We start from the raw sequence: 72,089 nt of genomic DNA, 5'->3' as shown, positions 1-72,089 counted from the left end.
GAGGGAAGAAATAGTCAATTTTTTTATTCTTTAACTACCATAGCAATAGATACAATTTTTGAATAGATCGCCTTGAACTACAAGAAGGTTGCACTCATCAACTCTGTATGTCGCATGTCTGCAACCATAGATTGAATAAAATACCACTCTTTTCAAAATTCTAATCTTACAAGTGCGAGTGATTAGCATTTCTTTGATATCTATGGTTCAATGCATAGGTACCGCATGAACGTTGTTTCATAGTGCAGGGCAATCTATTCAAATATTGTTTCATCTATTGCTATGGTAATTAATACTATTACATCAATCATTACTTCGACAGCGAATACGCACCATGACCTGACATAATGACATACCCACATTCCCACAAACTTTCCCAATGATCCGCCAACACCCCTCAAAATATAGGTAATTTTTATAAGTACAAAAAGTACCTCAAAAGGACGCTCTCTTTATCATGCTTGAAAACGCGAGGTAAATTAAAAAGAAATGTGATCATTAGGTAATAACATAATTTGCATTGACTCCAAATCACTGTAAACCATTCGTTGTCACTTTAAGCTACTTTACCTGTCACCCCCTTTGGTCTTTTCCATAGACATATTATAACATATGATATTCTGTATAATAAAAACAGTATCCGCAGGGGTTTGCAGTCTGTATTTGCAGTAATAAATCCTCCTATTCTTCATATGAACTCCCAACCATCCTGTGCCACATCCCGGTGCTACATATATCGTACTATTCTGTTATACCATACAATCGATATAGGCTATATCAATATATAATATATAAGAGAAACCAAGACGAGCGGGAAGTCATTCTGAAAGCGATGCGTCCTATATTACCTATCTCTCTTTTGCTGATGGATTTTCCTTTATTTTCTATTATAATGAAAATGCCCCATATGCTTTCATGATATTTTAGGGTAAAACGGGGCAATCAAAACCGGGAAGCCACTACTCCACGTCAAGAAAGACGTTAATCTTACAGTTCAACTAAAATGTAACCTGAAGTCAAATAGGTTTTAAAATTTTACAAACATGCTACAGAATGATTATGGTTTATTCAATATCATATATTTTTCGTTAAACTTTAAACAACCCCATTTCCATTTTCCCGCAAGGCAATCTCTCATATGTGCCACTTGATCTGATGATGTATTGCTGATTTTACGAGGCAACAATAAGTTGCAGTTATTCTGTTTGTTGCAATTTTCAAATCTCTACAGAAAACTTAAAATATATTTATCTTCAATGTAGATCTCAATAATTCATTTCCCCTTTGGTTGAACAAGAGTTTATTATGCTTAAAAACTGCCAATAATTGGAATGGTTGTCCTGGTTATCTTTGGTTCGAAACTAATTGCAGTCTTGATACGATTTTTTGCTTAAACTATTCTTTCATTCTATCTTCTAACAAAAATACCTGCTGTAAGCACACTTACTGGTTGGTGACAAAATTATATTGCATTTCTAGGGATAATTCATCTAGGTAGGTATAATTGTTATTTATACACTACACTCTAAAAAATACCTATTCAAAAATGAATAGAATCTATTCAAATTTGAATAGGTAAACATGTACGCCGGGCACTTAAGAGAATCTATTCAAAATGAATAGAAAATTCTATTCAAATAAATGATCCCAAATTCTATTCAAAAATGAAGAGGTCACTTGTCAGAAAATGACTAGTTTACTAGTTACAGTTGACTAACCAATTTATTTGAATCTATTTGACTCTAGTCAAAAGGGAACAAATATATGCCTGGAAATACTTCCGCTTCGCGCTAAGAGAGGAACACTGCGACTCATCACCGTGGTGTTGAATAGCCATCAAGTGTATTTGAGAGCATGGTGACACGTACTACAGAAATTATTTATAAAATGACGGTCTCAAAAGTGGATGGCAGAAAATTCTAATGTATTTGCTTGAAAATATAAAATCTATGGTGTTAAATAGCGTTTGCCCTGTGTTTTTCATCCTTGCCTATGTCCCCACCGTACTTTTGACCAATGAAATCCCTCATTATCGTTGACGTCATTTTGAAGAGTGTGTCGATTCAAAGTTTTCTGCGATGTTGATACTAAATCGCATCAAACGGTATGATTCGATTTAAAAATGATAAGGGATCTATTCAAATTGACGAGTTTCTATTCAAAAAAATGAATAGACTTTCTATTCAAAAAAATGAATAGGCCGTCATTAGAGTGTACTGCTGGTCTGGCCAGTTGTATTCATTACATTAAGCGCCTGTCACACATCGCCGGATCGGCACTACGTACAAGAAACGGATGGTACTTTATCATCCGCCAAATCTTTCGTGTTAGGTGATGTTAGTTAAGTCCGGCGGCAAATTTTGCCCCTGTCACACATCGCCGGATCGGCCATCGGCCAGACGTACAAGAAACGGATGGTATTTTAGCAAATCCGTTGTTGTTCTTTAACGAATCGGATAGCAACGTTTGCACAGTATTTTTTGTGGGACCTGAGAGCACATCATACACACCAAATTGCATTCTGAATACGAGGAGTGTCCTTCTGATATTAAATAATTTTGATTTTTTTTAATTCGCGATATAATACAAGTTTTATGGAAATAAAGTTTGTAGTTGCCTGCTCTGCAGTCGATTGAAATGAATGAATTCATCAAGGCAGTTAAGCTAGTGCCCCGTGTCATTACCCCTCCGGCCTTCCACACACCGAACCACACGATCAGAAAACACGGGAACCTCCAAACAAATCAATCACAGTTGGTGGAAAGAATTTTCGAACGTCGAAGTTTACTTTTCAAAGGGCGAACAGTTGTTATGATGACAAGAACGACTGGTAAGAAAGGCTGCTAAATTATCTCAAAATGTGTGAAATGGGGAAATTGCGACACTGACTTGCTAAGGACATAGGGTATCGCGACAAATATATTCCTAACATATTAGACTAACACCACAGCTATATGCACTTCACAATGTAATAGTAATGGAAAGGAAAGTGCAAATATTCGCCATTTTTTGGCACTTGACAAAAATGACGCCAAGGAGATAACCATCAATATCCCAATTTGTGTATATATAGCCTGGGCGTTCCCCCAGCTTGGGCGTCCAAATCAGTGGTTCCCGATGGATGATGTCTATGGAATTCACTACAGATAGGTCTGGGCGATGTATGTAAATAAGAGGAGGAAAATGCTTGTCTGTAAGCTATCCGAAAACCTTCTTAAAATAACTAAAACATACCAGCTTTAATAGCCAAAAAATTGCATTTTGGGGATTGATGCTTTTAGTACGTGTTTTCTCATTATTTGACATTTTGCAGAAATATTATCAGCATTCATTCGCACGACATCCAGTTTTATCAAGTTTGCACTCCAACCAACTGCATTCTCGCACTGATATTTTATACTTTTACCTGTACGAGGTATGTGTGAGATCTATATTATGAAGACATTCTGCACGAAATTAGCCATTGAAAACTGTATTATAGACAATTAGTATAGTATTACTTAAAAGAATATTGCCCCTTTTAGTCCTCACCAAGTTAACAACGGGCATTGACAGTTATTTACAACGCAAGCGAGACGAGTGAAACCTCGATGGACCGGTTCTCGGAAAGAAGCACCTTTCCTACTTCACTCAAATGACGGACTGGTGTAAATAATGCCTTGTTTAAATAACTCACATTGCTTCCTTAATAATGTTCGTCACTACACCGGGGTGTATAACAAAATACCAAAGTATGCATAATTAAATCAACTAAGATGCAGCTTGAAACTTTGGTAGCCTTTACAGCATACTTAATCGTTGTCATGATTGTAATGCGTGGACAGGATTTAACAGTAATCATACATACATACATACAACAAGGCTTTTGTAGCCCGCCATTTCATGAAGACCACAGCGGGTGTGATGATACATACTAAAATATTACACTACAGAGCAAAGAATCAAATTCTTCTTAAATATATGAGGAGATGTTGCAGAACGAAGGGCTGCTGGAAGTTGGTTCCATAACTTTGGAGCAGTGAAGTAAAAAGATCTGTCAGCAGCGGATTGAAGTTTCCTGGAGTGAATGGTATGTTCAACTAACCGGGTGGTATCTGCAGACGAGCGCAGTCCAGTGCGGGAAGGTGTGTAATTAAGTAAGTTGGAAGCCAGATATGGAGGGGCAATGTTATTCACACACTTAAAAACAAGGAGCAATATCTTAAAAACAATACGTTCATGAATCGGAAGCCAATGTAACTGTTCCATATATGGTGTGGCATGGTCTTGCTTGCCAGCGCGATGAATAAGTTTGACAGCCCAATTTTGCAACCGTTGAAGTTTGGCAATATTAGTTTTGTTGGATCCCAACAGAAGAGCATTGCCGTAGTCTAAACGAGAAAGTACCAGATATCTAACAATGTGATGACATGAGTCTGTGTCCAGGAACCGGCGAATACGAGATATGGTAATAGTCAAAATACAGAATAAGAATGAAAAGGACAGATTCATTAAAATCTAGGACATGTGCAGGGGATTTTAACCCTAATTTTGCTTACTGACAAAAATGTCTAGAACAAATGTGTGTTTGACAGGAGACATAATGACTTCATTATAATGCGTGAAACGAGACGTTGCCATCATGATGTAAATCATTACATCCAGTCACAATTTACATGTACCATCATTTAGCGTGCGAAGAGGGGGCCAAAACATTCAACAGAGACGAAGAAAACTACTTTCTTCCGCATATTTACAACCAACCCGTTGCAACGCCATCTACGTCAACTCCGACTGGGAGCAGTCGTCGAGGTGCAGGAATTAGCACGAAACAGTAATTGAGGTAAAGATGTCACACTAACCCATATTTTGGATTTACACAACAGAATCTCTGAAACAAAATTGAGGTATATTGCCGGGGTGTGCCAGGGAGCACTGAAAACTCAAAAGAGCACTGCCATCTCAAAGCGTAGCGCTCTCCACTCACCCCAACTCACATATAGAAAAATAAAAAATAAATAAAAAAGCATCAATACAAGCTAATCGTCATGCTCCATAGGGTGAGATTTTAGTTGCGATTTGAAAACAGACTTGCTACAGGTGAGATAGGAGTCTCTGATATCGGATGGAATAGCAGACCACAATGGTGGGAATTTGACTAAAACATTTGTTTTAGGAGTAAATGATTGTTTACTTTAAAAAAGTTAGTTTCATGTCTAGTATTAACACACCACCTGGAAAAAGAAAGAGATTTGTACATGGCATTATTGAGAGATGAAGAACCAAAAGAAATAGGTGAATAAAGTTCTGAGTCTGTCCTCATTATGATTGATCCCCATACGTTGACAAAGAATTGACCTATAGTAGCACGATGCTGTGAAGAGATGGTCGAAAGGCCAACAAGGCCAGCATTGACCATCCACTAACAGAAATGATACAAAAAACAAAAACAAAAAAACAACAACAAGCATAAAACTATTAACACACAATAACATGAACGGGGCTCCTATGAAGTAATTTCTTTGGCAGATACATTTGAAAATGCACTAATTTAAACCTTTGTGATGGGTACTGGTAAAAGGTTTCGACTTTTTTATCGTCGTTTTTACCGGTATCTTTCTGCATTAATTGCTATATGAAAATAATAAAAAGCTTTTCTACCATGTCTAATGACGTTATCGCAGTATACGAGCTGAAATATTAATACTTGGTGTTTTTATTCAATTCCTTTGAAAAAATGATGCTACACCGATGCACATTTTCTCTGATATAATAATTATTAGGCCCACTGCAATATATACTGCGCCCGGAAAGTATCCTTACACTTGGAAAAAAATTCCTAATCTAATCCTGCACATTATGACACCCCGTTGAATCCAATGTGACCTCCAGAAGTAAAGTAAAGTTACAAGCATATGATGAGACGAAGGTCCAGTTTTAAAAGTGACAAACTGCCCTATAGACGAATCCAATTTCACGCATTCCTACACCTTAATGGCTGCCAAAGTTGGGTCCCCGTCGGCTCCATCCCACCTAAAATGTGAAATGACACGCGATATTCAAACTTCCCACGCCGCAATGACGTAATTCCGGACGTAATGGTTATTTGTACTCAACTGTCGTCAGCTTTCGTTGTATTATTGTGACGTCATTGTACTAGACAATTTCAGTGAGAAACGGCTGTCTTTATTCATTTTTGGCCAATATGAGTTTGTTTAAAATAAAATCACGTGATTCCTGCTTTCTAACATATAAGGCACAATGTTATGATCGCCGGAAACTTCCTTTAATAGTAATATTTTTAAAAGAATGCACCAATCCACACCTCGTTACTGGCAAACCCAAAATTTGACCTTTCACTTTTTTTGACATGCATGCGCAGGGGTTTTCCGTGTAAGATTTTGTAAGTATTTTCGTGGTTAGGGTTAATTGCGTAGTTACACAAAGATTTGTTGCTAATGGCGTAAAAGAACATAAAAAGATAATGTGCTATTATCTTTCATTTGTTTACTGATAGAAATTAATCTATAGATATAAAGTAACAAATCAAGACGGCAATGTCATATCAGAAAATAAAACTTCAGCTGTTTTTGAGCTGTACCACTTGCTACAAGATTGTCGCTATTAACTTTCCGTAAACGAGTAAACAAAAGGTCATATCAATGTACTGAAATAAGTACCCACATTCGGGTAATAATAGCTACTGATACGCTAATAAAATATGTAATGTCTTCCGAGATCAGGTTCAATTATTATTGCCATTATTGTTTTTATTATTCATTCCATGATCAATTACACTAAGTATCAATATTAAGATACAATAATGGCATGTAGTTTCGTGAAATTGAACTGGAATTGGAATCCTATTTACCTTCATTTCTGTAGGTAAATAATATTAAGCAAATTACCTATTTTAAATTTATATCATTGTGATATATCAAATATCCGAATGTTCATTTTATGGGGTAATTGTCCTATTTCAAGAGTGATCATTGCAACATGAATTGCCACATAAAGTTGCTCTATTCCTGTGTTGTTGTTTCTTTTAGTCAAATCCAAATTAAATATCAACATCATCATATACAAAGAAATTAGAAGGATGATGGTACAAAATGTCAGTCCTATTTTCATTTGTGTAATATAACATTGATAATTCGCATCTAAACGTGTAGAAAATAGAAATATTAAAAACCTCGCGTCGAGGTTTTCCAAAGTTTAAAAAATAACGGTTAGTTAATGAAATAACGGTTAGTTAATGAAAAACAAGAAGTGTTCATTTGCCCGTAATAGAGTTCTATTGTATCCGCTATTGTATTCGCTATTGTATCCGCTATTGTATAGTCTATTCATAAAAACGACTGCAAGAATCGCGGCAATCCCTGATATTGCTGGTGTCTACCGCCGGCGTTTCGCATTTATTAACATTCAAAATGATCCGATACTCTTGACATTTATAGACTTATTCGTGCTTTTTATATAATATTCAGAAATTGCAATTATGAAAACTGCAAACTTTGAAAGTGAAAATATATTACCATCGAAAATATATCATACTTAAATTCTATAGAATCTATAGATACCCAACCCAGAAGTGCCCATTTATTTTCTAAATTTTTGAGTGAACACGATAATGCGATTGATTTTCTTACACGTAAAAATACGGCCAATTCAGAGAGAAAATCTTGTTTCTCGAATAGGGCCTACTATAGACAATTTCTTTTTGTTGGCTGGCCGCTGAGCTACATCTTTTTACTAATTATAGATACGTCAAAACGTGTTCCCATGTTGAAAGTGTACAAGCTATTTCTACTTGCTTTAAAGAGAGCACAATATTGAATGAAGACGATTTATTTTTGCCAGGATTTCATTTAATATAACTATTTTTTTATTTTAATAATACCCCATACCTAACAAGAACATGAGGAAATATTGTAAAGGCCATAAATATACGCACTCATGCATAGGGAGACAAACATTTTAAAGCTAATCTGTTCTTTTCATTCTCGTTCATTAACCTTTGGAACATTTCACATGCATAATGTTTGCATCAATGCCTTCTCGGCAATCTAGGGATGATAGGCCTATAGTAATTTAAATCGTGAAACCGTAGAACGATCTGTTGGTCAGCATAGATATTGAATAAAATTGAATCCCATCACATCAATTCAAAGCTACACCCTTTTTTGAAATACTGGTTACCAGCGACTTAAAATGAATTGACAATAACTTGAAATTTTGAAATTTTGAGATAAATCCATATCATGGGTAATGCGAGGGCGCTCTTTCCATTGGTGACATCCTCAAATCACCACCATGCCACCAAATAATGAAAAGTAATTGAACAAAATGATGTTGTTCAACGATGTTTTAATATAAAATTATACACTGACGTTTCGTACAAAAGTACTTTCTCAAAGTGAGCAAAATAGAGAATGTCTGCGAGCGCGGAAAACAAAAATGAGAAACGCGATGTTAAAGGTGCGTACTAGAGCAGCTCGAGCGAAAGCGGTCGCAGACAAACTCTAGATATTTAAATGAAATGCTAAGAAAGAGGAAGAGAGAGTGATGAAAATAAAGGAAGAAAGTAAAGAATGAAAAAGAAAGAGAAAAGAGAAAGAAAAAGAAAGAAAGAAATGAGGAAAGAAAGAAAGGAAGGAAAAAGAAATGAGAAGAAAGAAATAAAGAAAGGAAAAGAAAAGGAAAGGAAAGAATGAAAGTAGGCCTATGAAAGAAAGAAAGAAAGAAAGAAAGAAAGAAAGCAAGAAAGAAAGGAAGAAAGAAAGAAAAAAGAAAGAGAGGAAGAAGGAAAGAAAGAAGGAGAGAAAGACATTAGATCTGTTTAATAATTTATTTTATTCAAAAAGAAAAACGTCAAGTGTTCAAACTTTAAAGCTCTTTTTCTCGAAACAGCGATTTTAATTTCAAGTTAGATCATTTTACCAAATCAGGGCCGAATTAGGCTGTTTAGCTTAATCATGTGAAGTGACCTCTTGAAATGATATCACACTGATCAGACTGATCTTTATGTTATTACAGTGAGGCCCACATACAATGTTCAACACAAAGTGAACGATGTTATAACTTGGAGGGCTAACAAACCAACACCGCCAAATTCGACTGACGTGTACAACGTGGGAAGCTATGAGGAAATTGAACACTCGTTGTCTGATCATGCATGTGTTTATGGTTCGGATAGCGGTTACTTAGCAGCTCTCGTTCCGCTTGGGTTTATTGAATACTCATATTATTATAGTCATCAATATGTCGTTTCCAGTCCCTGTCTGAACTATTGGGTTCAGCTATTAATTTTTGTAATAATTCTTTTACCCCATGCAGCTGATTGGGGTGGTTACAGGTCGTTAAAACAACTAACCGCGAAATGAGGATATCGAACTAGTTTGCCCCGCAGGGCTTAAAAGAACCACAAACCGCGAAATATGGATATCCAACTAGTTTGCCCCGCAGGGCTACAAAAAACTGCTAACCGCGAAATATGGATATCAACTAGTTTGCCCCTCGAAGCTTCAATAAAACCACTCATCGCGAAATATGGATATCCAACTAGTTTGCCCCGCAGGGCTACAAAGAACTGCTAACCGCGAAATATGGATATCCAACTAGTTTGCCCCTCGAAGCTTCAAAAAATCACTCATCGCGAAATAGTTTGCCCTGCAGGGCTACAAAGAACCATTAATCGCGAAATATGGATATCCAACTAGTTCGCCTCGCATGGCTACAAAGAACCACTTACTGCGCAATATTTTTTTACCTCAAAAAAAGAATTAATATCTACCAAAAAACGTTTCAAAACGTAAAAAGGGGCCAAAGTTTAAAAAATCTTTCCTGTGTGGCTTTTCACCCTTTTTTAAACTTGGTCCCATTTATGAAAGTTTCTAAAGACCCATACGAAGTCATCTTTAGGCTACTTGTTTGTTTTCTTAGTTGTCAGTGTTCATTTTGTAGATGAAATGAATTAATGTTCGTGCGTGATTGAAGTTTTTCCGTAAAGACATAATGTATTTTGATTTAAGCAAAAGTAGCAAATACGCACTTGTTAAATTCTTCATCGTCTTGTGCGATTCTGCGCCTCATGTACAGATGTAGGGCCTATAAATGTAGCAGGTTGACAGACAGTCAATTTGCTAAGTATATATGATACTCTACTACTCTTTATGAACACGCAATATAAAAAAACATAAACCTTCAAATGTTTTTTCAAACAGTCTTAAACCTAATTGTTGCATGTAGAAATTAGGACTCGTTCTTCATGTTATTACTACTTTACTGAATGGGACCAAGTTTAAAAAAGGGTGAAAAGCCATACAGGAAAGATTTTTTAAACTTTGGCCCCTTTTTACGTTTTGAAACGTTTTTTGGTAGATTTAATATGCAGACCACAGCGGCGTGCCAAGAACAAGGAGCGCAGCGATATAGCCATAAAATTCCTGGCTCAATAATCATGATAATTGAAGACCGATTTAAAAAGACTTGTTTTCGCCTGACGTTCTGTCAACCAGACCAAAAATGCCATACTGCGCAGGTCAGCAACCAATACTGCGCAGTATGGCATTTTTTGTCTGGTTGACAGAACGTCATACGCAAGCTAGTCTATTTAATTCGGTCTTCAATTATAAATTGGCTGATTTTGTATGTATTAAGCATACGGCACTGGATATACATGATATATGTCGCATAGACCATGGAAGTAATACACATGGAAGCTGGTCAAATACTACATCAAAGTGAGTATCATACTTGCCGCGATACTGAACAAAAGCAGTACAGTTGGAAGTGGAACAATTGAGTCAACGCATGGTCAACGTGTACCATGTCTAAAATCAAAGTTCCCGCTTAAAATCAATAGCAGTACCAGGTCGGGTACGAAGTCCTGATAATGGGCTGTGTTATATTACCGCAGTGCATGACTAGTTTTATGAACACAAACAGATTTTATAAAATCCCTACGTAATGGTCAGAATGCTATCAGTTTAATTTATACAATTTTATTAAAAGTATGTAATTATGTGAAAACCTACCGATTAAATGTATATATATGCTAGACTTTCAGATAGCAGTTTTAAAACAGAAAATGAAATGAAATACAATTTATTTTACGCAAAATGTAAAGATAATACCAGACTCTGGAACATTCTGGTCAACAGCAATTTCAGGCAGCCCCGGCACACAAATAGATGCGGGATTCATTTTATAATGTAAAGCATGTGCCAAGTGCGCATATCAATTATTACCGCTAATTAGCGGTTTAGACGTAAATGCATGATTTCCAATATTTTGAAGTTTAAGAAAATCTGTAAGTATAGGGTAGAAATCGATATTTTGATTGGATTTCTGTAATTATGGATTACAAATCTAACATCCCTGTCACTTTTTTTCCGAATAAAAACAACATACTTGAAACATAATCAAGAAAAACACGATTTTTGCTCAAAATAATAAACCTGTAAATAAACGAACTGGCAATAAAGGCGGCAAGTCTGATCCACATCAAAGACACGCTGACTACATTGTTATCACAATAGCTTGATACGTACCCTCTATAGAATGTTACGTAAATAATTCAATAGGTGTTGGATCGACCAGCTTCCATGTATCTTACTTCCATGCATAGACCTAGTGCTGTACCATCTGCACCCCATGGATACGCCCTTTAACCTTTTGTGTATTTGTATTTTGCATTTTCTTACTTTTAAAGGAACCTTTAGTACGCCTTTAGCCTATCCACTCTTACCTTACACCTGTTCCATAGATAGGTGTACACTGTGGCGGTACATCCGCAACTAAAAACTATCCCCACAACGCGACGTTACATAATATTGCCCATCCCCAGAAGATACTCCGCACACACCCACTTTTATACCATAAGACCTAAAAACATAACCTTTTGATGAAATTGTTGCTCGATAAACATGGTACAGTAAATTCTATATTATTTGCAAATCTAAAATTACCCGAAGCATATACACTGTCAAATGCGCGTAAAGAAATGACACATTCAATGTCAATCCAAACATGTCAAATTCCTAAAAACCGATATTTTAGTGTTATATTCCTATTAAAACATGTAACATTTATATGCTAAATATTTTTTATTTCTAGACCCTTCTGAATTTCACGCTTATTGGGTGAGCAAGGGGCACACGTTTAAACTCAAGTTTTCAGCAATCTTGAATTCCACTTTCCGTTTTACTTTAGCTGAGATTTGTATGCTGAAATCTGCATCTGTGGATATAAAAATTTAAGGTAGTACTAGACCCCTTGATAAATGTGTGACTATTTTTTGCATTTTTCTCAAAAAATAATAACACACTGGTAACAAAAAGGTATGTATATTATAAGGGCAAGGAATCCAGTTACTACACTGGAATTTCAGTGACTCAAGACAAGCGGTACGTTATTTATGATAAGAAAAGAGGTACCACTAGAATGTACCGCATTTCTTAACATATATTTGAGTAAAAGACATCATTGTTGAAAGGAATAATTAAATGAAGCAATTAACATATCAGAGATATCATGAAGGAAAAGAATGTAAAACTCCATCTAGCCCAGGGGATTTATTTTGGTGCATGGATTTCAAGTTCAAAAGCAACTCTGCCTTTCTAAATATGTTTATTCAGAATCCCTTTACTTGCTTCAGAAAGTTGCGGGATATCAAGCTGATCCAGAAAAGAGCAAGCATCTTGATCTATTATTGTAGTAGATTGAGAAGTATAAAGCTGATCATAAAACACATGAAGTTCCTTCATAATCTCATCCGGATCAGTTTGAAGGGTCCCATTTTCTAACAACTTTCTTTTCAGAGGAGCGCTTCTCTAAGTTACAGAAGTAGAACTTTTTCCCCATGTTCAACCCACCGTAATCTAGATCTTACAACCAGGCCAGCAGTTTCCTGTCCAACAATATTATTGGACAATATTAAGTGCTCAGCTTTTCAACGAGAACGTCAAGACCAGCGAGAACGTCAAGACCAACTGCAGCATTGGTATTAATATCAAAATCAGAAATGTCTTTCCTCACTTTATCAATCTTAAAAATGGAGATCAGATTTAACTTGATTACTTTCCTTTTTTTTTTCTACTTGTATACAAAAACCAGTAATGAAACACTTAAAACTGTCCCAAATGATGTTTGGATTGGCAGAAGATTCACTATAGATATCTTTAAACTCAACAATTTTTGATTTGATAAAATCAATCAAATTTGAGTCATGCCTCAAATGTGTCCAATAATATTGTTGTTAAAATGATACCGTGACCTTGCTAGAGGGCGTTATTAATACATGCAGACAGAGCCAGGGGGCCGGCCAAGATTGACTGAATTTTGACGTCGTCATTGGTTTTACACGTAAACACAAAAATGTCTCAAATAATTCCAAAAGTGTATGCATGTTATCAAGCACTATTTTATCAGTCTAAATCCGTTAAGGTTCGACAATGAACCTCATTGTAAGTACTGTTTTTTTAAATTTTTTGTATGAATAACGCACGATATGTTACGATATATACTGAATATTCCCCCACGTGTACCAATGCGACTACGTGGTGTAATGGTTAAGAGTCTCGCCTCCCACGCTGAGGGTCCTGAGATCGATTCCCACCCCGGCAATGATTAAAAATGTTCTTCTCCTTTTTTCTTTGAATCTAAAATTATTTATTTTCATGTGAAAATGTATACATTGCACTGGGAAATATATTTTGTGCACTTTTTTCTGTAATAAACGCATCTTGGCTCGGGGAAAAATAATTGCGTCCAACGTGCAGGCAGTGTTGCCGTCATATTGTCTGTTTTGTTTACGCTTTTGGCTGTTGCCACATTGAATAATGTCGTCCACCGTCGTCTGGACAGAGCTCGAATTTTATGTTGGGTTAAGGCGAACTTGAAGTACAGCTATCTGGAGAGGGGAAGCAATGAGTTACCCCAAATCACAGCGGCAGGTAGTGACTGGACCGCCAAGTGCGAATATATATTTATTTTGGAAGGTTTGTGTTTGTTTTAAATTTTGGGGCGTTTTTCCAAAAGTTGGTATTTTTGGTGATATTTCAGAAAAGCGACATGCCAAAGACAACTCTTTGGGCACATAGTTTTTATTGTTATTGCAGTTCTTTTCCACATACCTACGTTACCATTCGCTCGGGTGATTTACTAATATTATATATTTTATGACTGCAATTTGGCGTTTTCAATGCGTTTTAAACGTATCATGAAAACTAACGCAAACATCTAGTCACGCTGCTTTTAGAATTTTTACCTGATCGTCGGCTTTTGCAGGCAAACAGAATGCAGATTGGCTCACGATAGATGTCGTATTTCTCTATGTGAGTCACTTGATGATAAAATTACTTTGAATTCCTTGTAACAACACACAAATTATCGTCTGGAAACCGGGTCTGGAACTGATTTTGGAATAGCCTTAGACTTCAGCGCCGTACTTTCCCTCTGCACTGTGTAACTATTTGATTCCATTGCATGTGTTAATTATTTTTAATGCCAGTTAGTTTTTGGAATCATATGCTCTGTTTTGATTTATTTATATTTATGATATATTTATGTTATATTTGCCTTGATCTTCATGAGATGATGTAGTTATGATCAGTGCTGTGGTGATTTTCAGGGTTGTTTTTTATTTGATTTCTCATGCATTAGGCCTCTTGGTTTTATTGCTCTCCTTTCATAGTTAACTGCAACCTTGATTTCCCTCTGCACTGTATAACTATTTGATTCCATTGCATGTGCTAATTATTTTTAATGCCAGTTAGTTTTTGGAATCATATGCTCTGTTTTGATTAATTTATATTTATGATATATTTATGTTATATTTACCTTGATATTCATGAGATGATGTAGTTATGATCAGTGCTGGGGTGATTTTGCAGGGTTGCTCTTTATTTGATTTCTCTTGCATTAGGCCTCTTGGTTTTATTGCTCTCCTTTCATATTTAACTACAACCCTGATTTCTCTCTGCACTGTGTAACTATTTGATTCCATTGCATGTGTTAATTATTTTTAATGCCAGTTAGTTTTTGGAATCATATGCTCTGTTTTGATTAATTTATATTTATGATATATTTATGTTACATTTACCTTGATCTTCATGAGATGAAGTAGTTATGATCAGTGCTGTGGTGATTTTTCAGGGTTGCTTTTTATTTGATTTCTCTTGCATTAGGCCTCTTGGTTTTATTGCTATCCTTTCATATTTAACTACAACCCTGATTTCCCTCCGCAATGTGTAACTATTTGATTCCAATGTGTTAATTATATAATCATGATAATATGCCAGTCTTTTTAAATTATATGCTCTATCTTGATTAATTCATCTTCATGATGTTTATGATACATTTTCCTTAATCTTCATAACGTGTAGTTATGATCAGTGCTGCATGGTGATTTATCAAGGTGATTTATCAAGGTTGCTCTTTATTTTTGATTTCTCATATACTAGGTCTTATTCAATTTTTATATATTGTTAATTGTTTCCACTACCTGATTATTCAATTCTCAAACATCCAGTTATACTTGGTCTCTTTTCTCAAATTTTGCATAATTTCAACATTCCAGGTAATTATGCTCCACAAGCAGTGCTTGTTTATTCTTGCTTTAAATAGTAAGTTTGTAAAATCAATCTCAGTTGTAAGTTAAGTTGTAAGTCTAATCTTTGTAGTTTATTTAAGATCATTGAGCAATCGCCGTTCCATCGTGTATTTGATACACACTGGTGTGCTCAATTGTAATTCTACTTAACTTTGTATAACCTTGTTATACAAAGTTATACTTGTGTTTATCTGTTTTGTGTTTTATGTTCAATTTGTCTAACGGACCCAGATTTGACCCATTTAAATTCAATAGTACCCTCAAGCCTCATACCACGACCGCTGATGATGACTGTAATATCGACTCTATTCAAAGCCCCAATTGTAACTACTACCTTTGTGACGATCTAAATGACAAACTAAAAACCGCGCGCAACACTTATCCTGAGCTTTCCTTATTTCATCATAATATCCGTAGCTTGAATAAACACTCTAACGACATCACCAATTATCTTTCCGCTATCAATCACAAATTCCACATTTATGGCTTTTCTGAATCCTGGTTCAGGTGTGAAGATGATTCTAATTTAGTTGATGTCGGTGAAGGATATAGTGTTGTAAACTCTATTCGTCATGGCCGTAACGGCGGCGGGCATCCCTTTTTATTGATCCCGATATTGACTATACAATTAGACCTGACCTCAACATCGACTGCCCAGATTGTTACTCTGTTTTCATTGAGATAAACAACTCCAAAAACCCCTCTCTTGAAAGAAACACAATCGTTGGCATTATCTATCGTCCTGATGCAGTCATCCTGGACTCTTTTTATACTGAGCTTTCACGCGTTCTTAATACAGTCAATAATGAAAGCAAGCCCTGTTACATCATGGGAGATTACAATATCGACTTGCTTAAATTTGAAACCAAATCTTATGTCAGCGATTTCATTAATCTGATTTTCTCACATGGCTTTTTCCCAACCATTGATAGGCCTACCCGTGTTACCGAAACTTCTGCAACGATCATCGATAACATCATCACTAATGATCCTTCGGGTCGCATTGATTCTGGCGTGCTAGTTACCGACATCTCAGACCATTTTCCAATCTTTTCATTAAAAAATCGCAATATTAACTCTAGTAACGCAACACGGCCCAGCTCAGATTTCCAAACGAGGCAAACGCGTCATTTAAAACCCAATAACATCAAGGGATTCCTCCACGGTCTGTCGCTTACAAAATGGAATTGTGTCTACAAGGATGACAATCCGGAAACCGCATTTAATGAATTCCACGACAGGTTGTCTCAATTATATAACATCCACTGCCCTATCAAATCAATAAAGCAATCTAAACGTAAAACACCTAAGAAACCCTGGATAGCCATAGGACTAATTAATTCAATAATCACCAAAGATAAACTTTTCAGGAAATACCGATCAAATCCCAGCCACGACAATAAACTTAAATATACTAAATACCGTAACACACTCAATCATCTCCTTATAGGCCAATAGTATTAGCTATAACCCTAACATTTCTCATAACAAGCTGATTTTTTCAGGATAGGTTCAAGAACATGTGTAGAATCAAATTCCAAAAGTCCCCGAAAATCCCCCTTGTGCTTCCTTCAAAATCCAAGATGGCGTCCAAAATGGCCGCCATTTTCAGTTTTTATCATAACTCTGCCCCCAGACATGTTAAAATCACAAACAAAGCATCTAAATATATGTTTTGAGGTACAAGGAATGTTTTAAAAACATTTGCAAGAGGTTTCAATAATCCTTAGTAGCCCAAATCCAAGATGGCGTCCAAAATGGCCGCCATTTTCAGTTTTTATCATAACTTTGCCCCCAGACATGTCAAAATCACAAACAAAGCATCTAAATATATATTTTGAGGTACAAGGAATGTTTTAAAAACATTTGCAAGAGGTTTCAATGATCCTAAATAGCCAAATTCCAATATGGTGGACAAAATGGCCGCCTTTTTAGTAAGTAAAATTAGTTTTCAACCAGACATGTGTTTAAGATGTGTTAATTGGCATTGGAGAAAGTTCAAAACTCATGATTTGTAAGCAGACTTATAATGCACATCATCCAAATTCACTACCATTATTACCATCATTATTTTACAATATTGATTCAGTGCTTTTATCATGTGTACAATACAATAGTTACCATTATTTTCTATTTGCCTCCAAAAGAGCTGAGCTCATGCCTAGATGACTTAAGCCTATGTTCACATCGGTATCCCCGTGATGTAATGCAATCAAATGGTACACCTTAAACTTAATCAACTTGCACTGTGTCTTCGGCATTAATGTTCTTCAATGCTGGTTCGGTCTCCTCCTCCTCATTGTCCCCAACTAGTACAGGTGCTGTGTTGCTGCAAGTCTGACCACAGCATTTGCTGCACGTCAATGTACAGAAGAGTCTCAAGTGTCTTGCAGCTGCATGTCATGTTGTTGTAGCCATCTTGTTTGCATCCACATGATATCATGTTGAGCAATGTGTCTGGTGCAACAGCGAGTTCTGTTTCTACTTGAACAAGAATTCCATCTTGTGATCTCCATCCCCAGTCAGTTGGACTTAGGTTGTTCCCTATCCATTCTTGAACCGTGAGAAAAGTGCCATATCCATCAAATACAACAATCGGGTGTGCTCCATAATGCTTTAGCATGTGTGATGTGTAATTCTGACATATGCCTGCATAGCTGAAGGGATGTGGCCAAATGGCATGTCGAAGTAGGTTACCACCACCTACTACAAAGAGACAATTCTCTGGCAGCTTGGAATGCTCAGTGAACAATTTCAACAGAAGGCCCAGGGAACTCTTTGGCGGTTTACGCATAAGGTAATCTTCAAAGAGAGAAGGTGGCTGAGGACCTAGTTCGTACGTAAAGAACGACGCTATCTCAGAGCTGTTGTTCAGTACACATGTGATTCTATTAAATAATAGAGTCGGATTCACTTCTACTTGTTGTCCCCTAACTCGCACCATCTTGTCCTTTGCTCCAATCATAGTAACCTTGTCATCTCGGCGTAAGGCAATGTTTGTAAACTTCGTACCCATTATTTCTATTGCTGACTTCGTGCCAACTTCCACCGCTCTATCACAGTTAGCGGATGAATCTGCTACAGTCCCAGTTGACACAGATACCAAACGATCCGGTCCATACCCAGCAAAGGGGGGATGTGCCTTCAACCAACCAACAAAAACTTTACGATCCCTTATGTTCCCGTATGAACACCCGTGAACTGCTCTAAAGCATCACAATCTGGGGCACATCGAGAAAGTGCGTGGACCCACTTGGTTAATGTACTGTCTGTGATACCGCGACCATGTGTCATTCCCCCTGATGTCTTCAAGTCCACAACAAAAACTGCTCAATGGTTTGGTCAGAGAAGTTTCCACCCCAGAAAAAATCTAGACATCGGATGGTGAAATATCCCTTGTCTGTGAACAGTTGGTACTCATCTGCGGGCATGTTTTCCCCAAAGACTCCATCTGTTGTAAATACAACCTTCATCTCTCTTATGCAGTAGAGGTGGAGCTTCCAATTCCCTGCTCTTTCAGCTCTAATGAAATGCCGAATAAGGGCCACCTGTCTGATGTATTGCACCCACAGCTTCCCAATTCTTCTTTCATCTGCTTTGATGTCTCTTCACGCTATTACAGGCTGTGACACAGTCTCAGCCATTTATCGTTGAGGAAAGCGCAAACCCTGAACAAGAAACATGAATATGACTTGTTAGATACACCTTTACAAATGCCATCATTGAAACCTCTTGCAAATGTTTTTAAAACATTCCTTGTACCTCAAAATATATATTTAGATGCTTTGTTTGTGGTTTTAACATGTCTGGGTGCAAAGTTATGATAACAACTGAAAATGGCGGCCATTTTGGACGCCATCTTGGATTTTGGCTACTTAGGATCATTGAAACCTCTTGCAAATGTTTTTAAAACATTCCTTGTACCTTAAAACATATATTTAGATGCTTTGTTTGTGATTTTAACATGTCTGGGGGCAAAATTATGATAAAATCTGAAAATGGCGGCCATTTTGGACGCCATCTTGATTTTGAAGGAAGCACAAGGGGGATTCTCGGGACTTTTGAAATTTGATTCTATACATATTCCTGGACCTATCCTGAAAAAAATCAGCTTGTTATGAGAAATGTTAACCTTTTGATGATTTTTGAGCTAATACTATTGGCCTATTAGAGTCGCAAAGAAAAACCATATCACTGCTGAGCTCGACGCCCACAAAAACAACATGAAGAAGACGTGGCAAACCCTTAATCACATTCTTCGCAGGAATAAATCCTCTAAGCCACCTTCTCATTTCATTGATAGTGATGGTTCAGAAATCAAAGACCCTGTCAAAATTGCGAATAAACTCAATGACTTCTTCACCAACATTGGTCCGTCACTTGCTGCGAAAATACCTCCGCCCAACAACACCAAATTCAGCAATCCAAATTCACTTAATCATAGTATCTTCCTATCTCCCACCACGGAAGAGGAAGTGCTAGATATTTCTTCATCTCTCAAATCAAGCAACAGTTGTGGCGTCGACGGTATAAGTTCAAGCCTCCTCAAACAAATCATGCCTAAAATTGTCAGTCCTATTGTTCATATTTTCAATAACTCCATGTCCACTGGCATTGTTCCATCAATTTTTAAAACTGCCAAAGTAATCCCTATTTTTAAATCCGGCGACAAATATTTATTTAATAACTATAGGCCAATCTCCATTCTACCTGCGTTGTCAAAATTCTTGAGAAATTGATTTACAAAAGGATCATTAACTTTGTCGAGAAACATGACATTCTTACCAGTGACCAATTTGGTTTTAGACCAAAACTTTCAACTTATATGGCCATAATAAATTATATGATAAAATTGTCACATCCCTCGACAAAAAGCTTTGCACGGTAGGAATTTTCTTAGACTTAAGTAAAGCATTCGACACGTTAAATCACCAAATTCTCATTAACAAGCTTGATAATTATGGTATTAGGGGCATTGCCAATCTTTGGATTCAAAATTACCTCAATGATAGGAAGCAGTTTGTCGTTTTTAATCAACATCGCTCTTCCACCTTACCAATTGAGTGCGGGGTTCCCCAAGGTTCGATCTTAGGCCCCCTACTCTTTTTATTGTATATAAATGACCTCTCTAAATGCGCCCCATATCTCCTTTTTATCATGTTTGCAGATGATACTAATATAATTTATTCGGATAAAGACCAAAAATCACTGGAGTCTAAGTTGAACAAAGAACTTAATGTTATATCTGACTGGTTTAAACTAAACAAACTTTCTCTAAATATCAAAAAAACCAATTTCATGTTATTTAAAAATAAACATACCCCCTTTCCCCCGTCAACAATTAAAATTTGCATTGACGATACGCTAATTGAACAAGTTAATGTAACTAAATTTCTTGGCATTCTAATAGACGACGACCTGTCGTGGAAATCACACACATCCCATGTTACAAAAATTGTCTCGAAATACAATGGTATCATTAGGAAGGTTAGACCATTTCTCCTCTCTGACTCATTGATCACTCTTTATAATACCCTTGCTTTCCCCTATCTTAATTACTGTGCCATGATCTGGGCTGACAAAAACAATTCTCATCTCCATACACTTTTCTTAATGCAGAAGAAAATTATCAGAACATGTACCTATTCCGTTTGGCTCGCCCACACCGACCCCTTATTCAAGTCTATCCGGACGCTAAAAATCCATGACCTTTACATTTTCCAAACTGCCCAATTTATGTTCAACTACCTTCATGACCTACTACCATCTCATACTACTGACCCAGACTATTTTATAACCAGCAAAGACATCCACACCCATGACACCCGTTTCTCGAATGACCTTCACGTAACCCTTACCAATACCAAGCTTGCTGAAAACATCCTTCGGATCCAGGGTGCCCTGCTCTGGAACTCCCTTGATCAATCATTGAAACAGTCTCCAACATTGGCTATTTTCAAACATAGACTTAAAGATTATTTAATCGATTCTTATACCACAACTGATTAAACTTCCGTTTTAAGGGTATTTTCAAACTGCCCGTCTTACTTGGGTCTGTTCTGTCCTGTTCTGTCTTGTCTTGTACTGTTCAGCCTGTCCATACCCCATTAATTTATTTGGCACAATATGTTTGATTCCGATCCTGTCCTAATTATCTTTCAAGTGAGGGAATCATACGCTTCTCGTTTCATTCAGCCTTGTGTCAAAATATGTTATTTATTATATTTTTTTTTTTATTGTCATACTGCAGTTACTGTCCGTTTTCCTATACACAATACACAGTGCTCTCACCATTGACGCGTGACCTGTACAAATGATGTATGTTGGGAGAATGGACACTTGCCTAGTTAACATCACTGTGTGAAAAATAACCAGCCAATATTTTATTTATTCTCCAAAACTTCTAGCAAATATATTTCTCTAACATGACCTAAAATTACAGCTAGGTTAGATGTTCAGAAATGGTCGCACTTTTGTAAAATATGAGTGAGGGCAAGGCATAGCTAGCCAACTCCCCGTGTTAATTGAATGGAGATTTGACCGAAAATATTGGTATCGGACCGCTCACTTCTGAAGGATGCCACAAAAAACGGTAAAAGCTACATTTAAATTATTCTAAATAGGTTCTAGAAAATAAAGTTTTGTAACATGTCCTAAATTTTTAGCTAATTTAGATGTTTGGAGAGGGTCGCACTTTTGTGTTTTAGGAAGGATATGTAAACGACAGATAACACCAAAAATATGAAGAAATTATTTCCAAACCGTGTTAAGTCAACAATCATTATGTTGCTCATTTTGAAGAATGCTGGTTAACAAAAAGCAGGTCTTTGTCTCATTTCGTGAACAAAAGTACACATACCATTGTTTCCTTTCGTTTCCTTTATAATCGGTTACCCAACTGAAGCTATAATACGCAAACTTTATTGCGATATCGCACATGAAAACAGTCACATGTGCACAGCCAGAGAAGATCCGTTCAATGAGTGTTATCTTGGTTTAATAGCTTTTAATGGGGTTAAGTCCTGCAAAGGTCGTGATGAATTCTACTGTAGACATGACTGCATCATGTTGTACTTTCAAGTATTATTATCTGATTTATTGATTCCGTTCAATTAATTTTCATTTATTCTTATTTCGGCCACATGATACATTCGTTGTACATATTAATTTTGTAGCGTAAGTTAAATTTCCATCTTGTTCAGATTGGGTGCCACAAGTATCACGCTCAGCGTCTTTGCGGCATCCACATCTCTTCACTTTTCATGTTCTTATTGTGTTTCTATAAGTTATCTCATTATGTTTTCCTTATCTTTAATTTCCATTTGTATAATTTTATTGTGAATTGAGATGAAAACAAATAAACTTGAACTTGAACTTGAACTTGTATCAAATCTCATAAAAACCACACGACTGGCGAGTATGTTTACGAAAGCTTGTGTCTACATCTATTACTATACTTCTTTGGAAACGTTGACCTTTGACCATTCTTTGTATAACGCCCTGCTATGACCTTGATATGTTCGCTTGATTGGGTACGTTATAGCATCCATTTCATTGAGTTGTTTAGCACCTGGTCAGTAGATAATCCTACAGGGGTACAGTAGTTTAACTATGGTGTGAGCATGGTGAAAGACTTATTATTGATTAGGCGCGGACATATTAAAAGCACATGTCCTTTGCGTGTATAGCAGAAACTTATAATAAAATGTTTGGAATTTTGTAACTAAAATACTAACTGCATTCTGCATTATGTATTTATTTATTTAGGCCTATGCCTATTTATTTATTTACTGACTTATTTATTTATTTATTTATTTGGTATATTAGTTAGTAATTAGTAATATTCCATGATTCATCGGTTTATTATTGATTGATTGATTGATTGTTGATAAGTTGAAAACTTGATTGATTGATCGATTGATAGTCATTTCACATTATAGTTTACATGCCCCTATGGAACGTCTATTGATTTTGAATAGCATCGTACATTAGATAAATAGGCCTATCAGTATTGATTTATTCTATTCAGCAATATCAAGGATTACTTTCAAACATCTCATAGCTAACTGTCAGTTGGCCCAGTGGTAACGAACTGGGTTTTACAACACGGAGGTCCCGGGTTCGATTCCCAGCTCTGCCTATTTTTTTCAAGGCTGCGAAAAAAAAAAATTCTGAACTGCAAACTTATTTGGCGCGCGATATGAGCTGGTCCTTTTCTGGTGGCTGTGTCTGTTACAGGCACACTCCCTCTGGAATCAAACCAGATTCACGCCCATTACACATCCCTTAAATGCGCAATTTAATAGCTGTTAAATGATCGGCTTTCCACAGTATACCATTTCGTTATAGAATAAATGTACATTTCAGTTAATTCTGTGTAAACTTTGAAGTTTGTACGTGATTTTTTTATATTTAAAGTGCCGAGTTCGGGTGAAATCTAGTTAAATCTGGTGGTGTACAAATTCTGCTGCATCACCCCTCTGTATGATAGAATTCTATCAATAATAAATAATTGACTAAAGGTCGCTGCAGACTCCAAGTATTCGATGTGGAACATTTTATGTGGCATGCCTGCGTTGTTTGGTCTATTGCCATTGAGTGTCCGGGGATGTTTGAGTGTTGGCTGGTGTTTTGTGGAGTATATTCGGTGATGTGTTGCGTCGAATATTTGGTGGAAATATATTGTCGAATTTGCGTCATCAGACATTCGTTGCGGCTTGAGCATTGCTGGAGGCGGGGTGGGGATCACTGGATTGAATGGCGGAGGCGTGTAGCATCGAGTGTTCTACGTCGAATGAGAAGTCTGTAGGGACCTTTAGATGTTTCGCCCACTGGCATTGTCTGTATTGTCTGTATTCTGTCCTTGTATGTTTTATTGGCAACGAAATGATATGAATAAAAGCTCGTATTTTAGGGCATGAAATACAACAAAAAAAAGAGAGAAAAAAAAAGAAGAATTCTATCAAAAAATATTGAATTCTAACTAATCATGCTGATAGATCAGATGTGAGATGTGCAGCAAACCACAACTTATCAACATTTAAAAGAGATGTTAATTGACAAAGATAAACAATTGACCATACAAATGGTAATTAACTGCATGTAAACCAACCGCATATCTTAAAATGCTGGCCCACGCGATATCCAGGCCAAGTCACCCCTAGCCGATATTCTATACAGCAAAAAGTGTATCAAAAGTGTATCAAAATGTATTAAAACTATATCAAATGGCAATTTGATACAGTTTTGATATACAAAGGCTGTATTGAAAATGTAACAACTGAAAATATAGGGTATCAAAACTGTATCAAATACCACCCAAATGTATCAAAAATGTATCAAAACTGTATCAAATTGAATTTAGTAATTTTTGTACTGCTTGTGGTGTATCAAGGGTGTATCAAATTGGACTTGGCCAGTTTTTTAGTGTATGTAAAGTGTAACAAATTGAACTTAGTTCATTTTGGGTGGTTAGAGGTATATAAAAAGGGTATCAAATTGGACTTAGTCAGATTGTGGCTGCCTACAGTGTATCAAAAGTATTACATTGGACTTAGTTCATTGTGGGTGGCTAGAGGAATATGTGTACATCCATCTAACATATGAGGATAGTTTTATTATTGAACGAGTTCACGAGTTTAATTATTGGTAAATTGCGCTTTACAAATCCACTTGATTACTCACGTTTTTAGACGTTTCATCTTCCTACGGAAGACTTCATCAGTAATGTGATAACCAGCAACACTCCTACTCTCATCTCCAGAGGGTGTAGTTCTTTGTAATAGCTGGTCATATACATGATTGAGTGAGTATGTCCCTTCATCGCGGTTGATGAACTTATTCAAGGAGTTAAGAAGTCGTTATGGTCAAGAGACAGTGAAAAACGTACGTGATTTGAAGAGTTTTGAGAAGAAAATTGCACGCCATCGCAACCATTTAACCTTCACGCATCGCTGTAAAGATAGCGGGATCACACCCAATAGTTTGAAATTACGCTGCCCGATCAACACAATCAAGGCACGGAATATAATACATAAAGCCCAAAACGAACTGTTATAACTTGTTAAACTTTGCTCCTTCCGTAAAAGGGTTCATTATTTTGGCACTACATTATTTCTTTTTTTTCCACATTGCTGGTATTAAATATCAAATGGTCATAATTGGCGGTCACTTCAAATCATCCCCAACTGAACGAGGTTCAGGAATGTCCTCTCATTGTTAATTGTTGGTTAACCCACCACTTGAACAGGATTTAGCCAAAGCAAACAAAGACTTAAGCTTTTTACTAATGCTATACATAAGTATAAGCTTATTATCCTCTTCAACAATAGGATTAAAGATTGATGCTTGGGTTAGAACTTTCTGAAATACACTGCACAGAACTATCTTTACAGTAATTGGTGTTTCAGCATTGCCAGAACCATTGTAAGTGACATTTCTCTACAAAACCCCCTGCATCATTCCGCAACGCCATAAGGATTCATAGATTGCAAGGATTTTTCTTTAAATTTACGATAAAATAAAAACAGTGATGATTATTTCTTGATAGATGGTGATAGTTGTTATGTTACATCCTATGGCTAACATCCAGTGCTAAATTTCACTTCCAAGAATTTTAGACTAGCAGAATGTTGACATAATTTTAGTTTCAAAATGTGACCATGCAACACAAGTTATCGGATTAAAAAAAATCGGTGATAAATATTTTTGGATAAATATTGTTATTTGTCAGCTAACATAAGTAGCTAAGTAAAACACAATTTACTCAAATTTATTGATATATTTATTTTATTTTCAAACATGGACTGCTTTTCATTTTCTATGGGATTTTACACACAGCATCATTCCGCAACGCTCCTTGCATCATTCCGCAACGTGACCTAGTGTCGGCAAATTTGGCATAAAGAGACGATGCCCAAGGTTTTTTTTTAATCGATACTGACAATCCCAGGCTTTACATTAAGTGGCAAATTTAATATCTCAGATTACTAAACTCACAGAGTTTGTCAAAAATGTTTTAGTGCAAAAAATACTGCTCCCGTGCGCATAATTCCGCAACGCGAACTTTGCATATGCAAATTAGGAAATTAGGGTGGTTTGGAAAAGTTTCTCCTACCTTAATCATTCACTTACCAAAAATACTTTAACATTATGCTATTCACCTCATGCTGTTAATACATATTTGGCTGCTGCATCAAAAAGAAATTCGTACGAAGGCAGTTTGCATCATTCCGCAACGCTTGGAATTGCCTTGTTGTTCATACTGCAGTTACTGTCCGTTTTCCTATACACAGTGCTCTCACCATTGACGCGCGACCTTTACAAATAGTGTATGTTAGAAGTATAGGCATTTGCCTAGTTAACATCACTGTGTGGAAAATAACCGGCCAATATTTAAAGTATTCTCCAAACTTCTAGCAAATATATTTCTCTAACATGACCTAAAATTACAGCTAGGTTATTAGATGTTCAGAAATAGTCTCACTTTGGTAAAATATGAGTGAGGGCAAGGCATAGCTAGCCAAATCCCCGTGTTAATTGAATGGAGATTTGACCGAAAATATTGGTAAATGGACCGCTCACTTCTGAAGGATGCCACAAGAAACCGATAGTGACAAGCTACATTTAAAGTATTCTCTGTCAATCATCATAATGAGTTTCTTATATAGTATGCCGAAATTGGGTACTGTAGGTGATTGACAAAGGGTCGCACTTTGCTGATGAGTAAATGACAATGAACATAAAAGTCAGCGCCCATAACCCAAGTTAGTAGCTAGTTAGTGGAGGCCGTCGCGGGACTGAAGTGCTTTATTTGATCATGAGAGCGCGATTTAGAACACACTTAGATTGCAATGGCCAAAATCAAATGTTTTGAAGTAAAAAAATCCCAATTTTATTATCCAATTCATGAATTGGATAGTAAAATTAGCAGGCACTCAACATAATAATAATAATAATAATAATAATAATAATAATAATAATAATAATAATAATAATAATAATAATAATAATAATAGCGACAAGGCACATATCCACTAAATTAAGAGCGCTCAAGGCACTAAAACAAAAACAAAAACTAACAATAGACAAAGAAAACTGGAAGTAAATTAAGAAACATAACTTAAGAATTACAGAATGTCTCTGACATAAGATGAGTTTTTAACAACTTTTTAAACACAGTTACATTTTTTTTCAGTTCTAATATAAATAGGCAGTTCATTCCATAGACGTGGAGCTGCGATTGCAAATGATCTGTCATCCCATGTGCGGTTGGATTTTCTTTCTTGAAGAAGTTGCATGTTTCCAGATCGAAGCGTACGGGTGGGAACATAATGTGAAAGGAGTTCAGATAAATATGACGGAGCAATCTCATTAATACATTTATATACAATCAACATAAGTTTAAAAACAATTCTTTGTGTGACAGGAAGCCAATGCAGTTCCTTTAGGATTGGCGTGATATGGCAATATTTTCTGGTGAAAGTAAGAATTCGAGCGGCAGTGTTTTGAATTTTCTGAAGGCGATAGAGTTGGTTTGCTGGTAATCCATAAAGAAGTGCATTGTTGTTATCCAAACGAGAAGAGATGAATGAGTGAATAATTTGTTCAGTAGCATCGCGACTTAGGTATTTGCGGATCCGGCTGATGTTACGTAGTTGAAGCGCTGAACAACGAATGACATTAGAGATATGAGGTTGCATGGTCATGTGAGTGTCAAAAAATGCACCTAAATTGCGTGCTTTGGAAGATAAGGCAATTGCAGAGTCACCGATGCAAACATTTTCAATGTTGATTTTAGAGAGCTGTTGGTGGGATCCGAACAGAAGAAATTCTGTTTTATCATCATTTAACTTCCAGAAGTTTGATTTCATCCAATTACGGATTTCACTGATACAAATTTCAAGAGAAGCAATTGCAGAATTAGCACTATGTTGAGAAGATTCAAATGATAAATAAAGTTGCGTGTCGTCCGCATAAACATGATAATTCAATTGATGGCGAAGAATGATATCCCGTACAGGGTAGGTGTAAATGGTAAACCACTGAGGTCCAAGTACAGAGCCTTGAGGCACAGAGTAATCAAGAATGGTAGAATGAGAAGTAGCATTGCCAAAGCGAACATATTGCGGCCTATTTGTAAGATATGATTTACACCAGTCCAGGGCAAGATCTTGAATGCCGAGTTAATAGTGAAGATGGGAGAGAAGAATATTATGGTCAACAGTGTCAAATGCAGCACTTAAATCGAGAAGAATCAAAGCTGTGATTTGACCATTGTCAAGTGATGTGAGAATGTCATTATTAACTCGAAGAAGAGCAGTTTCTGTTCCGTGGTAGTGTTTATAAGCTGATTGATAGGGATCTGATAGGGAAAATTTATTGATATGGTTTGAAATTCTGTTCGAAACAATTCTTTCAATTGTCTTTCCAAGAAATTTGAGATTGGATATAGGTCGGTAGTTTTTGAAGATTTCTTTATCCAAAGTAGGTTTTTTAATAAGAGGACGAACATAAGCAGTTTTTTTGACTTTGTGGAAAAATTCCTGTAAGAAGCGATTTGTTGACAATGTCAGTAATATATGGCACAAAAATATCAATGTTGTCCTTAATTAGAGATGTAGGTAGAGGATCTAATTCACATGATTTCGATGGCGATTTCATGATGACTTTTCTAACCTCATCACAATCAGTGGGTGCGAAAGAATTCAATTTTGGTACAGACGAGCATGGATTTGATGTAGCACAAATAGGTTTGATAATGAATGTTTTCCGAATGCTCAACTTGGGCTAGCTACAACCCTGATAAGGCCTATACACAAAATTATTCCGACTGCGCTGGCACGTTCAACAAAATTACTTATATCGTTTGCGACTGGGTTTTGAAACTAGGGAGTATGTGATTTATGAGACGTCTCTGAAATATGATACTGTTATGTGACATGACGCTTCAAGAGTATTTGATATCAGAGACGTCTTTGAATTAGCAGTGCCCCCGAACTGACATAAGACATCGTTTGTTTGATTGCAATCAACCGCGACAGTTCGTCTCACACATATAACAATGCACTGCGATCAAATAGGTTGATGACAACATTTGATTGAATGGACTGCACTGCGCCATGATTACGGTGAAGGACACCGGTTCAAATCCTATGTTTGGAGCATGGAGCCAATCAATAATTTCACGCACAGCCTCTATGCAAATTAGAGTTTACACACGCTGCAGCTGGGGTGATCGATCGAAGCTGGTTGCCGTTAGTGATCGAATGCATGAGCTTATTTGCTTTACTGAATCGATTTACTGGATTAATTTCATGTTAACTGGGTTTAATGACACAAAGGTCGAATCGGGTTTGCCGTGGACCATAAGTGCATCATGTGTATTATGATTGTCACCTGTATGATCAATCATCCCCCTTGCATGCTCCATCCCTACACTAGCTCAACTCAAGCTCATCCTGCTTGCTGAAGACTAACTCTCATGACTCTTGAGCTCTTGTTTAGGACTGGACGAAGTGGAACTGCACTGTAAGCTGTTGTGAAGATCGTATGTATGCATTGTTGCTGTGTTCAACTACACATTGTCATCTACATGCTCAATCATCCCACTTGCATTGCATGCTCTCTCCCTACCTACCTCAACTCAAGTTCATCCTGCTTGCTGAAAAAACTAACTTTTGTGCTGTTCATGCATGCTTGATTATAGTTGTTTAAAGCCAGTTCTCCTGCCATATGCCTGCCTCCATCATTATTATTGCCACGTTGCTTACCAATTACCATGCCAACTACATCATGATGAACTACCATGTTTGGAGTGTTTTGATATATTAAATGTCAATTGATGTACTGATTATCCTGAGACTACACATTTGTAATTGTAAATACTGCCATTAATTTACTGATGTCGTATTTCGCTGATGTCCTGTGTCGCCAAACTATTGATCATGGCCAGTGTAACTCAATGTATGACTGTACTGAAGTCAAATCCAATATTACGTATGTCAAGATGAATAACGTAGTTCTTTATGTACCATGTATCATTATATGCTGCTTGTACCTAGCAATATTGTTCTCCATCTACCTTAAACAACAACCCTGCGCCCAAACTTCGCACTCATCCATTTTGCGAGCAGGTGATGTGGAATCAAATCCAGGTCCCTGGCCACCCAAACATCCCCGCGGGGAATGTAACAAGGCCCGCACTTCCTACAGAGCAGCAAAAGCCAGCATCCTTTGTGTAGGATTATCTGATGTAGTCCTCAATGCCCTTGGTCGATGCGACCTACCTTGGGAGTGCTACAAATGCGGGTTACCAAACCTGTCTTCTGAGCTCTTTGATTCTACCATCCTCGACGGGTCTATGAGCAGTCAAACCAGCCATTCAACATCCAGCTCTACCAGCTCCTGCCATCCGGGCTCACCGTTGGCCAAGTCATCGCCTAGTAAACAAGGTAAACATCAATCCTTTTAAAACCTCCGCTTACTGGAGATTAACTTCCAGAGTATCTACTCAAAACGTGAAGAATTCTGGAGTATGGTTGAAGCAGTTAAGCCAGATGTGATCTATGGTTGCGGGACATGGATCAAACCAACCATCGCCCAAGGAGAAGTATTCCCACCTGGTTATGACCGCTGCGACAGAAATGGCGGTCATGGAGGTGTTATACTGGGCATCCATAACAGCCTTAACAACCACCAGATTGACATTCAGACTGGAGCGGAATTTGTTGCGGCAAAAATACTAAATGGCAAGCAGTCTATTGTGGTTGCATCACTGTACCGTCCAACAAACAATGACCAAGACTACATGGACGAATTGAACCGTACCATCATTCAATTGTGCCAGACCAATCCAGGAGCTGCAATTTGGATATCTGGTGATATTAATCTTCCAGACATTGACTGGAGCACCGGCAGCATCATCTCGCATCAGTACAGAATCTCAATAAATGAGTCCTTCCTCCAAGTCTTGGATCGTGCAGGACTCGACCAGTTGATCGATTTCCCAACACGAGGCGATACTATTCTGGACGTTATAGTGACTAATAGACCATCCCTGGTTAACAGATGCGCGGGTTTACCAGGCCTAAGCGACCATGATGTCATCTATATGGATGTTAATGTAAGGGCTCACAGAAGAAAGCCGCAAGATCATGTTGTGGAAAAGAGCTGACCTTGACGCCATACGTGACAGAATCAAGAAATGGACCAGTCATTTCACGTCTGAGTATACTACTTCCACCCCAGTAGAGGAATTAGCCAATGCCATTCAACACGAGTTGGAAAGAGTCATAGAGGACTGTGTGCCTTCGAAATTTAGCTCAACCAGACACAACCAACCTTGGTTTAACTCCAGCACTAAGCGGGCCACCAGACGCAAGGCGCGAGCCTATCGTAAAGCTCGTAAAACCAACAAGGAGAGGGATTGGCTTCGATTAAAACATCTAAAGAAAGAATCCCAGAGTACATCTATGACATAGTGCACAGTGATCCTAGCAGTAGGCGTAATAAGAGGCTTGGCGCCCTTATTAAGTCGAAGAGATGTGACCAGATGGGCGTTGCTCCACTGAAGGAAGGTGGGTTCCTACACTCTAACCCCAAGACCAAAGCTGCTATACTCAACCGGCAGTTTATATCAGTGTTTTCCGTTGACGACGGCTCTACTGTACCTGATCTTGATCACAGACAACAGCCCTCCATGGACTGCATCACCGTAGACAGGAATGGTGTTACCAAGCTGCTCAGAAACCTGAAGCCCTTCTCAGCATCTGGACCCGATGGCATACCAACAAAGCTACTGAAAGAAACAGCAGAAGAAATCTCTCCTGTAGTGACTCTTCTATTTCAAGCTTCCATCGATCAAGGCAAGGTTCCATCCAAGTGGAAGAAAGCTCAGATTGTCCCAATCTTCAAGAAGGGCAGCCGTTCTGATGCAGCCAACTACCGGCCAATCTCCCTCACTTCAGTCTTATGCAAGCTATGTGAGCATATCGTGCACTATGCCGTTATTCGTCATCTCAACACATGTAAAATTCTATCTGACGCACAACACGGATTTCGCCAACGAAGATCTTGCGAGACGCAGCTCATTGTCAACTTGGATGACCTGGCCAAAGGATTGGATAACAAATCCCAGACTGACGTGATTCTCCTAGACTACGAGAAGGCATTCGACAAGGTTTCACATCGTCACCTTCTGAAGAAAGTGGAACACTACGGCGTCCATGGTAGTTCTCTCAACTGGATCAGAGACTTTCTTTCCAGCAGATCCCAATCAGTCGTAGTTGATGGCAGTAAGATCCCTGAAGCACCTGTGACATCCGCTGTCCCACAGGGCAGCGTGTTAGGACCCCTGTTGTTTGTTATCTACATCAACGATCTTCCTGATTGTGTCTCTGACTCTACAACAAGACTGTTCGCCGATGATAGCCTCATCTACCGAATCTCCAGGGGACTCAGCTGCTCTTCAACATGACCTTGACGCTCTCCAGAAATGGGAATCTGACTGGCTAATGAGCTTCAACGAAACAAAGTGCCAAGTATTGCAGGTGACCAACAAACGCAAGCCCACTCCAGCGTCCTATTCCATCCATGGCCACACACTGGAGACTGTCAGCTAAGTTAAGTTGTCTGGGCGTCCATCTTGATTCCAGACTGAGTTTCAACACTCATGTGGACACCGTCACCAAGAAGGCAAATTCAACCAAGGCTTTCCTGTCACGCAACATCAGCCACTGCAGTCAGAAAGTTAAGGAAGCAGCCTACACAACCTTCATCTACCAGAGGCCATTCATCCAGGTTCTTGCAACCCCACACCAACTCTTCAGTGTTTGCTAATTCATTCTTCCCACGCACCATCCGGGATTGGAACAAGCTCCCAGTGGATCCAGCAAACTACCAATCTCTCTACAGCTTTAAGACCATGTTGAGGGATTCTCCACTCAAGTAGTCTCATCACCAGCCTAGTTTTTACACGCACATCTGTATATATTTTGCACCTGTCTTCAGTTTCATGCTACGTTTATTGTTCCGGCCCATGCACACCACGCAGTGCGCCTGTTCTCACTCATGTGAGCATTGCACTTATAAGGAAGGAAGGAAGGAAGGAAGGAAGGAAGGAAGGAAGGAAGGAAGGAAGGAAGGAGGAAGGAAGGAAGGAAGGAAGGAAAGTCTATTTTTGAGTTTCATTTTAAGATGCTAGCCTACACCACATTTCGCCATAATACATTCTAGAAACGCTTGCTGTTAGAATAAGAAAAATTTTAATGCTAATTTATTGCACATTCTAGGGAAGCGTGGTTACCTTTTAAAATAACCGAGTGAGAGGGTTTTCAAGAAAATATTTTTCCTGTCAAAACTGAAGCATCCTCTGTATAAAAGAAAATATGAATATTAACTGCACCCCAGCTAACAATTTTTCGTTGTTACAACGTTGTCTAAAAGTTATATAAAGTCGTACAAACGTAATATATGGACGTTGTAAGTACGTAAATCTGTGAACTCGTATTCATGTCGTGAAAACGTTATTCCCGAACGTTAATGTAACGTCACTATGACGTTATATCAACGTCCGAAAATCACAACACGAATACGAGTTCACAAATTAACGTAATTACGACGTCCGTAGATTACGTTGTATCGGGGTCAGACCATGACATTTACACGGCGTTGTAATAACGTACTTTATACGTCGAAACAACGTCATAAATTTGCGTACTAACGACGTCCGTAGATGACGTTGTATCTGGGTCAGTTCATGACTTTTAAACCACGTTTTAACCACGTGCTTTATACGTCGAGACAACGTTATTTTAATGTCTTAAAAAGTTAAAAGTCATTATATTAACATCCGGCAACAATGATGCTCAATCCCAAAAAGGGAGAGCGTATACAAATTTAAAGCATGATGCAGTCATGTCTACAGTAGAATTCATCTCGACCTTTGCAGGACTTAAACCCCATTAAAAGCTATTAAACCAATATAACACTCATTGAAGCAGCTCAAACTGATTAAATCAGATCTTCTCTGGTTGTGTACAAGTGTCTGTTTTCAATGTGCGACATCGCAATAAAGCTGGTATTACAGCTTCAGTTGGGTAACCGATTATAAAGGAAACGAAAGGAAACAATGGTATGTGTACCATTGTTCACGAAATGAGACAAAGACCTGCTTTTTGTTAACCAGCATTCTTCAAAATGAGCAACATAATGATTGTTGACTTAACACGGTTTGGAAATAATTTCTTCATATTTTTGGTGTTATCTGTCGTTTACATATCAAATTTAGGACATGTTACAAAACTTTATTTTCTAGAACCTATTTAGAATAATTTAAATGTAGCTTTTACCGTTTTTTTGTGGCATCCTTCAGAAGTGAGCGGTCCGATACCAATATTTTCGGTAAAATCTCCATTTAATTAACACGGGGAGTTGGCTAGCTATGCCTTGCCCTCACTCATATTTTACAAAAGTGCGACCATTTCTGAACATCTAACCTAGCTGTAATTTTAGGTCATGTTAGAGAAATATATTTGCTAGAAGTTTTGGAGAATAAATAAAATATTGGCTGGTTATTTTTCACACAGTGATGTTAACTAGGCAAGTGTCCATTCTCCCAACATACATCATTTGTTGAGGTCACACGTCAATGGTGAGAGCACTGTGTATTGTGTATAGGAAAACGGACAGTAACTGCAGTATGGTTTAGAACTTCAGGAATAGAAGTCGTTACTTTGAGCTTCACGCCTAAAGGCGATCGTCAAACGACACGATGAGAAAATTTTGGCTGGACAACAAACTCCTTGGAATGGAAGAATTTACATTCCATGGTGTCAATATCTAAACTATTTTTCAGATAAGTATTTGTGTAACGTTTTATGAACGTATTATTCAAACGTTGTCACCAGGTCTGGTCAAACATTGCATCAACGTCGAAACAACGTCATTACAACGTCATAATGATGTTATATCAACGTCCAAAAATCAACGTCGAAAATAACGTTGTCACTACACGAATACGAGTTCACAGATTTACGTATTTACAACGTAAATGACAACCTAAGTCCAACGTCCGCGAATGTCGTGAAAACGTAGTGTGTTAGCTGGGACATCATATATAACGATTCGTGATACCCAATTGTGGCACATTTGATGTCGTTTATGAGGCAGAGAATTTTATTTCAATTTTATATACGCCAAAATATTTTTTTAATTGAGCAAGAATAAGGATAGAAAAAACGTTGAAAATTCTATGTATAAATAACATTAGACCCGGCAAAAGATTACTGTTTCGTTTTTATGGTAATCTAATCTTTTATTTCCTGAAAAAAAATTTGGGTCTAATGTCGGATATTCACATACTTGATCAAAACATCGAACGTGTATACAAGAAAATGGTAGGTTTTCCTCTATAGTATTTTACTGACCATGGAAATGTACTGAGACACAAGCACGTGTTAAAATCGATATAATGTATTGTCCATATAGACGCCCAGTAATCATGCTTATCGTTGGATTTTTTTGTATAAAACACGCAGTTAACAACAATTGAGCGCTAATAATACACATAAATGTTTTTATTTGAAATAAAATTCCAAAATATGGTACGTTTTCTGCCTTTGCTTGTCACGTGGTAGGCCTATGTTGAAGTTGCGATTATATCTTCAAATAAGTTTCAAATGAATTCCAACAAGACAAGTGGCCGAGTGGTCTAAGGCGCTGGGTTCATAGTGTGTCCAAAGCAGTCCGCCGCCGCGAGTTCGAACCCCGCCTCCGCCAAACTTTAATGAAGTAAAATTAAAATTAAAATTTTACTTTAAAAAAATTTCATATTGGGAAATGTGACTGGCAGAATTTATGTATGGCGTGGAGTGGTGTGATGCTAGTCGATGTTGTCAATTTAAACGTTCGCATATTCTTTGGGTTCCTTTGTTTCCACTCTTAACATCATTGCTTAACAGAAGACATTAAAAGAAATAAAACTTTATGATCAGCCGACTCTTCATTTGTCAGTTTAAGTTTAAAACACTCTTAACACACTTTTTGTGTTGAAATTAATTTTAAACAAAATCAATACAATTGGCTAATTTCAAATCTTTCGTAACCCATAACAATGGTTTTGCAAAATATTTGTTAAAATATTTTTAATTCCTTTGATTGGGATCGAAAATTTCCACTCAAGGACACTTGAAAAGCTCGATGTGTGAAACATCCTATTGTGATAACATTTGATTTATGAAAAATAAGAATCCCTAGGTGTAAACTAGTTTGTAATACGCTCTGTTAGGCCTCGTATCCATAGGCTGTTCCCTTGTGGCGTGTGCCCTTGTTCCGTGTTTACTTTTTCCCATGTGACCTGCCACACAGACAACCTATGGATACGGCCACTAAGCAAAACAAAGGTTCGTTGTCTGTGTGGCAGGTCACATGGAAAAAGGAAACACGGAACAAGGGCACACGCCACAAGGGAACAGCCTATGGATACGAGGCCTTAAACTCCGAATGTGATCACACCACTCTTCGCCATACATACATTCTCCCAGCCACATGTCCCTAACATAAAATGAAATTTAAAAAAAGAAGGAAATTTAATTAGGCAGAGGCGGGGCTCGAACCCACGCTGCACTACGCCGCTATCACGTATACCATATGACCAGCGCCTTAGACCGCTCGGCCACGAAGGACTTGATAGTGTCATCGTGAAAATTTAAACATATAATATTAATAAATCGCAACTTCATTACTACATCATATTTTGGAATTTTATAGTTTTTTATCTGCTTAAAACATTAATGTGCATTATTTATATTGTTGATATTCTCAAGCGCATAGAGACAATTAATACGAGGGACCTATGAATAGGCCTACATACACAATACATAAAATCGATATTGATATCGGCCACGTACTGCTGTGCATGTGGTTTCCCGCAAGTTGGCGGAAGATGTATTACGAACTGCATCTGAACTCCATTTTGAAGCAAATGCTTTTGACAAGGCATTGGTTTGTTCCAGTTTACATCCTAAATCCACATTAGACCCCTAATTTTATTTACGAAATCAAAAGATTAGATTATCATAACAACAAAACGGTAATCTTTTGTGGGGTCTAATGTGAAAATTACATAAAAAAATTACAGTTTTTACAGAATTCATTTTCACTTAATTCCAATAAATTATCTACCTTCTATACTAGATCAATTGTGACGCAAGTTGTTATCAAAAATTGTTATGATAGATGTAGGCCTACAGTTAATATTCATATATTCCATTACCTATCTGATGGTACAGTTTTTACACAGAAAATATTTATTTGAAAAACCTGCCACTCGGCTTTTTTTCCGTAAAGGTCACAGGGTTGCCGTGACCTGTGTAATAATTACAATTTCTTATTTTAACAGCAAGCGTTTCTAAAATGCAGTATGGCGAAATGTGGTGTAGAATGTGCTTGATAGGTCGCTATTTCGACGTTACGTTAGAAAAACGTTTGTTATTTAAAGTAACATTTTCAAAATCGAGATGTTGACCTTAAAATTGCAATAAATGAATATAATATAACAAACACACCCTGAAAAAATTAGAGCCATACGTAGGCCTACTGCGTTTTAACAAATTAAATGTTTGTTTTTTCATGTACGTGCGCCGCCCCGGTGAGCCGCTGAATGTATATCCCATAGACAATGCATTCGAACGCTGTTCAGATTTAATTCAAAATTTAATTCAATTGCACAGCCAGTGCTAGTAGTTGCGAGATAGTGTAGGCTAGTAGGCCTACAAGGAACTTATACGTTGTCTCTGGACAACTTAAATGGCGAGCGGTTCGAATTTTGAGCCATACAAGTTTACGTGGTGAACTAGAGTGTAGGGATACCACACAATTTATTCGCTACCTGAAGTCGCAAATAGAGAATGAATCATAGACATTAGAATGATAAGAATATTTGTTTATATTTGTTTCTAATTTTCGAATATTTTTGTTTTCAATAGGTTCAATTAAATAATACATTTTATATTTTATATTCTGTCAAAAATTAGCGTATCGGAGAATGGCCGATACTTAATGGTATCGACCCCCGGGTATCGACCATCGATACCGATACCACTGGTATCGGCGGTATCTAGTATTGAGTATCGCCCAACGCTATAATGCGGCCATTTGCGTCCTTGTGGTGCATGTTACATGGATATTTTATACTACAGAGTGTCTTACTTCATTATTCTAGTATCTGATAGTCGTGTACGCGTGTAAAGAGTAAGTATTTTAAACTATACTTTCTGTTTTTCTAATAATAATTATGCGTGTTTAACACTGCTACCGTTATTTCCACATTTTGTCAGAATGAATCAAACATGCAAAACACGCTCTTGGCTCTTATCTTGTTTAGTGGGGAGCATTTTTAGTTACAATGTATGTCACATGTAGACCTACATGTATATAGGCCTATATATAATTATGTAGGGAAATGCATGTAGCCTAGGACCTAGACCTGCAATCTTGGCACGTTCAATGGGCGATAATATAGGCCTAAGGGGCTGTGCAATAATTATGGGCCGGGGGGGTACAATTTTCAAATGGCGTGCCAAAAATGTCTTTTCCCCCCAATTTTTCCCACCAGGGCTCATTTATTGCACAGCCCCTATATCCAAACCAAAATACATAGTATGTAGGCCTATAGGCCTTTATCAGTGACATTTAAATGAGTAGGCCCTAATGATGTTACTTAGCAATCCATAATTGTTTTGTTTTTTTGCCAAAGGGCCTAGGCCTATATGAAATATATCATGTTGCCGTATTTGACTGCCGTCAGTAATAATCTGGTTGATATTGAGAAAAATGTGAGTTTTCTTCTGATACCAAAATCTCACTTTTTAAGAGGAGCTGTCGACCCATTTAATTAACATAATATGTCATGTAGGCCTACGTAGGCTTATTCAAAACATTCAGTACCGTATTTTAAGTTACTGTGCACCATTTCATCATGCGGGGGGGGGGGGGTATTCCCTTAATTATTAAAGCCATATAGCCTATACGATTAGACTATGCCATAGTCGAATTTTATTAAAAATATGTTATTATTAGTCATGATGAACCCATTTCGTTGAACTCAAAATTATACTGATGTTTATTAAAATTAAAGTAGGGGCCTATTCAATAGTAAAATGGTCATAAAGAATTAAGAATATCAGATGATTAGTGACAATACAAGAATGCAACATTATCTAGCATAATTATAATGGCTCACTTTAATACTGAACAATTCTGATTTTGGAATCTACCAGTTTATTGATAACGAACCACGACTTGGGAAGCTAACAAACAGAGGGAGTGCGGTGACTGAAAAGATCAGATACAGATGTGAAAATCTATCAGTTGCACACAAATCAATATAAATCAGAGTTTTATGCTTAAATGTAATAGCCAGAGTGTGCAAAATGGGCAAGTGGACTACGGAGAAGTCTACTATACGATATGAAATTGGTTAATTTTTTTCAAACCTGATTTGTTTTGGTATATTTGTAATGTTTACACATGTCTCAACTTCCACCTAAATAGAATCAGTCAAATTTGTTGAGTTTGTAAGTCAACAGAGCAAAGTTCATATAATTCATAAAATTATGACTTTATGTCCTCCTATAGAACTGCATGTCAAACGGCCAAAATAACCAGTAGGGATTCTTCAATTTACCTTGTTATTTCAGCTCAAAATGGACAGAAACCAAACCCTTCCCTACAATTATTACTAGTATTATTTCAGCATTTTGAGTATAGAATAACAAATTTAAAATTTGAATGAAATCGTACATTAAGGCTTTAATGTGCTCATGCATGCAACTCAGTTTTAAAACTGTGTACGTGCTACACACACCATGTACAAATAAAAGGAAACCAGACATAAAGTTCATATAAGGGACATACATTTACAGTCCAGCTTTTGTTAATGTTAACGTTGTGGTGGTTGACTGCAAATTTTATTGTGGTTGGTAATTTTCACCAGCTTTTTACATAGGCATACCGGTCACGCAGCCGATTAAGCAGTAGTAGTATATAAGTATCGAATACCCGTGCATTATATGTGACCAGCTCCAACAAAACCCGGAACAAGTCGCCAGGCATGTTTTTGAGATATAGACCTTTAAAGATGACATTCACATAAAAAAAAATGGAATTCTTAATTTCATGGTATCTGACCTTGGGACTGAGTTCAAATCCTTGAAAGTACTTATTAAAAAGAGGTTTATTTAATCAATAATTGACAGTTGAACAATGATAGTCCCTATTCAATCCTGTGTAAAGTAGAAAAATAATTAGCCCATTTTTCAGAATAATTACAGTTCCGCAAAAATATCAAGGTAACATCTATAGAATTATCCATATCTTGAATATAATTTTGGTATCATTTTGAAGCTTATTGTCTCGTGCTTACATTTCAAATCATGAAATGTCAAAAATGCGACTTACTTACTTCCCTGGTTTGTCGGAACGGGTCACATATTCAAAATCCCGTCACAGGAGAGTGATTTTGAATAGATTCCACTGCCGTTCGATACGTACGTTTGAAATCGCAATGGGAAAGAACGTAAACTTTATTGCTAATTTTTATTTATTTGTAAATTTCTGAGAATTGAATAGAAATAAAATGAAAATCCAACAAGTTTCCTTGATAAAATAAAAATAATATCACAATAGCAATGGATATTTAAAATTGTGTTATACTTGATTTACGACAATAAATTGGTTAATAAAACATTGCAAAAATCAGCTTGTGCCCGGGATTGAACCGGAGCAAAAATTCAGAAATGGATAGGAGTCCATCGCTTTGACCGCTCCGCCACGGGTAGCTGCTTGAAATTAGATGGGGAAATGGAGTATTGGGTAATATGAATGTATGCTGTGGTCCGGAAAGAATAAAAGAATTGCGAAAAACTTAATTTCTTGGCGAATGGGGTACAGAAAATATATGTAGGATATCAAAGGAAATGCTAGGGTATATGGTCATTTTCACGGTAAAGGGTGTAACTTTGGATTTTTAACATTTTGATCCGTCGTGTTCCAATAAAGCCACATAAGTCATCTAGTTAGCAGCTACCTTGGGTAGCATAATCATATTTGGGAGTTACTGCGTTCAGTTTTAGCAGGCTTAAATGTACTTAATATTGCCATTTTGAAAAACTATAAAAAATAGTAACATTTTTGTAAAACCCTGTGTTTTCTTCAGTTAGTTCATGGATATTTTTCTTATCCTGAAAGTCACGGTACGGTCATATGTTCAGTAAACACTGCCACATTAGATTTAATTTTGAACAGCCCTGTATTTTTGAGAACCGGACTTCGATATTTGTCGTTTCGGAGGCTTCATTTTCCGTTAACAATTGTTAACAAACTTTGTGGGTATAGCTTTGGTTCATAATTCTTGGTTATTTCTTCACTTCTTCTTGATTCATAACAGTTGATATCTTAACTTGAAATGGGTAACAAAAATTAGTCGATTTGCAAGCTTATAAAATTTTTATAAAATCTTGACTTCAAAGAGCCGATTTTCCGTTAACTTTTTTGAAGCCTCCGAAACAAACTGTTCAGCAAGCTTGGGCAAATATAAATAAAAGAGCTCATCCAATCTATTTATCAAAATGTAGCAAAGTAGATCCTCAAGTCACTTGTTTTTAAATCGTGGAGTTATATATCACCGTTTGAAAATGGGACCCAATACAAACTTTCCGTTAACAATTGAAGCCTCCGAAACAAATGAAGCCTCCGAAACAACAATAAGATTAATTATCATCTATGCATATCTAAATTGGTGTGTTTCATACTGATATCTGCATTGTAATTGTTACTTGATATGTGCAGAATGTCATAAATTAAAAAAATTGTTGATATTATGGTTAATGTTTGAAAAATATACTGATACCCATAAAAGCCTGTTTCGGAGGCTTCACATGCAAAAAACACCATACTTAACAAATGGGTGAAAAAATTAACATGTGATAAATCTACAATATCTGCCGCATAGAATCATTGATTCAATACACACAAGAAAATAACAGCTTAGATGATCCCAACAGTGTTGTTTTCAAAAAAACTACTTCTGCAATGTTTAACCATTGTTAACATGAAGCCTCCGAAACAAAAAAAAATGACTTGCTGTGATAATTAAATTTTTGTCACAACTGAAATTCAATACTTAGAAGCAAAGCATGAAAATTGGTAATTGTGATATTTTTTACCTATTTTTTCATGTCAACTTGTAGTATTTAGCCAAATATTCTACTTTTATGATCACCTGTGTTGTTAACTGAAGCCTCCGAAACACAAATCGCTTGAATTGCCAATTCTAAAAAATAACTCCAATTTCTGTGAAACTTGGCTGGGAGGTTCCTCTCATCAAATAGTATTTGTACATGAAGTTAGACATTCAAATTATTTTAGGAACCCAATTAAAACTTTAAAAATATGTTTAAGGTTGGGAAATTTCCATTGTAAATGACACTTGATGTTAAAAACTTTCAAAACTGCAATTACAAACATAGCAAAACATGGTATAAAATGTAACTTATATCTATTGACTTACTTTGGAATGGGATTTCACATGTATTCAAACTTTCATGTCATAATTTTCTATGTAAAATACATTTTTTCTTAGATTTTAACCAAAATGTTATGGAAATGTCGAATTTTTTTATTAGAAATCAAAAGGTTTAAGCCTTGAAACAGTATTTTACTGGAATTTAAGTTGCTTCTATGCATGATTTCAGTAAACAGAAACATATTTAAGCGGTTTGAAATTTTGACCCTAAAAATCATAAGTTACACCCTTTACTGTGAAAATGACCATATTTGAAAGTGAATGTGAGAAAGTAGTGCCTACGTGATTCCTAGCTAGAGCTGTGGCCGTGTTCAAAAAATTCTGCATATCAGTATTATTGCCACTAATTTTGGTTATGAAAAACCGCGTGAAATGAAGTAAGAATGTCTGTTTATCATCAAACCAAAGATTGATTGTAGGATTGGTGTCACTTTTTAAATTAATGAGTTGTTAAAATATTACACTTGGGATGTTTTATAAGATTTAGCATGATTTTAAATATATTTTGTACCCAGCGAAAAATATCATAGAACAATAGCGTCATGTTACGTGTAAATATAGTCCCGCGGTGCATCTGTTTATTCTTCTTTATTAGTCGTTTTATATTTAAAACTTGCTGGTCACGGCTACCGCGTGACTCTAATGTCAAATAAAAAAGATAGAAATTTGCACCTATTTATCAGTGCAAGTCAAATAGGGCACTTTGTTAAATACTAGTACTTATGTATAAATTATGTCGATCATAGGCCCTAGAAACTTTTATTTTTCATTTGATTTTCCCATTGAATAGACACAATTGTCGATTTTCGATCAATTTTATCAATAAACAAGAAATGTCTTTAAAAAGACAACGCAGTGATTAAAGGGAAAGGGCTGTATTGGACATTTATTGGGAATAACTTTAAAAAGAGGCGTTGCAAACTGCACTGTAAAAAGGAAGGCGATAAAGTTTGTATTATGCTTGTTGTGATTTGTTGGTTGCACTTATATATAGGGGAGACGGGCGTGTTCGCCTTTTTTTTCAATCTCGCCTAGAGAGGGCAATTGTCATGTCAGAACATAATAGTTTGCAATATCTACAATGTATACAATAATAAAATGTATACAATAATAAAGGTTAAAACACCATAGGTTACCTTTGATGCTATGACCTATGGCATTATTCTTCATACATTGGAGCTAATGTAGGCTTAAGCAATTATGTTTTTCGGAACTCCTTTTGGTAAATCAACAATTTGCTACAACGACTTGATAGTGCTCATAAATATGTAATTTTAACCAATATTTGGCTAAAAAGAATACATAAATGTTCATAATTTTTGTATTTAATATTATAATTGTTGGCCTCAAATGTGGTGTAAGTGTTCCTGATGACTTTCGGATAATGGTAAGTGTTTTCTTTACTTATTTATTGAGACCGTTATAATAGCATAATAATAGTAAATTGTCATCAAGGCGATGTTGCAATATTTGGACCAAACGCCGGAAGACTATGTACAGCAATTACCTTGATGATAGTAATCTATTGAGTATTTTCGCTCGTCTGTCTTCTATGCTTACACTCAGAATATTTGGCAAATATTGTGACATTAAGAAAATCGACTTTCCGTTGTACTGAGAACTAATTTAGATTACTGTACAATTCCGTACCATATTGCATAGCCAGCAATAAGTCTCTACTCCATTCATCACAGGGTATTTGAAATCTTGCAAGAACACCAAGGCAATTGCTGTACATATTGGGCCATATATTGCAACATCGCCTTGATGACAATCATTCGGGGACAATTTGCTCTTATTACACGCGCTGCGGATGCATTATAACAGTTTCAATAAATAGGTAAAGATAACACTTACATTATCAGCATTATTCCAATTGATATGTATAAGTACTACAGTTCTTCGTCTATTCGTGTCAACAACCACCATCTATTAAAGTCTGCCATACACAACCTGTTGCAATCATTTTGCATGGTCAAAAACCTTCAACTTTAACCCCATCACCTTGTTACGCCATGCCAATTATTCGGTGGTTTTCGATTACATCACGCGTTTTTAAACGACAAAATAAGTTTACTGGAACTCAATATAAACAACCCGAACTTTTTCTTTCCAATCGAACAAAGACTTTTAATGGCACGTGCCAACTCAACGTGACTTCAACCGTTTCACTTTTAATGACGCAATCTTAATGTCCCTCCGCATTACAACCAAAACAAATAGTCCGATGACAAAAGTTCCTTGTTATTCATGATCATTATCTATAAATTGGTTATCACCTTCATGCACAACAATTAATACAAACATTTAACATATCCACAATTATTATTACTTGACATGCATTATTTATTGCATGTGTCAATCCAGGAGAGTTTGACCAATTCACAGTTACTGACCTTAGCTCCATGTCCCTCCGCATTAAACCTATAACAAATAGTCCCTTGACATAAATTCGTCATAAATGCACGATTATTTTCGAAATTTTACTGTCACTTTCATTGACAACAAATAATACAACAATAAAATAAAAAATTCCGCGAAATTATTACTTGACATGCATTATTTCTCAATCTAAAACAAATACTTTCGATGACGTCATATCTCTATCCCTAACCTTTATCGTGAATTCAATTAAGTTATCAAACTTTAACTATGCCTTGCGCGAAGTATATAGCGGGGCTTACCTTTTCGAACAAATACCATACACTAGGACATATTGCTACACGTAATACAATATTTGCCATTTGCGACATGACCGGACATTGTGCAGATTTACAAAAACAAATGTTTCGACAGTTTAAATATATAGGCTACGCATATCACCAAACGCAATCGTGCAAGTCACTTTACTTGAACTCTACTATCATTAAGTACCCCACAACCTTATCAACGACCTCATACATATGCAAATGAGCCCAATTCTATACAAAATTGACACCACGCATGCGCCTAGCTCATTTTCATCACAGTTAAGAGCACAGGCAGAGTGTGTTTCTAAAAATATTATATTAAAATGAGTGTTTTTTTTCAATATATCGCACTCAAACTCAACGCATATACAACAAAAATTTTACATAAGTCAATCTTGTTATACATAAAGCTACCAATCACACACACAATTTCCACAGTCACAATTACGTGTCAAATAATTATATTTTACTCTAGTAACGGTCATATTATCCCCAGCAAATTCCGTATTATACCCGCCTGCGGGAAAAAATACAGAACAGGATATTATGTATGTATGCAAATCTTTCTGTTTTCTTTCTTTCCTTCTTTCTTTAGCTTTATATATTTGGGTAAATGTATGTTTTTAATAGATGCACTATCTAATCCTGCACATTATCATGATTATGACACCCCCATTGAATCCTATTATTATTTGACCTCAAGAAGTAAAGTTACAAGCACTGATTAGACGAAGGTCCAGTTTTAAAAGTGACAAACTGCATGGCATATACACGCCTGATTTTGAGCATGCGACGTTATGGACAATAACGGTGACCACACAAGATATTGCTGGGATCAAAAGAACTTAAACAAAAAAGAACTGAAGAAAACTAAAACAAAATAACTGAAAAATTAAATAAAAGTTGTGAAAAGTACAGAAAAGAAAAAGAAAAAAGAAAAAATTACTGCTTTAAAATAAAGCTTTACTGAAGAAACTGTATTGTCTCTTTGTTGCGCTTGTTGGAATCATTTCACCTTGTATATACCCAGTTTTGTCACTTTCAAAACTAGACCTTCGTCCTATCAAATGCCTGTAACCATGGTAACTTTTCTTCTTGAGGTAGGTATGTCACAGTGGCTGCACAATAATTCTGCTACACTGTGCATGCAAGCATAACAGTGAATTGAAAAGGGCGCGCTTCAAATTTGGCCAATTTTAGAAAACATCCATGTCGATAAATGAATTTCTTTATATGCTTCATTTATCCAAATTGTTTAAATTTTTAATATATGATGTGTGAAGCCTTTCCGAGGCTAACATCGGGTCCTCAAAAATTAAAAATTGTTTTGTTTAAGAGCTACTGCCTGTTTTTATGGATTTTTGAAGATCGCTCATAAATCAGTAAATATAGGCCTATTGAAGTAAAGGAACTACCACCATTTAGCTGAAATACTATTCAGTCTGCCGCCTGGACAGCCAATTCTTTAGAAATGCTTAGTCGCGCTAAAAGTCGATCGATACATGTAAAAATCAGCACAATTCAGAGATACACCTTTTTGCTATGAAATTAATTTTCTCGGTCAAATATAAAGCAATATTTTTTTTTCTTCAGTAATGTCAGTTAAAAACTTGGTGCTTGGATATACATTTTTTTAAATCCTGGTGTTAAAATTAAGCATCAAATTGTGTCTTTTAGTGTGATATTTTTGATTTTTATAGGCCTCGCCTTGAATTCGCCTGCGAGCTTTTTACGGAATTCATGTTTTAGCGTCTCAAACTAACATAGTTTGCTAAAGAAAGATATTTCCCACCTCTGTAAAGCACATCGTGTGGGTCTATATGTTATAGTTTTGTCAGAATTTCCGTTTTGTTTTACCCTTTTTCCATTCATGATCCGAAAATGTCAAACTAAGTAAAAGTAGGCAATGGTGAGTACTTTTATCTCGAGAGCAACCAGCAGAAATAGTCGATATTTCCTTTGTTGTTATCCAGGTCAATTTTTTCATTGAAAGCAAATTGCCCGACCAGCGATTAAATCCCCAATTGGGTGTTCTGGTTAAACATGATCAGTAGGAGCGCTATAGGTCTGGGAATTTCTTTGCTATATTGAAGTTCTGGCAACACTATAGCCATGCCGGTATTCCTATTAAACCCAGGGATATCGATCCACAAGGCTAGTACGAGCCTTTAGATTTCACGTGTTGATTTAGAAATTTTTTCAGCCGACAGTGAAAGATGGTGAAATCAAAACGGAAATTCTGACAAAACTATGATATATAGCTCACGGTGATGTGCTTTAGAAAGTTGGGGAAAATCCTTCATTAGCGAACTATATTACTTTGAAAAGCTAAAAGGTTGATCCAAGAAAAAGCTCGCGGGCCGAGCTGAAGCCTATAAAAATCGAATATCTTACACTAAATGACTGAATTTCAGGCCTAAGTTTAACACCAGGATTTAAAAAAAAAATCAGTATCAAGCATTATAGTTTTTCCAGCCATTTACTGAAAAAATGAAAATTATTGCTTTTCATTTGGCTGAGAAAAAAATTTTACACTGAAAAGGTGTAACTCAAAATTTTGCTCATTTCAACACCAATTTCGATCGTTTGTATTGCCTCATTAAATGACTGAGTGAGCCTTGCAGAACAAAAGAATCGGTTGTGCAGGTAGCTGACTGTATTCTTTCTTAGCATGTAAATTAATTCCGTCGACAACAAATGAAACACTTCCCTAAAACCAGTTGAAGCAAAACATTAATCAATGTTTTTTATAGGGAGTAATTTTCCACACCACAATAGCCCTCAGCCATTGTGTGTGTCCAAGGCCATACTATTTTTGTATACGCGGTACAGTAAAATTGCTGTTCACTTTATCGATTGTCCTCCCATGTTAATCCAGATGACAAAATGTTAATATAAAGTCTCATTGCAACTGAATTTTAATTTTTACTTTTCGGACTTGGCTTTGAGTAATGGTGACACATACCATGTTTACAGTAAAATGAAAATTATATTCTAGACACCGTCAAAATGTCAAACTTTTTATTTTTTTTTATTGTTTTTAAATAATTAACTGCAGTTCATTTATTCAACCTCATAACAGGATCATACTTAAAAAAATTATGATGAATGAACAGACGTTCATTAAATATTGAAAAAAACCTAAAATTACTCATGCCTAATTTGCATAATAATAGCATAAATACATAATTAGCTGTAATTACCTAATTTGCATAATTAATTACTTTTTGTGTATTTTTTGTTATCAATTGAAAGAACGTTGTATACATATGTGTGCAAAAAAAACGCACCTTTATATCATGTACGGTTTTCTATTGGTATCAATTTTGCATATTAATTAGCTGAACTTAGTCATTTTTTGAGATTTAATTTGTCTGCAGATTGGCCGAAATTGCTAAAATAGTATATTTGGTTAATTTATTATGATTATTCAATGATAGATTTTTTAATTTTGTTTTCTGTAACGAAGTCAGGAAAGATAGGCATTTAACATGTGATATTCAAATTAACGCTGCTTTTTCAAGCAAGCGTCCAAATATACCTTCAAAATCTCGAAATGTGCCAATTTTGTCATTACAGCCATTTGTGGCAGGATTTCATTCCATCTACGAGCATCTTTAAATTGACACTACATCACAATGCATTGACCGATTTCAATTCTGTTTTTTGATTTTTGATGCTTTAATAAAGCTTAATAATGTAGGAACATTAAATAACGTGTTTCTGCTGCGATTATTTTTGAGGTGATATGCCTACTTGAGGTCACATTGGATTCAATGGGGTGTCATAATATGCAGGATTAGATAGTGCATCTCTATTCAAAAAATAAATTTACCCAGTATGGTTTAATTGTAAAATTGGGATTTTTCCCAATTGTAAGGATACCTTTTTATGGCGCAATATAAATTTATATAGAAGTATATAAGCCGGTATATATCTATCCTTTAATACCTTATCCCTCTTAAAACTGACCGTTAATCTCTTTTGTTTTTCTAAGATGGCAGCGGGAGGAGCAACTGACAAACCAATTAAGTGGGCCATGAAATTATGCAAAAATTCACCTGACGATCAACTTAACAACCAAATAATACCGCTTGCAAGTGTTCAGGTCAGCTACAAAATGTCAAAAAAGTTGAAGTCTGGAGGATTAAAAGATGATACAAATGAGAAGTTTGAAGGGTTAGAGGATGTAAAAAAGGTATGTATCGCATTCCTCAACAACAGTTCAGGCGGTATGATTCAACTGAACAACAAAAATAATTCAGATGGCCAAACTGTGCCTTATGATGAATTTGATGATGGCTTAATAAAATGGCTGAATCAAAGAGGACAAATGACAAACTATATATGGTGCGGAGCAAAAGGGAGTCGTCTCAATGCAGAGCGTCGTATTTTCATTAAACCAGTGCAACAAGAACCTCTGGCCTACCAGTCCTGCGTGTTTGCAAAAACACAGAACAGCGTGATCATGATAGACAAATCAACAGAACTAACTAAGATAACCAAAGGAAAACTCAAGTATGCAAGCTCTCTGCCCTTGGAATCGCTACCCAATGCGGTAATTTGCGGACAAGTTCTTAAAGATTTTCCAGAAGATATTCTGATAGAAAACAAAGGCCCTACAAAAGAAGTCACTTTTGATAATCATAATAATGACAAAAGCGGGCAAGCTCTACCTCGGTACGTGTCTGCATTTGCCAACACTAACGGGGGACATATATTCTACGGAGTTCATGATAAATCACTGAAAGTACAAGGCATCAAATTTGATGAAAAGAAGGTAAAAGGAAACATTGATAGAATAATCACGAGCATGGTGTGGTTTGTTCCTGCAGAGGGAAGTCAAATGTCAAAAGCAGACATCGGCAAGTATTATAGAATCACAATCATACCCGTCAAGGAAGCTAAGGATGGGAAAGATGGTGTGCTTGTTGTGACAGTGATGCGCCCACTCGGAGCTGTTGTGTTTTCTCATACACCGATTGTTCCTTTTCTATTGCCGTATTCTGAGCAGGGCGAAAACGTGATTCAGTACATGAACTACACCAAGTGGTTCGAAGCCTTGTTGTCAAATAAGGATCCCAAACAAGGTAAGGCCCAATTTCTAGAGTCATCATGACTTCTTTGCTTAAGAAAATAATTGCTTAGATTTGATACAGGTAACCACTTTCAAAATGAATTTCTTTTCTGAAAATAGATATCGTAGGAAGACAATTCGTGTTCATAGTGTTCCTAAAATGTAAAGGTCTAAGGAGTCTTGTATTATTATTTACAGAGTCTTATTAGTAATAGTTTTATTCTGAGCCAAAAGGAAACCTTTGCTGTAGGCCTATGTGTTTTAATTTTGTATCACATGCATGCACTGGCTCTTTTTTCAGAATCAATTCATTTTGAAAGCTTACTATCATCAGATGTTGTTTAAAATTTGGATATGTGTTCTTATGTAATAAATTGTTCAGTAAACCTTCTAATTCTATTAGACCTTTTTCCCTTCTTCCCATCATGCACTATTCCAGGGGTGATGACGTAGTCAATCAACCTCATAGATCGTGTGCATCTGATGGTCTTTGCAATTATTTTGTCTTAATATGGGCATACTGGTTCCATATTATGTAAAGGCCACCGATGTTACTATAATGAAAGACAGAGATAAAAAGAATTTATCGCGTCTGATGTCACTGTCAATTACGATCCTTGATTGCTTTACACAGATTAAATAGTGCGTAAAAGCAAGGCCAGTTTATCTGGTGCCGATCGGAGTAAAGGAATAGCAGAAAATGGCGAAAAATTACGTACTTTTACAAGGCAAAAAGCAACTTTTCTAGGCATTGTTGACATGGTGCCTTCGTGAAAGAAAGATTCCTACTATAAAGACCTAACTTTTGAGATAGGCCCTAGTTTGTATGTTTGAAGGTGCAAAATTAACAATAAGGCGCCCTGTTATACCGCCGCGTTCAGCAAGTCATCATCACGATACTTATAATCAAACCGTGCTCGAGTTTGATTGACAGATGACGTCAGACGCGATAAATTTTTTTATCTCTGTCTTTCATTATAGCTATGTAATATTATTAAGGCTACATGCTCTTTTTGGTTGAAATTTTTGGCGGGAAATAATCCCGCCAAAACATTAAAGTAATCTTTTCCCACAACTAAATATCATAGTCAGGAAATTAATGATGCATCTGGTAGCTTAGATCATAACTTTCATTGCACTTAGTTGCAATTATCCCAGAAAATTCTTGATTTGTTTTTACAGAGTCTTGAATTGTCGATGTTTTTGATCAAAAAACATCACTCGGTGTATTTTGAAACTCGAGGCATTAACTCTTCTCAAATTAGCCCCAAATCATAATTTATTATATGCATGTGTAGCAAACACCAATGGGAATAATTGGACGTTGTTTGCGGAGCCTAAATTTGGTTTGATTGTATTTCACAATAATTCTAAGGTGAGAATTTTGACCTGACATTTACTTTTTGGATTTCAAATTTAAATTTATTGATATACATATTTTGAATAAATAAAGAGTACGCTTACCTTTCTGCAACACTTCCCGGTATCATTAAGCATCTGCTGATAACCAACATTTTAGCTGAAAACAGTCCCTTCCTATCATTTTTGAACAAAATATGGTTCAAAAGTCCGTACGCTGCGTGTATAAACTAGCACAGCGAGATAACGAACAGAGCTATTTACGGTGGGGTATCTATTGTAAGCTATTAGGGTAGGCCTATAGTATATCTTCCCGCAAGTGACAAGATGTGTCAAGCAGGGCGGTATATTCAAACGCTATTGTCTGGATCATTGAGTATCGATTGAGCACGTATACATGCAGCACGGATGTGTGTGGTCCTCCCAGGTTTTGACATAAATTACAAATGACGTCGTGAATGACCCAGCGTTTTCATTTTATTATTACTAAATTAATCGTCGTTTATCACGAGTGCTAAGAGTTGTACCAGTTCAATTCATCAAAATTAATTTGTATTAAATGAAAAACAAACAGACAAGTAGAGTCATATGTCTTTCTATGACCGTATTCCTACCAAAATCAAAATCAAAATGATTTTCAATACACTAGAAACGTGTTGATATGTATATCTTTGAAAATCGCCGAATGTTAACCACAGTCACCGTGGCACAGCATAGGCATCTTTAGCATTCAGTGAAATTGGCAGTGGTTCGAACCCCGGTGAAAATTTTAGTATTTTTTATTCGGACGCCGGCCGTATATCACTGCGTGTCCTGTCATTAGTTTTTCACCTCTAGGTCTATAAAACATATGCAAAGTTAAGTTTCAATAACAGGAAACTTTTTTTCCCGATGACACCATGTCAATAACACATAGAAATGTAATTGTTTTTTGCCCCCGAAAGGTATTATCCATCGCGCACCATTATTCGCGATTCCTTTTTTTTTCTTCAATGAAGGCACCAGCCGAAATGTCTGCATTCCAGAATGTAATGAGTACTCCACCGGGGAGGTGATGTGTTTTGCGACACTCGTATCCCACTGGAATAGTGCATGATGGGAGGTAGGGGTAGTTTGTTTGTTTGTTTGTTTACCCAGGTTGGTCCGTGAGGAACACATGCTAATCCATGGAAAACCATGGACCGTTCCAAGCTCATACAAATGCACAAGCCTGGATAGCCAGTGTAGGCTAATATATGCATGCTGGCCTAGATAGCTTTGATAAGCAAGAAATGGAAGAAAATAGCTAGGAAAAAGAGAAAAGAGAGAAGGCCACTCCCAGTTGCGTGGGCGTGAATCGTTACGTTCCGTCACTAGGTCATACAAGGAATTGATTAGAGGTGGTAGTTCTGTGATTGAATTATTTTGGTAATGGAACACCACATCAAGTTAATACTAAGTATACAGGGTGTCCCAGAAAAAATTACCGAGTGAATAAAATTGAGCGTAAGTCGAGAAATAGACATCAGAATAAAAAAAAAATAAAATGTAGCGTATAGCCTATTTTATTGTACATCACATACGAACATATTTGATTCGGTTGAGAGGTTGCGAAGAAATTAACGATTACATAATGCGCGAATTAATGCACTTCATTCCAAGTTTGATCAACAGGTGCTTTTTTATACTCGTTCACCGCTTCATAAGGCACAATGTCCTTACTGAGAGTTGGGATTTAAACGGAGACTACCCCGGATTTTACTCCGATAATCTCAGAATTCTTTTTCTCCAGAAATATCGCTAGTATAACTGGTGTGTTTTGGCGCCAGTCTAAATGCTTATTTGATTGCTTGTCGTAATTATATGCTAATTTTGGACCGTTAATTTCTCCAGGAAAATCGCGGAAAAAAACGCTGTCGCGTTATCTAATAAAAAAAAATTCTGTAAATTTTCTGTTTGGTTCAGCATTGGTTCTGAGAATATAATGGTTATTAATAAATTTGGTCGACATTGCTTGACAAAAACAATAAAATACATAAGAAATTGAATACACACATTTTCTATGGGAAAGCAATTTAGAATTCAAAATTGTCGTCATTAGCAAATGCTTGATGTTATAACTTTTGAATGGAAAGTCGGATTTCAGTCAAGTAAAAGGCAAAACACTCGTTTGTTATGGCAGAAAATAAGAAAAATGCATTTAGAATTTACTGTCTGTGATTGGATTAAACATATCGCGTATATTCATGAGGTTATGAATGTGATTTAAATTCCAATTATTTATTTAAATCACTAAATTTGGTTATGCTTATGCATAATCCTTCTAATTATGGATATTATATTTCACTTCAACAGAACTAATAGACCAAGCCTTATCGAAACTAACATCTGGGGACGGAGAGCTGCTACGTGTTCGTCATGATCATTATCACCATCTGATCCCTCCAAGTCAATCAACCCCTCGAGGTATGCGATTGCCTAATAAATTTGTTGCTATATACATTGTATATGCAATGTATGACCAGACCTGGTGACAACGTTTGAATAATATGTTCAGAAAACGTTACACAAATACGTATCTGAAACGACATGGAATAGTTTGGATGTTGACACCATGGAATGTAAATTCCTCCATTCCAAGGAGATGGTTGTCCAGCCAAAATTTCTCCATAGTGTCGTTTGACGATCGCCTTTAGGCGTGAAACTCACGACTAACGATTAACAATGAGGGTACATTCCTTGAACCACGTTGCCTTGATCATGTTTTGAAATGGGCGCCACTTTATGACTGTATATGTATGATATCCGATCCCAGCAGCAAAGAAAATGAGACACATGTGTAACATGACATCCCAAAATTTGGTGTCGAATCGACGTCGAAGGCTTGAGGAGGGTAGGTTCAAGCTTCAAAATGGCGCTTGCATTAAACGCTTTATACCCTTTATATAACCCGACAATATTCGGTAAAACGTTTTGTTTTCGATGGGAAATCACCCTTGTCATGCTTGTGGCGGTCAAGTCTCCAGCATGAGAGAATAGTAGATAAACCATATTGACCGTGTGTCTCCTGATCTCCGTTTAATCACGCAACAAAATACGAATGTGACGTACCACATGTAATCATGTATCTGTCGTACGATGGTTATGTTGCTATATTCGCCTATTGCACGGTTCCGCCATATGCGAGGAGAGCCTCGAACTGGCAATAGACATGAAAGGAAGTATTACGTAACTTTACGCAATGTTATATGACTGGTTCAATTCCCATTCATGCATGCTGCCAGATCGAGGCTCTCCTCACATATGGCGGAACCGTGCAATGGGTGAATAGGCCTACTATTAAACTTAACAGCTATTTTTTGAATACCCAATCATATCTGTTTTATTTCTGTGTACCATTTCAGATCGGTCGAATGCTCCAATATTTGGGGCTCTAACAGAAGGCTTAAGGATAGTTCCAGACATGCCTGTGGAAGCTCTATATGCAAAAGAAGAGGAGGAAGAGCAGGAAGATGAGAACGAAGGTATATAATACATAGTATAAAACTGGAATCATAATTTGGCATGTGTTGCAGATCATTGGACCTAGAAAATTTCATATGGATGGACGAATCCCAGTGATGAATCCCAACTGGATTGTGTAGAGTGTAAAATCAGTCATCGGGAAAATATCATACAATGTGTCCCATAAAACGGCTACATGTAGAAAATGAACCGCATTTTGTGATGGTACAACAAAACAATGTCATTTTTTCAGATATAATTCATTCATCCTTCTTTTAACTGACTACTAAGTTTCAACTCCATATCTTAAAACAACTTAACTTATGAGTGCAAGATGACATGGGTACGGTGTCAAGAGTGGCTAACTATCAAAATATCGCACAACGAAAGTTGAACACAATCACAATTTTGTATTCAGATTGTTTTCTTTATTACTTTTTATGTTTCTCTTATTTTTCATTGTTGAACTTATATTGCACAAAGAAATATATTGAAAAATCAAATATTGTTACACTAAAAATAAATCACTTTTAGGGCTTCTTGACTATTGGTGGTAAAGGCAGATGGTTATTTGATAAGAGCACGTTTTTTGGTGAGAGCAGTATCTCCTGTTATCAACATAGTGAAATGAATAACAATCTTTTGCATTTAGGGCTTGCTTGGACTTTGTTGGCTTAAAATCGCTGCTGTTTGTTTTTACATTTCTGACTGAACTGAAAGAGTAGTATTCTTTGTTTATCAGAATAAAATATACTGCATCTGCCATGCTATGGCTGGGCCTACTCAAGTGCCCCGCCAAATGCATGATGGCTGTAACGGTGGTATAATGAACCTCGTGTTGCATTATGTCACGTAAAGAGCTTGGTCAGGAATGCCTGGAATGGGGGCTAAGTAAGTAGGTTGTAAACTTGACATTCACAGGGGTACTAGTAGAGGATACATAGATTATGTCATGAAAAGGATATATATATTTGTTAACATTAACTTCTAACAAAATCTACATGTGACCTTTTTTTGGGCCACGTCATACATGACTTTTGGTTGTGACCGTCTTGACTTGATTCGATTACCTAGTTTGCTATCCTGCTATGGCGGACTAGTACTCATGAGGTGATTGCTTGCGGGTTTCCGAATGTGGTTTGGTCTTAGCATGGAAGAAATAGATCTCTTCCTTCCATGAAAGAGATCCAAGAAGAAAGATATATATTTTTTTCATGGTTTTGGATACCCTGGTAGTAACTTTCTGGTGTTCATTGAGTCGCATCTCAAATTGGTATAATTACCAGAAAGGCTAATTGCCACTTAGTCTAGTCTAATGTCCATTTAGTCAAATATTGCTTGGTCTAAACTAGTATGTCCACTAACCATACAGTCTAATAACCATTTGGTCTAATAACCGTCAGGTCCAATACACTCGTATGGTCTAATAACCAGTTAGTCTAATATACCATTTCGTCTATTTTCCAACTCCTCTAAAAGGATTGCCATTTCGTCTACTACTGGTTACGGGCTGTAAATACGTGCAATGAGACGAGCACGTATTACATGTATCAAATTTTATGTATTATTCCCAAGAATTATTATTGTTTATAAATATATCAAAACAAATGAAGAAGAATTATTACATGTAGCCTGCAGGTATTGTATAGGCATACTCGAGTGAACGTGCAAAATTTGCCGGGCTATTTGTTCTTCTTTTCCCCGTCTTTTAGAGTTTATAGACTGCAGGGCATGTGACGATATGAGTTATGTGCCATTCCAACATTAAAACAAATTAGATTTTTCTGTTTTTGTCATTTACATATGGAGTTATGTGCAAATAATACATTTATATACCTGTTGTACAATGTACTGTTTATAAAACCCCGACCGAATTCTGCGAACGAATCCCGACTTACACATGACTTGTATAGGAAGGTGATTCCGTATTGATGGTCCCAGTTGATGATATGATTTTGTTGGATTTACTGGTCTGCTATCCTGCTATTTGCATTGTGATATTTGGACTGCTTGCTTGCGGGTGTGCCGAGTGTGGTTTAATTTGGCCTCTGTATGGAAGAAAGAGATCCCCCTTTCCATGGTCTTTGCCATGGTAATAGGAGTAGTTACAATTTGCCCACAGGAATTTCGCACACACAGTCAGTTGTACTGAGAAGATCGTTTTATCTTTTAGATAACAAGCAATTATCTGGAACAAGTGGCGTAGCTAGCTTTTAAAATACAGCTCATATAAAAGTTTTCATATTTAAGCGCATTGCGGTAATACATTCTTTCCACACAATCACGATTGGAAGAAACAGATACTTTATTATAAAATAAATACAATTTAGGTTTAGTAGACCGTTATTTGATGGAATTCTGAAATCTGAATAAGATTAAAATATTGTCACTTGTCACGATTCTTTAATGATAGTACAATTAGTGTACGGTACTGAAAAAGTGAAACATTCATGTTTTATGGATTACCGAACACGATGCGTAAATTGCTGCTGAAGAAATTGCAGGGACCCGATCAAGGTGGATATGCATAAACACAGCGACTCGCTTCGTCCCCGGGCTTCGTCCTCCTTTAGCACTTGCGCTGCGTGTTTCAGCAGATTTGATCAATCGTTCCCTTATATTTGGAACATTTACAGGAATAAATTTTGCTGATGAAGTAGCAATAAGTTGGAAATATCAGAATGTGAATATCAAATCGGTCATTTTGTCTGCAAGTACAGTACAGTCGCGGATACCGAACACTCGGCGAATGAGACTCAGTCAGTCACTGTAGTCAGTCACTGAGTTCATCCCGTATGTATTTACTCTACGAGTTCGGCTATCATACATGACCGGTTGTAAAGCTAAGAAATAATTAAAAAATCCTGTACATGTACCCTATTCTATTCCTTCATTTTCTCATTGTGATAAGTTCATCTCAACTTGGTGTGACGATCTGAACTGGTAGCAATAGCAGTTATTTTTTGCAATCTGTTTTCATTCCGGTTCTTCGGCGAATCTTCGCTCTTCGTGCTTTACTGTAATATTCCTTATGCATATCGTGTATGGCTTGGCCTATCCCAAATCCCCCGCCCAGCACTTTTCCCATTTTAAATCCACACACTTTATTCAGGAACTTCATTCTTGATTTGATCATGATGTTTTCTTCATGTTATTCTTATTTTATTGAAGATATTTTTCATGTAAAGTAAGTTGACAATGACTGAATTCGTGCATTGGCCCGATGCATTCCACAGTAATGCATGGACATTGTGTTTACAATTAAACCCGGAAGTAACTGTGTGTCCCCAGGTTGACGTCATCAACGAAAGCGCCCAATTTGAACGAAGTTCGTTTTGTAATTAAGGGTCGGGGGGTGCGCCAATATCCAATCTTTGCATGGAAATTATGTCTAGCCTGGTACGTTAGGCAAATAAAAAATATTCTTTTCTGCTTCCTGACATCATAAGCTTTCCATTGATATATATCTTTATTTTCAATGAGGTTCACCTTTAACCTATCAACAAACGAACTGGTTAAAATGCTTCTATTTTCAATGTTGAGCTTTATTTTGTATTTTCAACTAGCAACATTATTTCACTGAAACCTAATTAAGCCATAGGTAAAAAGTTCCCACAACCAAACTACAGTTCTGTGGAAAAACACAACCAAACTACAGTTCTGTGGAAAAAATTTGTATTTCTTGTCACCTGTACCATCATATTAGGTAGTTTTTCATAAGCTTCATTTTTGTGATTTTGGTACCAATTTTACCTTCGTTTTTCCAATCTATTTTCAACTAAACAATCTAAATTGTACTCACCATTTACATCCATTCCCAAGAAATGTTATTCTGCCCATCATAGCATTATATCCAGTAAAAGAAAAACTCGACCAAATATCAAAATTGATGCCTCATTACAGCTATGTTGACATATCACATGTTGTTCAAAATGGATGCCTAAATTTGACCTCAACCAGGTGACCTATAACCTGACCTATGATGACATATAGCCTTATAGAAATCTCTTTTCCAAACAACCATGACAACACATGATAGAGGCGATATTAAATTTGCTATACCATTCATTGTGGAAGAGATTTTAGCATACCTGGTTGATCATTACACCACATTTCGCCATACTGCATTTTAGAAACGCTTGCTGTTAGAATAAGAAAATTTTTAATTGTAATTATTGCACAGGTCACGGCGACCCTGTGACCTTTCCGGAAAAAGCCGAGTGGCAGGTTTTTAAATAAATATTTTCTGTGTAAACCTGTACCATCAGATAGGTAATGGAATATATGAATATTAACTGTACATCTATCACAACAATTTTTGATAACAACTTGCGTCACAATTGATCTAGTATAGAAGGTAGAGAATTTATTTCAATCTTATATACGCCATTTTTTTGGAATTAAGTGAAAATTAATTCTGTAAAACTGTAATTTATTTATGTAATTTTCACATTAGACCCGACAAAAGATTACTGTTTTGTTATGATAATCTAATCTTTTGATTAGGGGTCTAATGTGGATTTAGGATGCAAACTGGAACAATCCAATGCCTTGTCAAAAGCATTTGCTTCAAAATGGAGTTCGGATGCAGTTCGTAATACAACTTCCGCCACTGCGGGAAACCACATGCACAGCAGAGCACGTGGGCCGACATCAAAATCGATTTTATGTATTGTGTATGCAGGCCTCGTATTAATTGTCTCTATGCGCTTGAGAATTCAACAATATAAATAATGGTAGCTTTATTATAATACACATTAATGTTTTAAGCAGATAAAATTCCAAAATATGATGTTGTAATGAAGTTGCGATTTATTAATATTATATGTTTAAATTTTCACGATGACACTATCAAGTTCTTTGTGGTCGAGCGGTCTAAGGCGCTGGTCATATGGTATACGTGATTGCGGCGCAGTGCAGCGTGGGTTCGAGCCCCGCCTCTGCCTAATTAAATTTCCTTCTTTTTTTAAATTTCATATTATGTTAGGGAAATGTGGCTGGGAGAATGTATGTATGGCGAAGAGTGGTGTGGTTGACCACAATCTGAAGATGGTATAACAAAAGATATAATTTACTCTATTCAAGTACTACTTGAATAGAATAAATTATGTTTTGTTATGAGGCACACATACTGAGTTACTATAATCCCATAGTAACAGGTAAACAAAAAAAGTATATAGGGCAAAAATGATATACTAAAATGGTTTAAAAGCACTTTGTAGGTAGAGATATTTTATAAGTTCCGGACATGAGGTGATGAACATAATATTTATGTACTTCATCAATTTGCAAGAAAAAAAAAGAAGAGGGGTACTGATGAAAATCAGGGTATTAAAACCCCTTAATGCTAAAGTGAGCCAAATTAAAGTAAATTCGGTTTTATAACAGACTATCAATTGAATTCCTAAGTGGAAGAAGGGCCCAACTCCAAGAGTTTTATCGTATTGTATTAAGACCTGTACCGTTGCCAATGAAACACATTATATCATTTCACATGTATGTTAAATAATGTATGTTATGGTCATGTACGCTAAAGATCCCTGAAGATGAAAACAGTATGTCACTAAAACTTTTCCAAACATTGAGTTTGTTGTTTATATCTAAAAAAAAAGTGTTGATGGAATTGGGTCTTTCTTCCACTTAGGTATTCAATTGGATAGTCCCTTTACTCGCGTGTGGCAAATGACTGCAGAGTGTATTTTTAATCATCAAGAAAATGTACAATAGAACTTTCCCGTTTGGATTGTGTTTAACTACACTTGAAGAGTTATCTAATACCAATACGATGATTGCATATCACCCTCTTTCTTCTGTCTTCAGATATCGCGGTGTTTGCCATTCCTCACTGCACTTGTTTGTCATTCGCACACATAATCTGTAATTTATATAGATGTTGTCGTCTCCCATTGTTCTAACATCATTTCATATATTTTCATATCTGCAGAACTATCTGATGAAATGGGAAATCTGGATATACAGTGCGAAACAGAAAAGAAGATTAAAGGTATTTTATTGAAACAGTCACAATTGGGTGAAATATACAGTAAGCCAAATAATTAAGGTACCAGTTACGTTCATCCCCTGTATATCCTAAACAAAGGCAGATATGTCATAATTGGAACCAACAGCCAATAGCTGTGTCTTTTAGCTCGAATTTAAGACCTCATTCGTTGACATTGTTCAAGAAATAAAGACACGAAGATCCAAAAATCCAAGGAAGATGCTAATTTTAAAGTTGCAGTTTGCCACATTGCATGCCCTATTGATTTGTACACAAAGCGCTAGCGAACAAGAGCACTACTAGCGCCGTGCTTTCATTGATTAACACGAAAAACTATAGGGTCATGCTTTCATTGATTAGAACACAAAAGTGCAACTTTTTATTTCGTATCTTCATTATGCTAAAAAAATGTTGCTCTTTTTCATAATTGAGCTTAAATGCTGCAGAATAACTTTGCTCCCTCGACGACATTTTGCAGACTTTCAATTCTCCGGACACATCAAAACTGTTTATTGGTTATTTTCGAGCATATATTTTTTACAGATTTCCAACTGAGCCGCGAATTTTAGTTTTAGGCTTAGGGGAAACTGGGGTAATTGTGGCCCCTTTTGCATTTTTACCATGTAATTCTTTAAGTATGAACTTCAGAAGTAAAATTTCTGCATGAGTGGATAGAGGCAATGGGTACCTATAAGATGTGATAAATATAATCATAAATATATTGCAATTTGCATAATAATTAACATATCGTTTTAGGGGCCATGTGGCCCTGAACAAAATAAAGAATTTAAAGAGTATTGTGAATCCAGTTCTTCCTGATAACTATTAATAACATGTTTTATAGTCATTGCGATAATTCTAGGCCATAAAAAGGCATTTTAAGGCATTTTGTAAAATACTTGTTATTATGCTAATTTTTGCATGCCGAAACTGCGGCCGGATCTGACTGTTCATTATACTTCCTTGTTTTGCTAAATATGTCTTTTTTGTTTCAATAATGACCCCAAATGGCTAATTTGATTAACATATAACAGATTAATGACCAAAATAGCTTTTTAGGGGGTCAGATGCAAGTAATTTGCTTAAGACATGAACAGGGGCCACATTTACCCCAAACCGGGTATTACATAATATGCAAATTTAGCTCATTAAATAAACAATTCTTTTATAAAATTGTTATATCAATGGGAACTGTTATGATTACCTTTCATGTCAAACACATACAAAATAGTCAGTGATACAACCAATAAGTACCACCCCTATGAATAAAAAGTGGACTTTCCACTTCTTTAAAGCCATTTGCGATGTCGCTCCGCTAATTAGACCCCCCTCATAAAATTTTTTAATGCTATTTGAATATTTTTTCACCAAACAGTAACATAAAGACCACTCTTTCATACAATACAAAGTTAAGTCACCTAGACCAATGCTTAGTATAAAGACACCCTGATAAAGACAAAGGGGCCACAATTACCCCTGGGGCCACAATTACCCCAGTCTCCGCCTATATTTAACACTCGTGCTCAATAATTCCTTCAATTCAGCCTAAGTTTAGGCTTTTCTGTTTTGCTTGAGGGGGATGTGCTATAATAGGCCTATAGTCATTATATCTATGAAAGATATGCCTATAATTCCTAACAAATTTCCTGCGGACCTGACTTCTGCATGGGTATGAACCTGCTCAATTAGGCCTATATGGATAAATGCAAGTTAGCCTTTTCTTTTTTGACGGAGAAGGGTGCCTGAGGGGGATGTGCTCCCTCAGAAGTTGGAGAATTATTTTCAAAAAGTTATGAAAGGCACAATAAAGTCATTTGGTGTAAAAGTTTACACTTATTATTCGTATTATTTTGGGCATAACAGATTTCAACGGACCCGACTTGTGAGGGGAATATTATCCTCAAACTAAAAGCCAATTGGTGCATCATTTTGCATTAGGCCCCTATTATTAACTTATTTTTCTGACCATCATGATTAAGCATAGCCTATAGGCCATATAACCATGTCATGATAATGCATAATATGTATTTTAGAATGGATTTCCAGTGGATGCGACTTCCCGTCACAAATTTCAAGCATGAACATACTTATGATGCGCAATGACTCAGAACGTAGGCCTACTCTTCCTCGTTTCTTCTTGTTTTCTTCCTTGTTTTCTTTCCACTTTTCCCCTTTCGTTTGCCTAAAATCCCCGGATATTGAAATGAGCCTGGGTGGCTGTGGCAAAACAAAATTTTCAACCCAGTTTTGCTAATATTTTGTCCTGATTTTTGTAACATTTTCGTTCCGGTATATTGGCAGTTATTTTATATATGTTTTCAGTTGTCGGGTTATTTCTTTCAATTTTTGGGAAATCAGACCGAAAACGTAGACCTTTTTTCTTTTCCCTCCCTTTTCCGCCCTTCAATTTTTGTAGGGGCACTATACTGCCCCACTGGCTATGCCCATGCCCGTACGCAGAGTGGGCCGTGCGGTGGGGCAAAAGTCCTCAAAAAAATCCTAATTTACGACCGTAGTGAGCAAAAAAAATATGTTTTTTATGCTTTTTTAGTCCCAAAGTTTGTGAAGAAGGTCCATTTTTACAAAATCGCCCCCTGGAAAAAAAAAAGAAACACTTTTTCAAAATCAGCACCCCGCAAAAAAAAACGGGCCTGGCTATGCCACTGCTCTATCACTCCCCTTCCTCTCCCTCCCTCTCCCTTCTCTCTTTCTCTCTCTGTCTCCCTCATTTTTTTCTGCAGGCCCCAAAGCCCCACTCCCTGGGGCACGCGCCTGGTTTACCGTAATTTGTTGATCTATTTTGAGCCACCTAATCATAACATAACCCTACCCCTATCAATAAAATACAAGTGTCCATATTTCTCCGAATTTATCCCATGCACGTGTGCAAGAGTCAGGCCACGAGGTTAGGTAGGGGCCTACCATTTTTCAAGTCATTTTTGAATATATTTTGAAAAGTTGCCGCCACAATGCGTGCCAAAATCGCTCCTCCCCCCTCGTTGACTGGCCAAAATTCATTGTTCCCTACTTTTTTTGCCTTCAAAACGTTGGATATGGCTCGATTTTGCCAATGTAAGTGTTTTCTGGGACCATTTGTCAGAATTTGCACAGATAGATATGATGTTTGCACAGGCAGATATTTGCTAAACATAGGAAAGCATATTCCGATACAGTCACCTTCTTAAAAAAGCACGACGTATGTGATATCACAGACCCCCGTATGTGAAATCACTGACCCGTCTGTGATATCAGAGACGTCTTTGAATTAGCAGTGCTCCCGAACTGATATAAGTGTGCTCTTTCATTAACAACAGGAAGCCCCGCTTGGTCAGTTCTCCACAGAAGAACTGACTTAGACCTGCTATTTGATGACAGACAGAACAGAATTTACATGGATACATTTTAACCTTGACTAATTCCCTAAGGAACTTAGACCAAAAGAGGGGCTTCATCTTTATGACATAAAATTTGAAAAATGTTGTTAGGAACACTTAAGGTTTTGACTTTGAAAACCTACATTTTGGTCAAAAAGTGTGCTTGGATAGGAAGCTTTCAACAGATCTACCACATTCGCCTTGCTATAACATATTAAATTGCGTTATCTGTGACCAGTGACGAAAATTATTTTTAGGGGGAAGTGTTAGCTTTTGTTCGATAAAAAAAATTCTGATTGGATGAAGGGAACACTTGAGGTTTCGACAAAATCCAATCAAAGAGGTCCATTGTTCAGCTAGAAGCTCCACAGCTCTTCGATGCTATGCACTCAATCGTGTAGTGTAATCAAATACTGTAGTGGAGACAATCACTGCTTGCTAGAGAGCTGTTGGAATTAAATGTGTGCTCAGGTGTATCGAGGTGGAAACTGTGCGCATGATGGTTTATCATGTTTATAAGAGAATCGTTAAATTTGTATAGAAACCTTTCGATTATGTAGTTTTGCTGATTTGTGACTTAAGGGATGGGGTATGAACGTTCGGACAGTATTTATTGTAGGACATTAGAGCATATCAGACATATCGAATTGTATTCTGAATACGAAGAATGTCCTTCTGATATCAAATAATTTAGATTTTTGAAATTTGCAATGTAATACACATTTTATGGCAAATGATTAAAAATTGATATTTTTGATATTTAACAGTACTCGAAGTAAACTTTATAAATCTGATGATTTATACTTAATGTATGTAGGTGGGATGAAAAGCCGACGATCAATTAAAAATTTTGACCTTTCGTATTGAAGATATGGATTTTCTTCCCAAAACACCAAAAACAAATTAGGTCTTTTTGGGAAAAAAATCCATATCTTCAATATGAAAGGTCAAAATTTTCAACTGATCGTCGTCTTTTCCTCCCAGCTACATGCACTTTAAGAATACATCATTAGATTTATAAAATTTTCTTCGAGGACTGTAATAGGCCTATATCAAAAATGTGAAAAATATCCAATTTTAATAATTTATCATAAAATTTGTATTATACCGTTAATTTCACAAAATGAAAATTATTTGATATCAGAAAGACATTCTTCGTATTCAGAATGCAATTCGATATGTCTGATGTGCTCTCATGTCCCACAAAAATACTGTCGAAACGCTCAAAACGCTCATTCCATATCCCTTAAATATAATTTACATATCCAAAGAGTTTATCAATGTGATGAGTTTGACATGATTTTGAAATAAAAATGAAATCTTTGTACCGCATACAGATTTTTGACCTACCTTCTTAAACTCAGGATGAACTGCTTATGTCCAATAGGTTTTTTTATTATTGAAAAAAAAAAAAAAATCCCTAAACTGCTCTTTGCATATCGGTAATATTAATAATCTATCTCGGCTTCCTTTATACAGGTGACCAGAATGCATCTGATGCAGATTTCATAGATGTAATATGCAAAACTGAGCTTACAACTGATGACCTCATAAATGTCTTAACACATCTTGGCATGAGTGAGAGGGATGTTAAGAAAGCCAAACGGGATCATCTTGAAACGGGAGAGAAGGATGTTGAGAATGGCGAACAGAGTATTGCTCCTCAATTATTTATACTTGCTGATCGTGCATTAAGAGAATGGCGAGATCGCGAGCAGAGTGATGGAAGGTTAGCCACGAGGAAATCAATCATTGCTATTTTAAGGGGAGCTAATTTAGTCACAGCGGAGAGGTTGCTAACAGAACTATGGGGTATTCAGATGTAGCCAGGTTTCCTGAACGAGGGGGGCGCAACCTGTAAATGTATCGACGGAAATATTTTGTGAATTGTTGACCCCTTGTAGGCCTACTGACTGTAGGCCTACATGTTAACTCTGAACATACGTAATAAAAGCATTATGATACAAAGATATTAGTTTTAATATGTAGGCTAATTGGTACGATTAGAAAACTTGCAAACAGATTGCATAGCTTAACATAGCTGGACACGGTCTTTTCAGTCTGGCAAGGATTTTGCATGGCCGATACCTATTCAAACCTATCCTTTTACACAGTAAATCAAACGGCAACATAGGCCTATATTCAGTCATTTCTTTTTGCGACGTGACCTTTGGAAGGCCACATGTCACAGGGGAAGTTGCCCAAAGGTGTCAAAATTCTCCAAAAATGTCCGAAATTTTGCAACATTTTTTTAATGTTACGTAAAGTTCCCCAAAAGTGTGTGAGGTTGCTGACCTATTTGCGCTGCATTGGAAAATTTTGACAATTTCATAGAATCCGCGCTCACTTTACGCAGCTTGCGCGGGAGTTGAAGCAATTTTGAGTAATTTTGAAAACTTTTGAGCATCTTTTCAGCAACTTTAAGCAATTTTGAGAAAATGTTAAGCAATTTTGTGAAATTTTGAATAACTTTACGCGATTTTGAGAAACTTAAAAAGCAACTTTGTGCAACTTACCGCAATTTCGAGGAAGTTTTAAGCAAGTTTGTGAAACTTTGAATAACTTTATACTATTTTGACAATTCTGGACCAATTTGGGCAACTTCCCTGTGACATAGGGCCTATTTTAACTTAAGAACTTTTGCATCAAATCATTATTTTAGTTTTTTTTTTTTTTTTAAAGAAGAAAATCACATGTTCCATGTTCAAAGAAATATTTTTGGAAAAAATCCGTTGCTTAGAGTTTACACACTTTTCGAGAAAAACGTGATTTTGTGGAACATTATCCCATAGAAGCGCGTGTTATAGACAAATTTGTAATTAATATTTCATAAGAATGGAATGACCAATAGCGTTGCCAATCACGGACTAGTTGGGCGTTACCATGGTCATTGTTATAAACGAAAATGACATTGACCCCAAAACTCACAAAATCGGTCAGTACACACTTTCCAATTTCCTTATTCAAAAAAAAAAAAAACATTTTTTTATTGCCAAAAATGTTGATTTTATCAATTGCGGCATAAAAATGGGACTTTCGTTTTTTGGGTTTTTTTGTTTCTTTTTTTCTTTAACGTTCCGGAAATAGAGAATATCTTGATTGATTATCGATTATCAATTATTGATTATCGATTATCGATTATCAATCATCGATTATCGATTATTGATTGACATGACATCCCTCCTCCCAGTAGACCCTTCGTAAGGGATCGAATTGACGTGTTTGAAAATCATTTCCGCATGATTTTGAATGAGAAAAATTGAGATTATCTTGATTGATAATCGATAATCGATTATTGATTTTTAATTGACGGGACAACCACCCACCACCACCCCCCCCACCAACCACCCCCACCCGGAATAGACCTTTCGTAAAGAGGCGACCCGACGGGTTTGCAAATCACTGCCCCCCATCATTTTAATAGGGATAACCATCAAAATTTCATGTTGACCCTATTGCTACAAAAGATTGTTTTCTGAGTAGAACTAATCAACAGAAGTATTTTGGTGGTTAAATGGTCAAAATCGGTCAAAAACTTTTCGAATTATGAATTATCAAAGTTTCCCATTCTGACCGGTCATTGGAACGAAATAAAATGACAAGGTCCAAAAATAGCAGTTGGGAGCAAAATTGGCATAAGCATATATTTACCTTTATATATTTCTTTATTTTAACATATATGCAAACATGAAACAAGCATATTGTGAAAGTATCAAAGGGGTTTCTTATGAAATGGCACTTAATTAGTCACTGGCATAACTTATTTTTTCAAACCAAGGCATTGAAATCATGCATTTAGAGGACATTTGCCAAAAATCATCCAAGATAGCCAATATGGCACAAAATCAAAATTGCACTAAGTAGGTGAACTTTTTTTTCACAACCAAGAATTTCAATGTTATTGGGTTTAATATGACCAATTAGTAGGTGTATGTAAACAAAATCTTAAGTTTTGAAGGTCATTGACTCATTCACAACAATAGAGATTATCCTCATCATGCTCATGTGTATTCCTGTAGTATTCCTCATTCAAACCAAAGTAGCACTCAATACATTATGAGTATCTTTGTTCAAACCAATTCAATGCTTGACCTCGGAGTTACCTGCATGACTATCGCGGGCTATTTTGAAACAGTTATGGTTGCACATTCAGGTACTTCTTTTGAAAGTCCTAAACAAGGTATAGCCAGCAGCAAGTTGTAGATGTTATAGGCCTAAATATAAGAAAACGTTTAGGGTTAAGATCAGGTAAACAATACATCGAATGAGCACGAAACTTCACATTTATGTTCAGAAAGGTGTCTTCTTAACATGATTTGAAAGGAATATAAAAATTCCAAAGGGAAGCTGGTGATTTAATTTGTAACTCGAGATCTACTTGTTCAATTTTTAACCTTTTTACAGAGGGTATGATAGAGGTATTACTGGCAACTCTGCCAAATTACAGCTCAGTAGGCCACGTTTTTCACCTGATCTTACTGATTTGAATATTTTGTGCCATTCTTGAGCAGTGCTAAACTCAGCCACTGGCAATTAAGCGCACTGTGGCGATGGACCAATTTTGACTCGCACTTACAGAAAAACAAAATAAGTTATGTTGCTGTAATTTGCAAGATAGTTACAAAATATAATTGGCAGTAACTTCCCAAATTTTACAGAAAAATATTGAAAAATAAAAGAATGAGATCAATTTAGAAATGTATGTGCAAGCAGTGCACAGTTGAGCTCCCTGCATGTCTATGGGAGTGTTCTAATCAAGTTGATGGTTCATTGGTCATCCCTAATTTTAATCTTTTTTGAAAAGTAGACCTAATCTTGATTGATTAAGTATTGACTGAATATTGATCGATTAGGGCCTATCGATAAGCCATCAGTAAGCCCTCGAGTACCCCCCCCCGCCACACATACACACCCACATATACAGAGAGATAGAGAGATCACAGGTTAACAGGCTGCCTTGCTCATAACAACGTGAATGATATAATGCGTACTATGTTAACAGTCTATTTTCACGTGTTTTATAAATTGGAGATGTTTACGTTCTAATTATTTCATATAAAATAAAAGTAAGTTTATTTGAACTTTTCATGAAATCAACCTTTGAGGCCACATGTCACAGGGGAAGTTGCCCAAAGGTGTCAAAATTCTCCAAAAATGTCCGAAATTTTGCAACATTTTTTAATGTTACGTAAAGTTCCCCAAAAGTGTGTGAGGTTGCTGACCTATTTGCGCTGCATTGGAAATTTTTTGACAATTTCATAGAATCCGCGCTCACTTTACGCAGCTTGCGCGGGAGTTGAAGCAATTTTGAGTAATTTTGAAAACTTTTGAGCATCTTTTCAGCAACTTTAAGCAATTTTGAGAAAATGTTAAGCAATTTTGTGAAATTTTGAATAACTTTACGCGATTTTGAGAAACTTAAAAGCAACTTTGTGCAACTTACCGCAATTTCGAGGAAGTTTTAAGCAAGTTTGTGAAACTTTGAATAACTTTATACTATTTTGACAATTCTGGACCAATTTGGGCAACTTCCCCTGTGACATAGGGCCTATTTTAACTTAAGAACTTTTGCATCAAATCGTTATTTTAGTTTTTTTTTTTTTTTAAAGAAGAAAATCACATGTTCCATGTTCAAAGAAATATTTTTGGAAAAAATCCGTTGCTTAGAGTTTACACACTTTTCGAGAAAAACGTGATTTTGTGGAACATTATCCCATAGAAGCGCGTGTTATAGACAAATTTGTAATTAATATTTCATAAGAATGGAATGACCAATAGCGTTGCTAATCACGGACTAGTTGGGCGTTACCATGGTCATTGTTATAAACGAAAATGACATTGACCCCAAAACTCACAAAATCGGTCAGTACACACTTTCCAATTTCCTTATTCAGAACAAAAAAAAAAAAATTATTGCCCCAAAATGTTGATTTTATCAATTGCGGCATAAAAATGGGACTTTCGTTTTTTTGGTTTTTTTGTTTCTTTTTTTTCTTTAACGTTCCGGAAATAGAGAATATCTTGATTGATTATCGATTATCAATTATTGATTATCGATTATCGATTATCAATCATCGATTATCGATTATTGATTGACACGACATCCCTCCCTCCCAGTAGACCCTTCGTAAGGGATCGAATTGACGTGTTTGAAAATCATTTCCGCATGATTTTGAATGAGAAAAATTGAGATTGTCTTGATTGATAATCGATAATCGATTATTGATTTTTAATTGACGGGACAACCACCACCACCACCCCCCAACCAACCACCCCACCCGGAATAGACCTTTCGTAAAGAGGCGACCCGACGGGTTTGCAAATCACTGCCCCCATCATTTTAATCTTTTTGAAAAGTAGACCTAATCTTGATTGATTAAGTATTGACTGAATATTGATCGATTAGGGCCTATCGATAAGCCATCAGTAAGCCCTCGAGTCCCCCCCCCCGCCACACATACACACCCACATATACAGAGAGATAGAGAGATCACAGGTTAACAGGCTGCCTTGCTCATAACAACGTGAATGATATAATGCGTACTATGTTAACAGTCTATTTTCACGTGTTTTATAAATTGGAGATGTTTACGTTCTAATTATTTCATATAAAATAAAAGTAAGTTTATTTGAACTTTTCATGAAATCAACCTTTGAGGCCACATGTCACAGGGGAAGTTGCCCAAAGGTGTCAAAATTCTCCAAAATGTCCGAAATTTTGCAACATTTTTTAATGTTACGTAAAGTTCCCCAAAAGTGTGTGAGGTTGCTGACCTATTTGCGCTGCATTGGAAAATTTTTGACAATTTCATAGAATCCGCGCTCACTTTACGCAGCTTGCGCGGGAGTTGAAGCAATTTTGAGTAATTTTGAAAACTTTTGAGCATCTTTTTCAGCAACTTTAAGCAATTTTGAGAAAATGTTAAGCAA

General features: G+C 36.5%; 1 protein-coding gene across 1 annotated transcript; it reads left to right on the top strand.

Moving 5' to 3' along the window:
- The first annotated feature begins 38,723 nt into the window (after positions 1-38,723).
- LOC140145703 (uncharacterized) lies at positions 38,724-66,999 on the top strand. Its single transcript, XM_072167385.1, has 6 exons — positions 38,724-38,842; positions 49,863-50,955; positions 54,636-54,746; positions 55,685-55,804; positions 61,729-61,788; positions 66,639-66,999. The coding sequence occupies exons 2-6, from the start codon at positions 49,863-49,865 to the stop codon at positions 66,983-66,985; spliced, it is 1,731 nt and encodes a 576-aa protein (XP_072023486.1). The 5' UTR covers positions 38,724-38,842; the 3' UTR covers positions 66,986-66,999.
- The last annotated feature ends 5,090 nt before the right edge of the window (positions 67,000-72,089 follow it).

This window comes from Amphiura filiformis, unplaced genomic scaffold (genome assembly GCF_039555335.1).
Source record: "Amphiura filiformis unplaced genomic scaffold, Afil_fr2py scaffold_594, whole genome shotgun sequence".
Taxonomy (NCBI): Eukaryota; Metazoa; Echinodermata; class Ophiuroidea; order Amphilepidida; family Amphiuridae; genus Amphiura; species Amphiura filiformis.
Note: the sequence above shows the minus strand (reverse complement) of the source record. Positions and strands in the feature narration are given on the sequence as shown.

Bases quoted from the DNA above. Each gene is read 5' to 3' on its own strand.
- LOC140145703 (XM_072167385.1), top strand. From the start codon at position 49,863: ATGGCAGCGGGAGGAGCAACTGACAAACCAATTAAGTGGGCCATGAAA. The intron at 50,956-54,635 runs GTAAGGCCCAAT...TCACTTCAACAG, and splicing joins AAATAAGGATCCCAAACAAG to AACTAATAGACCAAGCCTTA. The intron at 55,805-61,728 runs GTATATAATACA...TCATATCTGCAG, and splicing joins GCAGGAAGATGAGAACGAAG to AACTATCTGATGAAATGGGA.